Source organism: Thamnophis elegans, chromosome 8 (genome assembly GCF_009769535.1).
Source record: "Thamnophis elegans isolate rThaEle1 chromosome 8, rThaEle1.pri, whole genome shotgun sequence".
Taxonomy (NCBI): domain Eukaryota; kingdom Metazoa; phylum Chordata; class Lepidosauria; order Squamata; family Colubridae; genus Thamnophis; species Thamnophis elegans.
The window spans coordinates 11,992,568-12,059,058 of NC_045548.1; the positions used below are offsets into that span (position 1 = coordinate 11,992,568).

At 38.2% G+C, this 66,491-nt stretch overlaps 2 protein-coding genes across 2 annotated transcripts; both read left to right on the forward strand.

The window, feature by feature from the left end:
* Positions 1–4,124: 4,124 nt before the first annotated feature.
* On the forward strand, positions 4,125–36,869 carry E2F3 (E2F transcription factor 3). The gene is made up of 7 exons (XM_032223208.1): positions 4,125–4,315; positions 25,028–25,139; positions 25,828–26,047; positions 28,235–28,390; positions 29,005–29,119; positions 31,197–31,332; positions 34,531–36,869. Exons 1-7 carry the CDS (start codon positions 4,301–4,303, stop codon positions 34,794–34,796), a joined length of 1,020 nt encoding a protein of 339 aa, XP_032079099.1. The 5' UTR covers positions 4,125–4,300; the 3' UTR covers positions 34,797–36,869.
* A 2,199-nt stretch (positions 36,870–39,068) lies between these two features.
* LOC116512392 (threonylcarbamoyladenosine tRNA methylthiotransferase-like) lies at positions 39,069–59,136 on the forward strand. Its single transcript, XM_032222860.1, has 5 exons — positions 39,069–39,144; positions 42,825–42,864; positions 46,000–46,171; positions 50,193–50,305; positions 57,684–59,136. The coding sequence occupies exons 3-5, from the start codon at positions 46,005–46,007 to the stop codon at positions 57,698–57,700; spliced, it is 297 nt and encodes a 98-aa protein (XP_032078751.1). The 5' UTR covers positions 39,069–39,144; positions 42,825–42,864; positions 46,000–46,004; the 3' UTR covers positions 57,701–59,136.
* The last annotated feature ends 7,355 nt before the right edge of the window (positions 59,137–66,491 follow it).

A 66,491-nucleotide genomic window follows, 5' to 3' on the forward strand; every position in this document is an offset into this window, starting at 1 on the left:
AGGTGGGCCTTCTTCAGATGCTGTCAGCCAGACAATGCCGGCTGGCGGCTCCCCGGAGGAGCGCCTTCTCTGTGGCTGCTCCGACCCTTTGGAACGAGCTACCCCCAGAAATCCGGACCTTGCCCACTCTCATGGCCTTCAGAAAAGCTGTTAAAACCTGGCTATTCCGGCAGGCCTGGGGCTGTTGACCTCATTGTTGAGGTCCAGCCCCGATCGTAACGAATGTATGCGTGTTGATTTTAACCTGTTTTTATTTTCATTTTTTTATTACTTCTTTTTTTCTTTCGTTGTAAGCCGCCCGGAGTCCTCCGGGATTGGGCGGCCTATAAATCGATTCAATTCAATTCAATTCAAATTCAATCTCTTAAAAAAGAAGAAAATTTAGTATTTGGTATTAAAGGTGCTATAGTAGACCACTGAGTCATGTTATACCCATATGAAGTACAGTATTGCAGTTATCTTTTGAGGCAATGCCATCTCAAGGGTATATTACGCCCCTAGACCACCATGACCGATAGCCCCATCGCTCGCTGATGCAAATTTGCATTTTGAATTTTGGAAAGAGGGCAACAATGGCACTCTTAAGCTATGGTACCCTAGGCCATGGCCATAGCCTAAAGCCAGCATTATTTGGGGGAAGGAATTGATGTATGTGTCTTTCTCACATTCTTTTAGGAATGCTACATTTACATAGATTATCTGTCTTATAATAGCAAACATGTGTTGAAAGAAATGTCCTTCTGGGTTCAGCTCCAAGTGGGGAAGAAGACACTGGAGACATGGAGGCTGCTTGGAAAGATGGTTTATTGTTGGACAGGGCCACATGGCTTGAGCCCTGACCAGAAAAGGTTCACATGTTTCAATGTTGATGGAGAAGAGAAGGGCTGAGGAAGGGGCTTGCTAGGCTTTTATACCCTGTTCAGTCCCACCTCTCTGTTTCCTGTTCCTGTGTAAGAAATGTATTCTGACTGGTTGTCAGACTCCCATGGTGCCATGCTGGGGGCTACTCTCTAGACTGTGATGAGTTCTCAGTTGCCTTGTGATCAGTTGAGTAATATCCCTTCCCCCTACAGCTGCAGTGAGGAGAAGTCTTTATTATGTAAAGTGGGCTGGCCTGGCCATCTTAATGGCCCATTAGCTGGGGATGGGCAGAAAGCTACAGGCAACTATTCTGTCTTTTGAAACATGTTTCTTTTCACATCCAGAGAAATATTCTGCCTTTTCAATATTTCCTAGGATATTTCATTTTTCTGGAAGAGGGCTGGATGATAACTTCCCACACATGAATAGCTCTGCTGGATCAGATCAAGGCACAGCAAATTCCATAATTTTGTTTCTCAAACCGGCCAAACCACATATCTTTGGGAGACAGAAACATACGCTTCTCCTCTACAATTAGTATTTGAAGCCATGACTTTTCAAGACTAATACTTCTTGACACAGCTGTCATCCGTACATTTACCCCTTCTTTTTAAGTTTCCCCATTATTGGTTATCAATATATCTCATGGCAATGAATTCCATGGGATAATTGTACTGTGTGAAGAAATGCCTTCATTTGTCTGTTCTAAATTTTTCCCAATCAGCTTCACTGATAATCCCCGATCCAGGAAGAAAAATATCTGCACTTTCATAGCCATTTTCTAATAAACCCTACCATATAATTTGTTTTTTCACATTTACCAAGACATTGAGTTGACATATAAATTGACTGTCCATTGTGACCCTAATTTTTTTTTCCTGATTAGCTCTTATTCCATCACTGTATAAATGAAGGGTGGAAGTGTGTGCCCCATGTTACTGTGCCCCCATGTCACATACTTTGCATGTACAATTTTAAGATCCTTTTGGAGCTCTTCATTAATTGCTCTTGGTTTTCACTACTCCAAATAGTTTGATATCAAACTGAAGAAAGCTTCAAAGGAAAGGCACACACAAACACAAAGAGGATTGGAGTCACTTATATCCCCTGAAACCTGAATTACAATATCTGCCACAAAGTAAGGTAAATCTAATTCAGGTATGTAGGCAGCACTTTGTATTTTTTTCAGTCTAAACCAGAACACTCTATCAAATAGAACCTAGTGCAAATTGCCATTAATTCTGAGTCCACCAACTGTTTGAATGCTGGAAAGCAATTTGTTCACAGGTCTTCCAAACAAAATGCGGGTTTTTTAATGCTTAAATCACTTAAACAATTTAATTTGAATTTGTACTTCCAGGGGATAATTTTGTTTCTATTAGCAGTCTTTAGTGATCTACCGACAAGGTCAGATGCCTATCAGATGACCAAAGGAAAGGGAGGGGTAAATCTTGTAGTCATTAAAAGTTTAATTGTGGCATAAATTACAATAGCCTTCAAGCAGCCGTTCCAGTGTAATTTCTTCCGAATCGAAGCTTGGATATCGGAGATTTTGTTTTTAATACTCCAGCAATCCACTGAGTTCAGTTCTACGTCTGTGACTCATTTTCAGTGCAAACCGGTAAAACAGGAGAAAAGTTCGGAGAGGAATAAAGACGAACGGTGGGAGGTCTCGGCTTTAAAAGTCCGGAATCCCGGCATCTCGAAAGGGAATCCCCCAACTAATCAACCAATCGGCAAGGACAATGCAAAACAGGGCAAACCCGTGCCTTAACGATCCAATGAGAAACTGGCAAAGTGTCCAAGACTCTCCCGATTGGGAGACCTGGCAGAGGGAGCAGACCAATGGATTCACGATCCAGGCTCGGCACGCTGAAAGGGCGGGGCTATGCAAATCTGGTTTGAAAAGCGAGCGGGAAATCTGAGTTTCGCGGGAGGCTCTTGGCGCGTAACCCTTCTCCCTTCTCTTTATTCATTGTCAGCGGCAGCTGCCGCTGCTTCCTGGAGCCATTTTCCAGCTAGCCCCACACAGCGGGAGTGGCCGCAAAATCCATCCGCCGCATCTGCCCATAATGCGGGCTCTTTCGCCTTAGCAACGTCTCCTCCTAAAGCTGGACCCTTCCCCGGGATCCGCAGCCTGGACCATTTAGAGGCGGGCCCGGGCCTTAAGTAGCTAAAGACTCGGGAAGGCCCGGGGGGAAGGGGTGGCGAGCGAAAGGGGTGGGAGGAGACTCGGCTCCGGGTGCACATCCACCCAAGAAGGATGCGGAGGGGACTCCACCCGCACGGCCTCTCGGCTTGGTCGGCTTCGCCTCCCATGGATCCCGGAGGGAGCCCCGCGGTTGCCGTCAGCCTCCCAGCTCGTTTCGCTCCTGCCGTCGCCACCAGCGCTTTCATTCAGTTGCACAGCAGTTCCGGGGCATCCGCGCTGGGGGCGACTTGGGGCTCCAGCTTTCCCGGGGCTGGTTGTGGCGCGGCGGAGGGCGCTCGGCCTAGTCTCGTGAGCGGCGGAGGCACCTCCTTATGCTGCACCCCGCACGGGCCCGCCGGACGGGTGGTGCTGGTGCATCCCGCCAGTGAAAGCGGAGGCCGATCCCTGGTAATTCCTCCTTCCCGGTCTCTGGGGGAGGGCTGAGTTTCCTTTCTACGCTGCGGGACGGGGGTGCGCTCCCTGAAAGAAGGGTGCCGCGGCCGCTTTTGTATGCGACGTCTCTCCCCAGTGCCACAAACTTTTTATCTTTTTTTCCCCTTTCCTTTTCCCCTGGCGGGAAGCCACCATAGCCCGGCAGCAGGGGGGGGGGATTGGGGACAAGTAGGGCGTCCCCAACTGATCGAAGTAAACCTCGAGGGTGGTAGTTCTCCGATTAAGGGGGGGGATTACTGGGGGAGGGGGACAGTCCCCCTTCCTTTGCCTTAAAGCAGGAACAAAGAGGCCGGCGTTGGAAGCAGCGCCCTGGCACAGGGGAAACTAAGGCTCTGGCGGCGTGGTTCGTGTGAATGCGCCAGAAGGCCGGCCGGGTTTCGACCTTTCTCTCCCCGGCGGTGGGGGGGTCAGGGTCTGAGCAGGCAGCATGGCCGTGGGGAAGAGGAAGGTTCTCTGTCCCGCTGGTCGCTTTTTCGCTTCACCCCCGGACTCGGTGGTGACGTTTCGCACACGTGCGCCGAGGCCGCGTTTGTGACTGGGAGCCGGGCGAAGGAGGGAGAGAGAGAGAGAGAGAGAGGGAAGGAGGGGGCGCTGATCCGAGCGGGGGGGAGGGGGGACACACCAGAGCCTTCCTTTGGCCTCAGCAACCACACAGAACTGCACACACAACACAACAGGGTGCGCGCCTGTGCCCGCCTCGCCGCCTCTCTCGCCCACAGACACGCGGCCCTTCCCGATTCTCAACTCTTGGAGCTGTCGGGAAGGGGAACGGGGGGGCATTATTAGGCTTTGGAAATGCCCCTGCAGCAGGTAGGTTAGGGAAGCGTGTGTTTTTTTGGGGGGTGGTGGTCGGGGGTCGTGGTGGTGGTGGTGGGGCAGTTAAGGTGCCTGCCTGCAACAGTCACTCCCCGAAGTAAGCAGATTCCGCTCGCCCAACAGAAATTCCCCTCAAGGGGGAAGGCTCCCTCTCTCCCTGTTTCCGGGGAGGGGATGTGAAGTTGGGGTACTAAGTCCCCCCCCCCTCAACACCCCCAAACTGTCCCCTCGTGGCCTCTAGGATTCCCTCCTGCTAAAAATTACCGTTATGGAAACTCCCGCACTTCGCCCCCCCCCCCTTCCCTCATGTTTTCCTCTGGAGTTGAGTTCTGGCGTTTCTGCTGTCACTGGAGATGGCTCCCTCAAAGTTGGCCGGTTCTAGTAACTGCTTCAGGCCAGCAGCCACCGTTTTGCCTGCCTGCTTAAACTATAATATTTGAAATACCTTAGGGGGGTTTGGGTGAGGCGAGGTGGGTAGCCTTCCAAACGAAGCCTTCCCTTTCTTGTTCCTCAACTTTCACCCCCCCCCCACCCACCTTTCCTGCTAAGTATAATTTGATTGTGTGTCTTGGCTGTTACCCTGAGGAGAGCAAAGGGCAACTGGGGGTGTTGGGGGGGGGGAGAAATTAGTTGGAAAACCCTGTTGGGTTAAACTAAGAAGTGTGAGAATGTTTGGATGTTGTGGAATAATTTAACTCCTTGCTCTTTTGCGAAATGGTTCTTGGAAGTGCTTCCACCCCCACCCCCCAAAAAAGTTCCTGCTTGTTGTAAACGAATACACTTGTCATCCGACTTGGTACACATATAGCTCAGAAGTTGAATGAAAATGTGGATAAAAGCGCAGAATGGAGATATGGGGGAAGACAGAAAGAAAATAAAAGCTTTCCCCCTTTGGACAAGCGGGAGGCAATATAGGTAAGCAAAATAAAATGAAGAGAGTGGCTGTGGGTCTTGAATTCTAGGCCACCCCATCTTGGGCCTTGCTCGGAAACCTTTTCTGGTGAGGCTTATTAGATTTCAAGGCCTTTCACAGGTACAGTCAGAAGGCTACACAGATTTATTCTGCAAAGCTCCTTCCAAGCATATGCTGTTGGTTGTGGGCCTTTTGCATTCCTTTTTCTTTCCCCCCCTCGTAAGATATGTTTGGATGATCAGCTATTTCATATGGTTTACTTCTCGAGCCATGCTTTGAAGCTAAAAGGTCAATATCTTTGTCCCTATATGACTGTTTGTTTTTTTAAAATTATATCTTTGGTTTGTCTTGGCTAGGGAAATTCACTCTAGCCAACCATATACAGCAAGAGCAAAAACAAATCATACATTGTTTGTGTCATAGATAATCAGGGCTGACGATTGAAACCGTCTTATTACTTAAAATCAATTAAAGCAATTAGGCTTATGCTAGCACCTTTTAAAAAATGCATATTCAGTTTTATCTTTTTGTAATAAGAATGAAAATATGAAACAGTAAAAATAGAAAAATGAAAACAAGGAATTGTTTTCTTGATTTAAATTTCTTTCTTGATTTAAATTTCTTTCCTAAAAAGTATGATGTACATTTCTGTATATGGGTTAGAGATGTGATATGAAAGAAAACCCTGATGGCACAATCAGAGTTATGCTAATTATTCTAAACATATTTAAATTGTGTCAAATACTAAAAAAATTGTTTGCCCAACTCTTTCTAAATAACATTTATTAGTTCAATAAAAGTACTTTGTATTAATCCATGTTCCACTTTTATATTAAACTGTTGCATGGGTTCCTAATATGAAGACTTTTAGATGTTACTGAATCAAAACTTCTTTCTACTGAATCAAAACTTCTTTCTACTGAATCAAAACTTCTTTCTACTGGCTGTGCTAGTTACAGCAACATCTGGAAGGATGCACATTATGCATCCATGAATGGTTTAGTGTGAGATATTCACTGTTATATTCACAAGTTATGATTTAAACAACCCATGGCATAGTGGATACATGAACTTAAATCTGTTGAATAACAGATGACCATCTGCTTAGGATATTTGTTTCTAATAAAGGGTTTGTGCAGATCTTTTTTTAAATTAAAGAACAGTCAATTTATATTCTTATGGCAGTGTCCTAAATTGTAGCTATTAAAATTACAGTATTAAGCAAGTGTACAATCTATGTTGCAGTGTTCCTTCTGTTCAGACACACTGTGTATTTCTAATCATCATGACTGCCATGATAATTTAGGTCCTGTAATGAAGAGTAAGGTATCCTTATCCAACTTGATGTTTTCCATATAGGTTGTGATTGCCATACCCAGAATCCCATTATAGTTTCAGTGTGTTTAGAATGAGATGGGAAGTACTAGAAATTATTTGTAGGATCACTTTTTCTCCATCTCTGCTCTTCTCACCAGATCTAATAGAAGGGACATGTTTTAAATCTCTTCTATCAAACAGTATCTTGAACTCTGAAGTGATACCTTCTCAGTAGGAGCACCTGCCCTATGGAACGGGACTCCCTCCAGAGATTCAGATCGCCTCCACCCTGTTTTGCATTGATTACATGGCTGTTTCTCCAGGCCTTTGGGTCAGGAATTCAGATCAGCTTTGCTACTACTGGTGTGCTAGTTTGTTTATCCTTGGACATCAGAGTTATATGTTGTGCAATATTTTTGTTCTTAGTTTTTGTATACTATCCAGAGTCACCTGTGTGAGATCAATGACCATATACATCACACAGATAAATAAAGCAGTTTTAGTCATAGTTTGCAGTTGCAGCTTTCAAGGTATCCTTGAAGGACCCCTCTCAGTGTCAAGAAAAAACTGTACACAGCTGAGTTTGAATTACATATAGTACCAAGAAACAATGACTCAGCAGTTATGATGGTGGTCTTATTGGTTGGAAAGCTGATAGCCCAGGTTCAAAGTCTGAGCACCACACAATGGGGTGAGCTCCCATTTACTTGCCCCAACTCTTATTACCTAATAGTTTGAAAGCATGCAAATGCAATGAGATAAATAGGTACCACTTTGGTGGGAAGGTAACAGCCTTCCGTGCACCTCAGCATATTGTCATGCTGGCCATGACCATGGAAGTGTCTTCAGACAACATTGGCTTCCTCAGCTAAAAAAATGGAGATGAGCACAGCCCCCTAGAATTGGATACGATTGGACAGGGAAAACTTTTATCTTTACCTTTATACCAAGGAAAAAAAGTACAACAGCCTCACTGAAATGAAGTACAGGTAGTCTTCAACTTAAAAGTGTTTGAAAGTATGACAGATCCCGAAAATGACTCTCTCCTCTCCCAAAACTGCCCCATAACGAACAATGGGTTTGCTTAATGGCCACTTACCTGCTGCATAAAAGGTTGTAAAATTGGGTACAGTCAAGTGATCCCCTATTTTACAATGATCACGACATGATTGAAATTGTGGGCTTAATTACAATCCTAATTCAAGGACTATCTCATGGGTGTCAAACTCGCAGCCTCATGTTGCCGTCATGTAGCATGATGTACTGTGGCGTTTTTTCCCTTTGCGGAAAGGGTAGGTGTGACCTCCGTGTGAACCATCCAGCCCACGGGCTGACAGTTTGACACCCCTGGACTACCTGCATATTAACTAGGGCATTACTTTTCTATCTTTTATCTTTGTTGTATGTATTTACATGCAGTAAGAAAAAATAACTGAGTATTTCCTTCCATATTTTTAGCAACTGCTTCGGGTTCACTTTCTGCTCTAGAAATGAATAGAAGCTGGAAAAATGTGTGTGAACATAAATGCCAAAACACATCCATGAAAAAATGGGATTCTATATGCATATTACTTGATAGACGGGGAACAGAAGAGACATTCAGGGTGTATGTTAGAATTCACATGGATGAATTAAAGCAAACATCTACAACAGTGGTATGACAGTTTCAAACGTTAAACTAGCTTATATTTCCTCAGATCAAGAAAGCTGCTGATGACAATCTCACAATATGCATTTTTCTTATTTAAATGATTTATGGTGGGAAATTATTGGCATCAGAAAATGCTGCTTAAGATTTTAAAATGTCAGCTTTGCAGACAATTGCACAATACATAGATACAAGCAGATCAGCAATATCAAAATTAGTCATCTGTGATACATCGCTAACCTAAAAGTGGGTGAAGAGGAGAGCTACTGTACATTTTGCAGAAGCTTCCTTCTTTGGCTATCTAAAGCACATATTTGCAGATCATCAGGCAGATGGTTATGTTCATGCTTGCAATAAATTGGTGCAGATACCCAATAAAAAAGGTTCTTCATGCTGTCAATACTTCCCATAGAAATTAAAGAAGGAACAGGATTTTTGCCCATCTGTAACCTTGATGTACAGAGGCAAATAGATCTAAAATCTCTGACTGATTAAAAGCTGAGAGTCAAGTACTTGTAAGTACCGCTGGAAAGGTTTAGTCTAATCACCCAAATAGAAGCAGTTTCAGTTTGCTTCTCATCTTTACCTATGAATGCGTTAACCATGGTTTATTCAAACTTATTTTTTGTTTTCTTTTGCACATAACCATAAACTATGGGACTGTATAGATAAATACTGTTTTGACCTACTTCAAGCTATAACCTAAATCAGTGATGGCGAACCTTTTCGGGACTGAGTGCCCAAACTGGAATGCATGTGCACACACTGGAGTGCTGCAAATCCGAACACCAGCTGCCCGGTGCACATGCCCACAAAGGCCAGCTGGTCTTTGGGTTTCGGCACGGACATGCGCCCTGGCCAGCTGGTCTTCACGCGCTGGAGCACCAGAAACATGAAGAGCAGCTGGCCCGCACACCTGGTTTTTAGCCATTTTTCAGCCTGTTTTCTGGACCGTTCTTCGGCCCATTTTCTGGCCATTTTCAGGCGTGAAAATGGCCTGAAGAACAGCCTGAAAACAGCCAAAAAAAAAACGGCCTGAAAATGGTCCAGAAAACAGCGCTCCGCTGCCTGCGAATACCAGCTGGCCGGAAACCAGAAGAGCAGCTGGTGATGGCACGCATGTCCACAGAGAGGGCTCTGCGTGCCACCTCTGGCACACGTGCCATAGATTCGCCATCACGGACCTAAATCATGGACAGTTTTATACATTTTTGGTCTGTTTATGCATTGTATTATGCTTTTTCTGTTCCCCTTATATCTGCCAATCATAGTAATATTCTAGCCCAGGAGTCCTCAAACTACGGCCCGGGGGCTATATACGGCCCGCTGAAGCCATTGATCCAACCCATAAGGGACCACAAAGCTGCCCCACCCACATCGCCCCACCAACCCTGACCCACATTCTGGAGGCCGAGGTGACCACAAATGGGCCCATTTTTGGCCTCCCCAGCCTCCAGAGAGAGGAGGTGGAGAGAGAGAGAAAGAGAGACGTACACACATCTCAAGGTAACTGCATTCCTTCATTAACCTGCTTTCCACCCCCAAAAGCATAACAAATTAAAGTTTAATGTTATGTATTGTTTAATGGACTGCTACGTTGGCCATGACCACCCAGTCACATGACCACCTAGCCACACCCATCCAGTCAGTCTGTCCCCCCCCCCAACAGTCTGAGGACCATGAATTGGCCCCCTGTTTAAAAAGTTTGAGAATCTCTGTTCTAGCCCACCATCTGCTAGCATCACAAAATAGTTTCTATTTGCTAGTTATTGCCTTCGGGAAGCATTGCTGCAGGATGAGCCAGCTGATTCTTCATGTTACCTTTGGATCCATAATTTAAAATTGATGACTACCTACCATTTTTTTCATAATGTCCAGTTTTTACAGACACATTGCCACTGGGAGGACCATTATTTAAACTATTACAATCTTGGTTGCCACTTTATCCTTCAAATACCTTTATCTTCTATGATCTTACTTAAATTGGTGTTTCCCTTTCCCCGGCTACAATTATTCTCCTTTTTCTTCACTGTTATTCCTGGTCTACCAATAAGCTATTCCCCCTTCCCAAAATTATCACCTTTGCATTACTACACTTAATATACTGGTTAACATTTTTAATCTTTAATATTCATTTTAAGAATATAAAGTCAAAGGAAATTTCATAATGATTCTTTTTAACTTGGTTAACAAAATGGTACTGCACACATCTCAAACTTATCCCTGTTTTGGAAAGAGACAAGAGTCTTAATATATTTTGTATTTTGGCATGATTAACACTATGAAAGGCATTGGTGTAGTCTATAAAGCAAAGAAAAACCACCTATTTTTATTTTCTTTATTAACCTTACATTAATTATCTGATCTCATATATTTTCCATTTCTGAAAAGAGCAATTTTAAAATAAATCAATAACAAATATATAATTAAATGATAGCTGCCCAGTCATTATTGCAAGATGGGTAGCTGTACAAATATATTTAATAAATAGAAATATAGCTAAAATATATTTCCGAACCGACAAAATATAAAGTTAAGTAAAACAATACTTGGACTTACTCCATTTTGAAGGCATAGTTTACATTGCATCATTGGATCTATAGAGGATATATATAACTTCAATAATCTCATTTATAATGGATTTTAATATAGGCTTTCCATCTCACTTGAACCTTATTTGTCTCTGTTCTCTTTTGTGGTTATTAATGAGATCTTATGATAGCTTTAAATGTCGTCGTGATTTCTCTCACTCTTAAAAATACATCTCATCTTTTTTTTCTCCTGTATTGATATTTTCTGATTCAGGTGCATTTTCTTGTACTCTTAGTTGAAGTTGGAAAGCTGTTTTAAGTCATTATTTGCCATTTTGGTTGTCCAAGACTTTCATCCTTTTATTTTTCCTTGGTTAACATGATAGCTTGTTTTGAAGCTGATTTGGATGTCTTTCCCTGTTTAAAACTTTGGGAAGTTTTTTGGTTGATTACATTTCTTCATTTTTTGTTACTTAATGATTTTAATGTTGTCCATCAAGTAATACCCAGCCTGTGTTTAAGTCGCTTGAATAGAATAGAATAGAATTCTTTATTGGCCAAATGTGATTGGATACACAAGGAATTTGTCTTTGGTGCATATAGTGGTGTTAGCAATAAACTGTTGTAGTGACCTATTTTTTGTATTACATTATCACATTTTAAATATTCCTGTTTCAGATTTTACCATTTCTCCAAATTCAGCATTTCAGTTAACTATTACTACATCCTTCCTTGATGTTGTCTTTAGCACTTTTTGCAGTGTGCCATAGAATTCTCAGTGTCTTCCATGTTATATTTGTAGTAGGCATATATACTAGCATTACACAGATGTTCAAAGAATATTCATTACTTATAATAGCTATGATCCAATCATAAACCGGGTTATAACCAAACATGTTTAACATGTCTTTTTTGTTATACTAATGCTTAATTTCTTCATATGGTCTCATGCCACTATTAAGGGCCATCTGTTTTACTTTTTCCTAAAACATTAATTTACTTCATTACTATTCTGGTAACATTTTCCTTGTTTATCCTTTTCACATTGAATATTCTGATTGTTCATGTCCCTGTAAAATTACCATAGGCACCATTAAGATCTTGTTGGTTTAATTTAGCCATGTCATCACCAGATTTACTTGTGAATAATCTACATGCTTTGTAATAACTACAGGATTGCTATCCAATTAGAGAAGCTAAACCTTTAGCACCCAAACTTGGGTAATTCTTTCTGCCATGTCCGTACAGTTAGCTTCTTTATTTGGTTCTGGAATTCCTTCTCCTACATGGGTGGCCTTTCTCATGCCTGTAGATCTCAGCTTGCTCTTATTCACATTATGAATTGCCACTTAGCTTCACTTCTTGTCCTTTGGAACTTCCATGCAAGGGTCACCCTTTACTGCAAAGAATTCACACAAGTCATTGAAGTTTCTAAGTCATCCCATCATATCAGGATCCCCTGAGAAGATCTAAAGTGGCCGATAATATTTTATTTTGAGGAGTTTGATTTTTCTGGCAGTAATTAGAATAGAAATGCAAAAGAATGGCAGGATATCTATTGTGGACACTGCACATTGAAATAGAGAGTAGTAGCATGTATTTATTATTAAATTTATATACTGCATATCTCATTTGAGGGGGGGGGGCAACTCTAGGTGGCTATAATGCCAAAAATTACAATCCAAAGCTTCTGGTGGAATTGCTTTTGTGTCAGTAGTTGAAATGGAAATGAGACACAATCCAAGTTAAAAAAAATACCTAGGATTGTCAACAATATATTTGGCAAAAGTACATTAGATAGTACCCCCTATGGTCATATCGAATGAGAAAAACAGAATACAACTTACAACTTGTGCTAAAACCTTTTGTTCAGAGAAAGTTGTGTTTAATCCTGATGTAACTCTAAATTACTTAGGATTAATTTAACTCTATTTAAATGAGTCTTATTTCTGGATTTAGCAACACAATCTACTGCTTGCAATTTTTTTCAGGATTACAAACAAAGTGCAGTTAGTAGATTTAACCAAATGCCATTTTTAAAAATTAACTTCTTGCAGAAGTCAATCAGAAGAGGAAAATGGATATTGAAACAGTGCCATACAAATAATGCAGTATTGCTTTAAATTAAGATTTTTATTTTATCTTGATGAGGTGTTGAAGAAGGAAAATAGGATGGGTAGGGAATGGGCAAAGACACAAATCCTACAGAGTTGTACATAAGTGATGGGACTTGAATGATGTACATTTTGTCGTTTTGTCAAAATGGTTTGTTGAAGATACCGCTGAGTGTAAATCACAATAATATAATAGTTGAGAGCTGGATTATGCAAACTGGCAGCAATAAGCCTCTATATTATCAAAAAAGAAAACTCTCTTGTGCCACAGCACAGGAAGGCTGTTAGAAAATCAGAAAATCTTTGCTATTTTTGAGATTTATTGATTTTAATTTTAATTGATTCTCTTTTTGGAATTTTTGTAGTAGCTTCCCATTACTTCAGTAAATCTTGCTAAATATGAGAATTTTGGTGGTGGGGGGAATCAAGGCAGCTGCTGGAAGTAACATCAATGCTAGAAAGAGAATAAAGCTCTGAAGCTTATGAGACTTTTCCTGTCTTAAGATATCCAGATTTCCTATATTAAGATATCCAAAAGGTGCTCCATATCATGAAAATGCAATGAGTCTTGTATCTATTACTAGAATATTAGTGTAGTTCGCTCTTCAAAACAATAGACTTATCAGGAAACCATACCAACAATTTTTGATAGTTGTGTTGTGGGGGTGCTGCTCAGACCACCAAAATGGACTGAGAAGCTGCCTTAGGGCTGCTCACATTTTCCTACTTTTGGAAAACTATACAAATCAAATGATACACAGTTTCAAAGTTGTACTTTCAGTATGCTGCTATCCCATATCTTTCCTATTTGAGCGTGATAATTGGGCAGAGCAATAATGCGATCTCAGCCAGATTGGCAGGGCTGAATTTTTTGTGTATTTCAGGATTTTCTTTTTCTTTTTTTACAAAAACCAAAATGAATGTCTTGAACCTTGTAAAAGATTCAGGAACCAGCATTAATCTTTAAACTTCTCCAAATCTGAAAAAGTGGCTAATTATGGGAATGGGAATAACGAAAACTTTAAGCCTAATTTCCCCCCTACCATAACTTTAATCCTGAAAAAAGGGAAGGAAGAAAAAAAAAGACAAATTTCAGTTCTTCCTGGGAGACTACATGCAGCCTGCATGCTTAGGTTTCCATACAGATCAGCTATATGTATATGATGTATGTCAAGAAAACAGAGTAGGACTTATTTACTGGCAAAAAAATAATTGTCTATAAACAGGTGCATGAGCTATCTTGGATGAATGGGTGGGTCAGTAATGCTTTGCCCCATAGTCTGTGTGGGACTTTCATTTCTGCCTCTTTGGAGCTCATAGACTATAAAAATTTGCTACCCAGTTTCAGTACCATTATGTGAGAATTAGAACTGAAAATAGGTGACTGGAGAGTTGCATGGTATTTGAAGGCCACTGTTGATCTATAGGTGACTGAGATTGATATAGGTGAACAAATGCATGTTGCAACCAGTTTACAAAGTGATCAGATTCATTCACGAGTCATACATGAATGACTGTAAAATCACAGATGAGTAAATTTAAGATATTATTTTGTTTGGGTTCTGTTTTGTTTAGTTCTTCTATTGAACTCCACTAAAGCTATTCTCATTTTTATTGGCCCAGTATGCTAGACATCATTTCTTAAAAGCATCTGTAGTGATGCTTATATTTAATCACAATACATTTTTCTTTCAGTATAAGATTCAATTAAAACAAATATACCCCTAATTTTAAAAGTTTATAAAAATTGTCAGCTTTGAAATGAAAAATCAAAATTTCCTAGGTGCATTTTGTATTTGCCTGAGGTACCTAGAGATATGCCAAAATCTTTTGGAATAGAAATTTGAAATTATTATTGAAAAATAATTTATTTATGTGAAAGGAAAATTTCATTTTAAAGTGTCTATTATTTCATTATCTTTGTTCTATTTTTTCACATTGGGAAATGATTCCACATACAGTAGATGTCTTGTCAAATAAGTATTTACAACTAAATGTTTTGATGTAGAAATTCCAAACTATCTTTTCTCACTACTACTGCTTTTTGCTGCAACTTCTCAGTTCCTTGTGCTGAATGCAGTTTTGTGACTTCAATGATAATGAAGAGAGGGAGACGGAAGGAGGAGATTAGAATATTCAGTATTATTTTCCAAGGTTTATGCTTGTGAGATTCCCACTTCATTAGGGTTCTGCTTCTTTCTGAAATATTATGATTTCCAGAAACTGTCTAAAACTGTATTCTCAGAACATGTATTTTAAAGTACCGGTATATAGCCATAAAATTATATTCTGAAACTTGAAGTGTAAAATCAAAGTTTCAACATGAGTCATAGTAGTAATACACGTATACCTCCAGTTGTTAAATTGCAAGTCCATAGGAAATAAAATTATTTAAGTTGGTAAGTATCCAGAATACCAAAAATGCTTCTGTTTTTCTCCAGAAGCCATTTTGGATAACTTAAATTTATTCAATTGTTTACAATCCATGGAAGAAGCCCAATAAGAATGTAAAGAATCATTCTTTAGGTTATTGACAGTATTGAACATCACTGAAAGGAATACCCAGAAATTTGTCACTATTACTCAATAAGCATAATTGCAGTTCAGCTTTTGTTCAGTAAGAATACTTTTGCTATTGTTCTACTCATACATTTCTTCCAAGTTTCAGGAAAAATTTACTGGTTATTACAAGAACTGCTAAGAATATGAATGCCTTTAGATTGCATTGCTTCAATATACTGAACATACCATTGGGATTTAAATCCTAAACAAATTATATGTCCTGTTGCCAAAAATCAATCCCACTGAACCCAGTTCTGCTGATGGAATTGCATTGACAATATTAATATAAATTTGCTGTTCCACATAGGGTACAGCATGGTGGGAGAGGCAAGAAGAACATGAAGTCAGGGCACACTCATAAATATTGGTGATGAAGCCTCCATTTGATACTGGCAACAGGGAAATGGAATAAAATACATCACTGACCTCTAAGATGCCTTAAATGGATATATATATATATGTGTGTATGTGTGTGTGTGTGTGTTTATTTGTATATATATGTATGTATGTACATACGTACGTACGTACGTACGTACGTACGTACGTACGTACGTACGTACGTACATACATACATACATACATACATATATATATATATATATATATATATATATATATATATATATATATATCTGTGTAATTGTGTGTTATTGTCAGAATATGTAATATAAAACTCAATGGCTCCCTAAATGGAGATCACACTGCAGAATTGGGGGGAGTGGCAGGGAGAAGATCAGCAGTCAACCCTTCCATCTGTCATGTTATCTCCTAAATGCCTTATAGTGGATAGAGGTAAATTCTCAATTATACAGCTATCATCACTCCCCTAATACTAATTATATCATCTAGTTATGGGATTGAAATTTTTTTTGCTACCTGTTCTGTGGGCATGACTTGGTGGGCATGGTGTGGCTTGGGCATGGAAGGGGAAGGATACTGTAAAATCTCCATCCCCTCCCCATTCCATTCCCTGCCAATCATCTGGGACTTGGGAGGCAGAGAATAGATGGGGGCAGGGCCAGTCAGAGGTGATATTTACCGATTCTCCGAACTACTTAAAATTTCCGCTACTGGTTCTCCAGAACTGGTCAGAACCTGCTGGATGCCACCTCTGATGTCATGAACCTGTAAGAACAGATGCAATCAACACCCCGTAGTTGCAAAACAACAGCAGAAGTATGAATAGATGGAACAAAAGTAATTTTAAAATGGTCTTAGAATAACTGGCAGCAAGAGTTAACTTAGAAATTTGAGCACACTAGCCAGCCAAATCTCTCAAAACATGTTCAGATTTACAGTGTACGGTTTAGCTAATGTCTCACTTAAATTGGAATGTAAAGAACAAAAAATAGTTTCATCAGGATTGTGCACAGCTGAAAATTTATTTATTAATTAGACTTATATACCGCTTCATAGAGCTTTCAGCCCTCTCTAAGCGGTTTACACATTTGTTTAGCAAATTGAGTCAGCAAATTGCCCCCACAGTCTGGGTCTTCATTTCACCCACCTCGGAAGGATGGAAGGCTGAGTCAACCTTGAGCCGGTGAGATCTAACCACTGAACTGCAGATAACAGTCAGCTGAAGTGGCCTGCAGTACTGCACCCTAACCACTGCGCCACCTCGGCTCCTTAAATGTTATGTCAGACTGCAAGTAGGAAGATTAAACAATCTCCTGAGGACCAATATTTTCCTTATTGAACTTAAACGCTCGGTCCCTTCTAGAGGAAAAACTCGCAATAAGGAGACATGCAGAAATTAATTCAATGCGTCAAGAAGAGAGATTTCTTTCACTTCTGGCAAATTACCAGAGTAGGTAAACCATTCACTCCCTTCCTACTCCCAGTCTGTCAATCCAGTGGCATTTTAAATCTGGGAGTATTTTACATGGACTCTGGTAGTAACACAAAGGAGAATGAGATCAATCTGGGCCAGGAGTAAAATTAGTGTCCTCTGTGCAAGAAGTAAACTAATTGCTTAAGATGAGCAAAGCTGTAGCTGTTGATTGCTTTTTGCCTGAAATAATAATACTTGCAACTAGAGGGGGCTTCGGCTAGTATCTCTGTTGACATTCATTGATCAGAAAATATGGAGTTGGCAATAATATTTATAAAAAGGGAAATAGGATGAGCTATGCAATTATAGGTCTATGAGTCTTCTGAATGTTAGCTAATTATATGATAAACATTTGAACCATGAGCACCAATATTGGACAGAGACAGAACAGGCAGGATTCAGAAAAGGGAGCTCAACAATAGACATCCTGCAACAATATCTTTTAACACCTACCTAGTCCTGATCTGTAGGAAGGTCTCAGTACAGGTAGTCCTCCACTTACAACCATTCACTTAGTGACCACTTGAAGTTACAATACTGAAAAAAACAGATGTGACCATTTTTCACACAACCATCGGCATCCTCACCAGCACCAAAATTCAGGTACTCGGCAACTGGCACATATTTATGATGGTTGTAGTGTCCCAGGATCATGTGAGTCCCTTTTGCAACCTGACAAGGAAAGTTAATGAGGAACCCAGATTCACTTAATCATATTACTAACTTCACAGCTGCAGTGACTCACTTGACAACTATGGCAAGAAAGGTCATGAAATGGGGCAAAACGTACTTAACAAATGTCTCACTTAATAACAAAAAATTTGGGCTCAATAATATAAGCAGCAATAAAACAACCCCTCCATGGATCCCCACTTGTGATGCTCTGACAGAGTCAAGATCTACGATGGCAGGTATTGTATTCTATCAAAAAAGTTACTCATCCAGGCAGGTCTTGGCAGAAGAGCCAACCTATTTAATAGATTTTAAAAGCAGAAAAAGAATCCTGTACCAGATTGCGGATTGCTACGTCAGATGTTAGAATTCCAGGGTATCTGTTGACAAGAGGGAATGAAACTCGGGAGCTATGGCAAGGCAACCAAGGCTTAGCCTTGTAGGATTACTGGAAGAACAACAACTGCAGACCAAGTATACTGTGTTTGAAAATTGCACCATTATCACTTGGCAATGATAAATTGGAACCAACTAAGATGGCCTACTTAAAGTGAATATTTGAACTGTGGAAAAGAATTTGTCCACACTAAAATGCCATTGAACAAAATTTAACAGATAAAAGAATATTTATTATAGAAATAAAATATTAAAGGATGCGGAACGGAAAGAGAATGTGAAAAGTTGTGAAAATGAAGAGCCAGATAACAACCATTCAAAATGAAAGAGTTAATGTGAATTACAGAAATGATAACTTAGAAGGAGTAATACAACAGATTGTGTCAGAGTCTACACTGACACCTATGAACTAACCCACTAACAAGGGGGAAAATGGAAGATTATGGCATATGCAGAATTATCTATAGCAAGGTAAGACTTCCATTGTTGAAAGTAGTGTCCCAAAAGAAACCTAGCACCTATCATGATGGATATGAATACAGCAGTGGCAGTTACCGAAGAAATCGCTATTGAAATTAGAAAACTAAAAGCAAAATATTTAAGTGGAAGATCAGACTGAAGGGCAAGATAAAGAACTTAAGATCAGATACAAATAATTTATATTATATGGAAAAGCAAAAGTTGAAGAATATAAGAATCAAGACAAGTTTAATAAAATTGACTTTGTACCAAATTTTTTTGAAGCTTTGGAAATCATAAAGCAACAAAAAACAGCAATAGCTGGGAAAATCAAACAGTATAACGCATGAATAATCCAAGTTATTCAAAACCAACAGTTTCAATCAGACCACACAATTCAACCAAAGTATAAATGGAAATAAAATTCTGTAAATGGAAAACCAAGCAAAAAGAATACAATACTGTTTCAAATAGATCTATAGACATGCCAAAAATGCTATAATAAAAATACTGGATGGATAGAAGAATGTGCAGATGAATTTAGCAAAAATCAAATGCAAGTACTAATTACAGCAGAAATGGTTAGAGAGAAAGCTATTAAAAATGACATTTCCTGGAAATTTGGCTTAAATATCTGATTAGCTTGCATCGGATTAGATAGTTTACTAAAGTGTTGCATTAAAAAGACAGCAACTAGTTAATAATTGACAAAAATGTGTACTTGCAAACATTAGGAGAGGCATGGTCAACACCACCCAAAAGCTGTAACTTCACATTGTGTATAATGATAATAGGTCTCAATAGATTGAACAAAAATACCAAATCCTGTCTATATATCTGACTGTGACCAATCATAACTACAATAATAACACCACCTTCTTTTTCTAATACTGAAGTTATATGTCAACACAACTTTATGAGTGAAGTATAAGCCTCATGGTGTCCTCTGACACAATATTGAATTGTTCAGAAAAAATTCTTTCCCCTTCACTCTTTAATCTATATGTCAGTTCAATGATGGCCCCATATTTTCATACTCCTAAATAACGGCACAAATTCCCTATGCTCCTCTACATTGATGATGCTGGAATATCATAAGCCCCCTTTGGACTGGGAAGAACAAGGGTGGTGATATTTTACTGTTGCAAATGAATTCAAGTGGTACTTAATTTTCAGGAATCTAAAATCTTTTGACAAAACAGCCATTCAGCATTTCTCGACACTGGAAGGCTTAAAATAGAATGGGTTTTTGCCTTTAAATCCTTAGCGTGTTTTTATGCACCAATTCAAATTTAAGAGACAAATTCTGCAATTGTACTAGTTATTTTGGTTTTAGGTTTTGTTTTCACATTACTGACTATAGTATTTTAGGCTTGTGAACCACTGAAATATAACTCTTTCAGTTAAAGGGTGGGGGAGATGTTGCCTTTCATTTTCATAAAGAAACATTTTTTAAAAAGACACTTTGCTGTAATTTATATCTGAACAATAAATCCACACATAAGTTTTACAATTGGCTGATATGTATTAGCTGAAATCATGAGATTCTGAAACCTATGTATGTATATAAAGCTCTTGGCTGAAAAAAGTTGAATCAGTTTAGCAAAATATTCCTTATGTGACTTGTGTATAACATAGATTTTATTTTCATAACATACATTTATTCAGTTTGCATGAAACGTTGGTCTGCATATGTTTTAAATACAAAATTATAATGAAAATGCTTATTGGCTATTGTGGAAGGCATAAGTATCTCTCATGATAACTATACTATGTGAAAATACTCTGCTTCCTTTCCTAAACAGATGTCACAAGATATGAAAACTGAAATTCCCAGAATCCCAGTCAGTATGGAAATTTGATTTTATTGTATGGGATTTTTAGTGTCAATGTATATGTAGGACATCCCAGTGGGGATGGATGGTTATTTTAAAATGTTGAATATTTGAGCTGCAAGAGGTAAAATCTTCGACTACAGATGTTGCTGCTTAGATTTCTGCTATCAGTGGTAATTACGGGCTTGCATTTTCAGTTCATAGCTGACAGTGGTGTTTTTAAAGTGATGAGTCATTATAAAAGCTGCATACACCTCTCTCAGAGCAGGCTACAACACTTCTGAAGTTAAACTTTGTGAATTTTAAAAGCACATAGAAAACACTATATTCCAAAACTGAAATTCTTCCATTGCTTTCCATCATTCCCACCCTGAAATATCAGCTGAACTGCAAACTAACAAAAAAGCTCGAAGTCTTGGAAGAGGCAGAAATTGTAACTTTATTTGAAAGAGGTAGAATTCTATTATAATTAAAGGATAATAGTAATGCACTTACCTGGGCAAAAACAAATTGGTCATATAGCATATTTAGAATTGTCTGTGGGTAAAGTCTTCTGAAATTCACTAATAGTAAACATTTTTCTACTTATGAAATAATTAAACCAATGTATCAGTGGGTGTATGACCGGAAAGATGTTTACTGACAAGTTGATTAGTGGGGAAACTGAGTTTGAACTTGCATGTTTTCCAGATGACTGTTGGTATGTTTTCCATTTCTAAACAGTCTTTGTTTTAGATGTAGAATTGGGCCTCTCTGAAAAGGATTCAGTGAAGCATTTTTAGTTTGCTGTCTTTACTGTACTGTTAGAATACTCTCGCAACATATGTCATTTCTTGAGTATGCTTGAATAAAATCTCAAGACTTCACCATTATTTGTAAATAACTACAAAAAGGAATTTTAAGGGATATGATTAGGTCAGAATATTTGACATTGAAACTTGTCATCCATTAGAATATTCATAGACCTTTTATGTTGCATCTAGCAATTGTTTGATGTAGCCTATCAGTGGCTTGTCAGTCAATAAGTCTTGTAAGCCTATAATCTGTCTTTGTTTTAACCAGATGTCTAAGAACAATATTCCAGGCAAAGAAATTCAGGATTATTCTTTCCTTTACATGTTTTACACAATTAGTTTGATTTTTAAAACAAAGCATAATAGCCAGATTGGAGTTCTATCTTGCCAGAAAACATTTGACAGCCAGAGATCTAACAGCAACTATAAAAGTTTTGGTAATGTATCAAGCAATGCTCCTGCAAATAGCTGAGTTAATAGGGTGTTTCTTAGAAATATGTTGATTTAGCAATTCTGGTGCCAATTTTTTGTGTGCATGTGTGTGTTCTGTGTATACATGTTTGCAAAAGTGCAGCGTCTTTATTATAAGACACATGGAGATTTTTGAGATAATACATTTATAATAAATCAAAATCTAGGATATCTTGTTGTTAAACATATGGTTTTATTTTTGGCCATCAATATTTGGTATTCTCTTGGTCATATCTTTAGTGTACCCTTTTTAAGTAATATATGGCCTAGTATAGACCAAGTGTCTTCTGACTAGTCAATGTAACTTTAATATATTATACGTATTAATATTATGTTTATATCAATAATATATTTATATCTACTGTGTACATCTCAAAAGTTTGCAATATGTGGCTGATCTTGTTTGTACTTATAAACTAAATAGGATTGGGCTTGGTTAGTACTTGGATAGAATATCTCCGGGGAAACCCTGAGCTATAGTCTAGACTGGGAAGTTGAAAAACATCCCAGAAGACGACAGTGGCAAACAACTTCTGGCTATTGCCAATAAACTGCATTGATGTGTCTATGAAGTCAGAAAAATACAATGTACTAAAATTGAGTAGGTAGGATTGAGCCTGCTCTATCAGAATTGTCTTGTTGTAACATGGTTGTTCTGGTCTAGGTAGCACAATGTAAAGTTTACTCAAGATGATTATGCCTTCATTGTCAATGGACAGAAATTTGATCAGTTTGGCTTGTTTTAATTACACTGGGATGATCTTTCAGACAAATAGAAGTTGGAAAGCTCCCAATGTTTTATGCCTCGCAGAAGATGCATAGAAGCAGGGTAGCCATTATAATCCCCACCACCACCACCACCAATGCTCTTGAGAATAAAATAGAACAACACAAAGACTCTGAATTAAGATTAAGTAACCAATATGAACAGGCAAAAAGTTCAAAGCAGAGGTTTTGCAAGTCTTACTTTGGGTTTATCCTTCAAGCAACCCAGTATCTCATACTTTCTCAAAGTATACCTGAAAATAAGACAGGGCCTTATTTTCTTTTGACCCCCCAAAATAAGTGCTTGGCCTTATTTTTGGGGAGGTCTTATTATTTTTGAGGTGCAGGAGGCCCCTTAACCTCAGCTCGTGGATCAGCTGATCCAGAGAGGGCCAGAAGTTCTGTCTCTGTTTCTGGCACACTCTTGCCATCCCTAGCGTTGGTGGGCCTGCCGTTCTTTTTGCAGCCGTCACTAAGAGAAGAGGCGTGGTAGATAGAGTTTGTGGGAGCGGCCTCCGCGAGACTGTTCCTCATGGATGGCAGGTACATGTGTGGTGTGTGGGCAGGTTCCCCCTTCCCCTCAAGAAATGGCAGGGACCGGCTGCACATGCATTTAAATATTTTAGGGGAGGACTTATTTTGGGCGTGAGGGCTTATTAAAGCGCATGTGCTCAAAAGCCCAATTGGACTTACTATCCGGGGAAACAGGATAGAAGAGTATTCATTTTGATGATTTCCCATCAGCAATCCCTGAAGGAATATCTCAGAAGATCCTTCTGAGGACAGGAAAGACCCTGTCCGTGTGGCTTTGGAACATAGAAATTCTTGCCCATGTTCTTTTGTGCTGCCAATTGTACTTTTGTTACAAATAGAGCTTTGCTTGCCCCTTTGATGCAAAAAAATAATAATCAAATTCTCCACATTGGTAATCATGCAAAATACTATTTGAACAATTACCTGGCAAGTGCCAACATTCTACCTAAGAGCATGCTGAATTTGAAGATCTTTTAACTTTATCTGGATAAATATTTTAAGATTTTTATTATATTACAGATCTCATGGAAGTTAATTAGCATTGTGATGAAAGCTTTTTCATTGTGGCACTGACTTGTTTTCTTAATAAAGAATTTGATAACTGTTTTAGTAAAATTTAGGCCCAAATATTCTAGCACTTTAAATATTAATATGGTATGTTAAAATACAGATATATTAAAATGTTATAGTACTTTTTGAGGCATTTTATGGGGTACAGTAATTTTTCAAAAGCATTTTATAGATATGGTATTTTATCTGATTGGTTTACATAATTTGGGGTTCCTAAATCACATAAATATTTTAGCTTCTAAACTTCCTTTTTTCTTAATATGTTGTTTCTTAACGTGTTTTTATTAATTTTACCTGCCCAGAGTCGTGTATTTGATATGTGCAGCCATAAAATTGAATAAATGAATAACAATATATCTTTATCTACAGTCATTTTAGGAGAACTTTTTTTCTTTTCTCACTTGGAGTTTATAATTTTATAATTTTACTTGTAAATCTGGATGTTGTATTGAGTAATGATTGCGATAAGACTTCCATTATGTTTATGATATACATAGATATTCTTTTTGAATTTAAGTATGGTGCTTAAAAAGAAACCACTTCTTTAAGATTTGGAATTAACGCTAGTATTGGTGGTTATATCCAGCGCCCACAGAACTTTATCTATAACTGTCACATTAAAGCCTACTATCTCACAACAGAGAAAACCATATGGAGATATCAGGAAATAAAAAATGAACACCGAATTCAGCAGAAGCAACTTGAGCATTTATAAAAAACATATTACTCTATTCAAATTTTTATTAAGTAACCCTGTTTGAAAGTGTAGTAGCAATACTATGATAGAGTTTTTGTATTTATGCACCTTTGTTAAAAGTCCAGATAGGAAACAAGGAATAGACTTCTAAAAAACACAATAAGACTAGAAGGCATTTTTAAATTATGATTTCCTGTTCAGTACCCCAAAGAATAAGCAATGATATCTTTCATCTTGGCTACTACGAAAAATACATGTAAGTTTATAAAGTTAATGGTAATTCTATGGGAGAAAGGTTTTACATGGTTTCAAGCTGTCTGTTGCATGCCTTAATTTAGCATTTTCCAACCTTTACCTATGTAAATTACTGCTCCATAGGTAGGTAGGTAGGTAGGTAGGCGGCAGACAGACAGACAGACAGACAGATAGATAGATTTATCACAATTGCTTTAGACTACAACTTCCATAATCCCCAGTGCTCATGCTGCCTTGAAGTTGTGCTCAGAATCCTCTGCAAGTGGGATATTAGTTTTTAAACAATGCAAAACTGAGTTTGGATTTGCCTGATGCTGTTGAATTCTACTTCTTTGACAGGCAAAACGAAGATTGGAACTAGAGGAACCTGGACAGCAATTTCTACCTGAGGGATTGAGAACTCCGAAGGGGAAAGGCAGAGCTGCAACAAGAAGTCCAGAGAGTCCAAAAAGTAAGAAAACCTGTGCATAGCTCTATGAAATATATGTAGTCTCTTACATGTTCTTCCTGGGTAAATTAAACCTTGTGAATGAAAAGTAGTTAATTAATGCTTGCAGAGCCAGGATCAAAGCCCTAACAGACCCTGAGGTTTTAGCCATGAAAATTAACCAAACTAATTACAGGTAATCCTTGACTTGCAACCATTCGTTTAGTTACCATTCAAAATTACAATGGTTCTGAAAAAAGTACTCACAACTGTTTGTCACACTGAACGGCGGTTGCAGCATCTCCATGGTCACATGATGAAAATTTGGATGATTGGCCACTGGTTCATATTTATGACGGTTGCAGTGTCCCAGGGTCATGTGATCATCTTTTACAACCTTCTGACAAGCAAAGTCAATTGGAAGCCTTATTCACTTAACAGCCGTATTACTAACTTAATAACTGCGGTGATTTACTTAACTACTGTGGCAAGAAAGGTTGTGAAATGGAGCAAAATTCATTTAACAGTTGTCTTGCTTAGCAACAGACATTTTGAATTCAATTATGGTCATAAGTTGAGGACTACCTGCAAAGTGCTGAAGTGAAACTATCTAGAGCGTTCTTTAATACAACTCATAAGGTACCTTAAATTTTTTTGTAACAAAATGGTATACCAGATTTCTGAATTGGCATTAAATGCTTTTTATTTCCAGCTCCCAAATCTCCTTCAGAAAAGACACGGTATGATACATCACTTGGCCTTCTCACAAAGAAGTTTATTCAATTATTAAGCCAGTCTCCTGATGGTGTGGTAGACTTGAACAAAGCAGCAGAGGTACTTAAGGTACAAAAAAGGAGGATTTATGATATTACCAATGTTCTGGAAGGCATTCATCTCATTAAGAAAAAATCCAAGAACAACATTCAGTGGATGTACGTATCACATTTCTTGCATTTTTCTTGCATTCTAGAAAAAGTTGACACTAGTTTTCAACTTTGTAATTATGAGGGTAAAACTATATTTAGCTTAATTTTAAATTATTCAGGAAGTTGTTTTTAAGAAGGAAGAGATAAACTAAACTCACCAATCATTTTATAGGTTATTCCAACATATTGGATGGAGAAGGTGACAGTTTCCACAGACAACACATAATTTGAGAACCACAATCTATTACACTTAACAAGCTTTGTAAGGTGTTCCATGCTCCTCAGAGTGCTAGACTAAGAAATTTAATAATGTGCCTGAAATGTTTCATGTATATGTTGATGGTTTATTCAAAGTTGCAGAAATGTAAGACAGGACAGTCTTTTCTGTAAGTGTTGTTACGCATTATAGTTTATGGCACTAAACTCTTCTGTGATTAGGAATGGCATATTGAAAGAAACCTCTTCATGTAAACAGACTATTACATATTTTTCATATGTTCCTTTGCTGAATACATTGCATGTAACACAAAGTTTACTTCATAGTTCCTGCTCTTAATACGTGGGCCGGGATTGGATACTACTGAGCCATAATGTGCCTCTTTGTTTATAACTTAGTGTTACATGTGAACTATATTATTAGATATTAGATATTTAATCCAGTGGTGGGATTCTGGGTTCGTGGCATGGCATGGTGGGCGTGGCAAGGGAAGGATACTGTAAAATCCCCATTTCCTCCCAATCAGCTGGGACTTGGGAAGTAGAGAATAGATGGGGGCAGGGCCAGTCAGAGGTGGTATTTACTGGTTCTCCAAACTACTCAAAATTTCTGCTACCAGTTCTCCAGAAGTGGTCAGAACCTGCAGAACACCACCTCTGATTTAATCCCACCATTTATATATGTAATTCAAGATAGTGAATATACTGTGCCTAGCACTTTTGCCTTCTATTTTCCCCACAACATCAGCCTTTTGAGGAGAGTTGGGCTAAGAGAGGGTGTCTGGCTCAAGGTCACCCAGTCAGCTTCCATAACTAAGGAAAGCCTAGAATTCACAGTCTCCTGGTTTCTTCACCTGCACCTTAACCACTGAACCAGACTGGCTTTCATACTAGCTTCATGCTTTGTAAATCATGGTTAATGGCTTTAGATGATTTCAGTACTGTCCTCCCCCATTTTGTCTTCTTCAACCAATCATGGTCAAGCAAGACTTGACTGGATACAATTTATGAATCCAACCATTGTATTATTTATTTATTTTCTCCCTTTATCATTCGTATAAATAACTCAAGGAAACAAAGGTACCTAATACTTTTTCTCCTCCTATTTTCCCCACAACCACCTTGTGAGATGTGTTGGCTCAGAGAGAGTGATTGGCCCAAATTCACAGAGCTGATTTACATTGCCTAAGTTTGGACTAGAACTCACACGGGTTCTATACTGGTGCCTTAATCACCACTAAACCAAGCCAGCTGTAACTCTTTGCTGGTTTGTATATATTGATTAAATTTATATGCCACCCATCCCACTATTGAGCAACTTTGGGCAGTTTACAGTGACATAAAATAATAGTATAGAACAATTAGAAAGTTAAAATATCAAAAACATTGGGAATAAAAAGTTAAAATTAACAGCAAACTGGATAACAATGAGAAATATGTAAATAGGGAGGAGGTGGGCTCTTCTTTTAATCTACCGTAGTCACCTCTAGAATGAGATGGGGCTCAAGACAGGTGGAAGAGCCAGATTTTCAGGCCCTTTTGAAAGACCAATAGGATTGGGGGAAGATTTCATCCAGAGGGGCATGATGTTCCAGGGGGCAGGATTCATGGCAGAAAAGCGTCTTATCCTGCAGCTGCAATTTCTTGGATGGGGAAATCAGCAGTATGGCTCTTCTGACAGAGCAGGTGGGATAGGCCAATCTTATTGGGGCGAGATAAATTTTACAGTGATAAAATATAAATATTGTATCGATTCTTTTGTCTTTAATAACGTCCTTGTTGGTAATAAAGATATACTTTATTGGCCTTTTATTTCTTTTCCAAAAAATGCTGTGCAACTCCATGAGTTCTTCTTCTGCTCTTTGTATTAATGAATTAGTTCTTCCAAAATAAGAATCAGCTGGAATGAGACACACCTTTCCTCAGATTAGAACTCTGCCATGTGTTCCACGAACTGTTTGCTCATTTGTTTTGAAGGGGCTGCAGTCTATCTGATTTCGGGGGCATGTTGGCACACTGTCAAGGCTTGTCAAAAGAGGTAGCAGAACTCAGCCAGGAAGAAAAGAAGCTGGATGAGTTAATCCAAAGCTGCTCTCATGACCTCAAGCTGCTAAAGGATTCTGAAGATCGGAAATATCCTTTTATAGTGAATGAAGATACACTCCTTTAATAAATATACTTCGTGCTCTTCGGTTTTTTTTCTTTTTTTTTTGGTTAAGGCCAGTGTTTTTCAACCTTCCAATGTGTGGATTTCAACTTCCAGAATTCCTCAGCCATCGTGCTTTCTTAAAATTATCTAAATTGAAAAATACTGGCCTATGCTATAGGGCTGGTATTTGGCATATTTCATGGATGTGCTTAAGTAGTGATCAATAGCACACATGGGCCCTTGTTTTAATATTGCAAAATATCAGCAAAAATGTCTTTCAAAAGACTATCAATAGAGAGTCTTGGGCTGACTTTGAGCCCAAGACTCTTCTCAAGTTGTCCCAAATCCAGGGACCACTCCTGCATTTTTGTGACTGAGCCTGGCAATGAGATTCTAGAATCTAGATTGTAATTTGTTCACTCTTCACTATAATCTCTACATTACACATTCATGATCTTTTTAAAAATAATAATAAAAATAGTTTCCCAAATTAATGAAGGTAGGTTAATGGGGAGACAATATAAAAATGCCTACTAAAATATCTACTTTAGTTTGCTAGTTCTCAACAGCTGCTCAGCAATTCTTTAACACTGATTACATTAGCGTATGTTAGGTATGAAGATATTCAAGAAATTAGGAGCCTTAAAGACCAAACTGTCATACTTGTCAAAGCTCCTCCAGAAACAAAACTTGAAATGCTTGACCCCGAAAAGGTAAAAACTTATTTTATTACATAGCACATTACATATTTTTGCTTATTGATTGATTGATTTTTATTGATTTTTATCTCCCCTCATTTTTGTTCAACTCAAGGCAGCATACCCACATCTAATGCTGCTCTCTCCTGCTTCCCCCACAATAACAGTCCTGTGAGGTGGCTTGGGCTGAGAGAATGATTGACCTACCAAAACTAGATACCCAATTGCCTAAATGAAAGATAGAACTCATAGTCTTCCAATTAACTTTAAATAATAGTTTCTCTCTACTTGAACTCCATTCCTGGGGATTGCGTGGAGGCCTCCATGGTGCTTTCTTGGCAGCAAGATAAAAGTAGCCTTGCAGTTGTTTTCTTCTGGAATGAATGTTCAGTTTTGCTTTTTCAGAAGCCATGCACTGAAAAGGTAAATCAGCCAGTTTTCTAGATCCTGTCAACCTATGGGAATCTCTTCTTATGTTAAGTTCCATTTTACATATTCCATCCCATGACAATGCTGATCTACAACTATCCCATTGTATTATTTTTACTTTTCAAACAGCTGGAATTGGGCTTCTTTCTATAGCTAGTATCAAGTTTCTTTATATCCCGACTTACCTTCTTAGGATGCCTAATGACTCTGCATCAAATCACAGTTACTAATGTTCTTTCCTTTCTCCTTAACTATCCTTTGAAGGGGGAGTGGGGTCTGAGCAATGATACAGAGCCCAAGTTTACCAGATGAGCTTTCTGGCTGAGGCGGATTTTAAGCTGGATCTCTCTAGTCCAAGACCAGCTCTATAACATCTATGCCACATGTGATCCATGTTAAACAGCTATGCCTTTCATTGCTAGCAGCACCACTGCCATTTGACTTTTTCTTTGGCAGTCTCTGCTGCTCATTTATCTCTCTCTCTCTTTTTCTGCCCTCCCGCAACATGCAGTAAATTATAAATTCTCTGAGATGGAACTATTGTATTTAGAAGTCAGATGCATGCTGTGCAGCTAGATACAGCAAGAACATTCCCCCTCAGTTCCACATTCCGGAGCAAACATGAGAAGGTTAGAAAAGTATTTTTATTAGGAAACCACACATTCAAAGAGCACATTGGAAACCTATTTTATACCTGTATGTCCACCCAAACATTTAAATTCTGCATCTCCTGCCTTTTTGAAGCAATTGCTTTTTCTTCTCTCAGCCTTTCCATCATCGGTTCCATTCACTAAATGGCTGCCTCTGACATGAGAATCTGGGCCCACACATTTTGAGCCCTCATACTGTGTTCAGAGCATCTTCTCAATCAGAATAGCTAAGTCATCCAAGCTTAGTATTAGTTGGGCTGTGCAAATCTTTAAGGGCAGCTTTAACAAGAAGCATCTCCTTTATTTCAAAAAGCATTAAGGTCCCCTCACTTCTAAGAATAAAGCAGCCATGCTGTTTTCTTTAACTCTTGTATTATTTGGAAGAAGATGTGCTATATGCACATGGAACACATGGACAGAAATCTTTTCCAGCAATTGCAAGAGTTGTAAGAGAATGTAAGGCCTTGGATTGATTGTTAAGAAATGGAGAAAGTTTTTTATTTTTCATTCACCGGATTGTCCCTCCTTATTAGTCAAGAGAACGGCTTTCTCAGCAGTTTGTACAAGTACCATAAGTAAGAGACTGACAAAATCTCCACTTTAGGAAACGCCAATTTAGATACGCTAAATTGAAGGTCAGGGGAGGGCAACCCCATAGTTTGAATTTCTATAACCTATGGTACCTTTTTTTCAATAAACCTCGGAAAAGAAACCCATGAAAGCATACTTTCTATGAAGGTGGTTTGGCCAAGAACTTAGGGAACATGACGAGACCTTGTTTTAAAAAAGACAGGGTTGCCTCATTGGCCCAACAAGGCACATGAATGCAATCTTGTTCCATCCCAATTCATATCTTCTGCTAGACCAGTTATTATCATTTTGCAAACTTCCAGCCTGCATTCGGCTTTTTTTGGGGTGGGCAGATCAACACATTAAGAATGAAAAATGTTCCAGTAGTTATTTGTAGTACTGGCAAAAGGGATGCAGAAAGCTGAAATTCTTTCTTGTTGTAGAATAAGCTGATACACTTATGTAGTACTCAAGGACCTATCGAGGTGTACTTGTGTCCAGAAGAAACCGACTACTCCACTCGAATAAAAACTCAGGATCAGGATCACAATGGAAATATCTCAAGAAACATTTCCAAAGGTAATCTGAACACGGGCGATAACCAAATATATGCAGAGCTTAAAATCAAAGTATAAACTTTTGTACAACATTTTAAATGCTAGTCTTTAAACAAAAGAACTGTTTTCCCTAATGCATTATTCTTGAGTACAGATTATGTTTTACTATTTTACTCGTGTTTATGACGACGTTTATAACAATTCCTAGTTTGCAACAATACCAGTGTTACTCCCACTCTGGCATGCAATGTCAGACATAACACAATTTAGTCATAAATGCGTGCATTGGTTGGGAAATGATTTTTTTATGATCATATTTGCAAATCAAATCAATAACTGAGTAACTACTAAATAAGGAGTGAGTGAATTAAGGTTTTCTGCTTAACAGAGAAATAATTTCATTTTGGCAATACCTAAAAATTAATCTGTGCCATGGAAATGTATTAAGTTGAATTGTCACATTTAAAAATAGTTTCTATTTTATCACAGGAGGCAGCATTTTTCTATATCGAATATGTTTGCCTTAAAGCATCCACTCACTTAGAAAGTCTCTACCCTCTGGCCAAAGCAGTAGAGCTTATCTGGGGAGGCCAGAAAGCAGGAGGAAGCATCTATCACTTTCTCCTACAGCCTAGGAGCTACCTTTGGACAACAACTGAAGGAAAAGGATCAGGGTTATGGCACACACTGCACTTCTCGCAATGCATTGCAGGCACAGCTTCTTCAAAAGCCAACCTTGACATTTCTTTTCCTGAAACCTTTGTTCCCCAGATGGATATGCTATGTAAATGACTGTGGGCGGATAATATGTGAGTGAGGGTGAAAGGCCTAAAGCCTCCTTTCCATTAGATTCTGCTAGGATTTACTGAATGCTTTTAGTATTAAATGAATTAAACAGAAGGTTTTCCTTGTGGAAAATTAATTGTATTTGAGGGTATTTCAAAGAGTTGTAGTGGCTAGAGTACAGCATTGCAGACTAATTCTGTTGACTGCCAGCAGTTCAGCAGTTCGATTCTTACCAGCTCAAGGTTGATTCAGCCTTCCATCCTTCCGAGGTGGGTAAAATAAGGACCCAGATTGTTGGGGACAATGTCCTGATTCTGTAAACTGCTTAGAGAGGGCTGGAAAGCACTGTGAAGCGGTATATGTCTTAAGTGCTATTGCTATCCAGTGGCCAGTATATCTTCATTTCTTTCAATAGACCCTTAAATACCCTGATTTCCCCCAAAGAGGGAAGGCAAACTAAATTTGGTGGTTTGCTTCATGTTGGCAAAGCACACACTAAAAGACGAAGTTTCTTTCTCATTCAGCTAGACCCTTTCTAGTTTTTCTCTTTTAACCTCAAGTCCAAAAGGAGGATGGCTGGAAGATTGAGATTTTGTGATTGATATTTATCTTGAAGTTTTATAAATACTTATAAATTTTAAATACAGGTGAAACTCAAAAAATTAGAATACTGTGCAAAAGTTCGTTTATTTCAGTAATGCAACTTAAAAGGTGAAACTAATATATAAGATAGACTCATTATATGCAAAGCAAGATAGTTCAAGCCGTGATTTGTCATAATTGTGATGATTATGGCGTACAGCTCATGAAATCTCCTGGTAGATGGCTGCGTTGACCCTGGTCTTAATGAAGCACAGTGGTCCAAAGTCCTGTTGCTCCTTGGTCCAAATTCCTCTTTTCTGATGAGAGCAACTTTTGCCAAAAGCACCAAAAACTGGTTTAATGACCGTGGGATTACTGTGCTTGATTGGCCTCTCCATTCTTCCTCCATACTCTGGGTCCTTGGTTTCCAAATGAGATGCAAAAGTTGCTCTCATCAGAAAAGAGGACTTTGGACCACTGAGCAACAGGACTTTGCACCACTGTGCTTCATTAAGACCAGGATTAACACAGCTGTCTACCAGGACATTTTGGTGCACTTCATGTTTCCTTCTGCAGATGAGCTTTATGGGGATGCTGACTTCATTTTCCAGCTGCCCACACTGCCAAAAGCACCAAAACCTGGTTCAATGACTGTTGGATTACTCTGCTTGATTGGCCAGAAAACACGCCTGACCTGAACCCCATAGAGAATCTATGGGGCATTGCCACGAGAAAGATGAGAGACATGAGACCAAACAATGCAGAAGAGCTGAAGGCCGCTATTGAAGCATCCTGGTCTTCCATAACACCTCAGCAGTGCCACAGGCTGAAAGCTTCCATGCCACGCCGCATTGAGGCAGTAATTGCTGCAAAAGGGGCCCAAACCAAGTACTGAGTACATATGTATGCTTATACTTTTCAGAGGCCCGATATTGTTCTATGTACAATCCGTGTTTTATTGATTGCATGTAATATTCTAATTTTCAGAGATGGTGGATTTGGGGTTTTCCTGAGCTGTAAGCCACAATCATCACAATTATGACAAATCACAGCTTGAACTATCTTGCTTTACATGTAATGAGTCATCTCATATATTAGTTTCACTTTCTAAGTTGCATTACTGAAATAAATGAACTTTTGCATGATATTCTAATTTTTCGAGTTTCACCTGTAGAACTTTAACAAAGTAAAATCAGTATGGTTCTTATATCAGTGCATATTTTCTCCCAAGTTTCAGAAATTTGGTGTCTCTCTTAGTGATTAAGAAAGTTGCATATAACATTTCTGATAAAGAATATGTTTCCTTGTATATGTGGCACATATATACTGTGTGCACTTTAATATATAGAAGGAAGCAAGGGTGTTTGAATTTCAGTTTGGTTTACAGTTTACACCTATAAAATATGCATATTGGTTGGGGTTGTCAGATAAGGGTCCAAACTCCAAGTGGCTGCTAGAGAAGTACAATTTATCTTTTTCCTGCTATCTAGTGATTTTTCTGACTTTTTGAAGTCCCTGTCTGGTAGTCATGGCTGTTCATGGCTAAGGAATTAAAGAGCCACAGTGGCTTTCTTAAGCAGGACTATACAGAACGGAAGAGATGATTCCACAGAAACCAACTTTGTAATTAGCATTGTCTTTTAATTGTGTAAATCCTGTTTATCTCACAAAGTCCTCTGGACTTAAGCAGTTCCTGAGGTGGGAGGTGTTGGGCTACTTTCTCTTTCTATACTGGTAGTAGCATAATTAACTTTACAATAAGCTGGGTGGAAGACACAGCATTTATATGTAATAAAGTTGTGAAATGTTTCGGTATGCAAGTTTTGATATTTTGTTCTCTTACTTATAACAGATCTGAACTCTGATAACTCAGGAGGTCCTGACTGTTCAGAAAATGCCACGGCCATCTCCCCGTTAGTTTCTACCACTAATCTTTTGCAGCAGACAGAGGACCAAATTACTTCAAGTCTTGATGGCCCATTTGTAAACTTATTGCCACCTTTACTTCATGAGGACTATCTGCTTGGGCTTGATGAAGAAGAAGGGATTAGTGACCTCTTTGATACTTATGGCTTTGAAAAAGTACCTCCCTTGATGGATGGATTTTTATGCAGCTGATTTTTGTTTCTATTTTCTTTTTAAAAGTGAAAAACCAGAATACCTGCTGACATTCCACATTATCTCTCCTCTTATCTCCTAACCCTTATTCCATTTCAAAGATTAGAACGTATAGTATTTCATGTTTATATGGAAATACTTCATAAAATAGTACAAACGCAGAATGGCAGACTTTCTTATCAGAGTTACCTTAACCTCAAATTCAGGCAGCTACTGATTTAGTAATTATAATAGAACGCACAGAGAATTGGAGGAAATGGCTAACTCTATTTTACTCTGGTTTACTGTGTCTATAAGTTTCATAAAGGGCTAAAGAACTGTTTTAGCCAAAAATAGCATTTTTTTCCTTACGATTTCAAGTTGTGCCTTCTGTAAAACATGTCTGTTCAACTTTTTCAAAGAGTAACTACAGAGAAGTATGTTTGAAATGCACAAACAAAAATGTGAAATAAACTTCTTCCAAAGTTATCTAGAAATATTTAAACTTATCTATGCTCCATTTCCGAGCATTCACCTATCGCTGAGGACATTAATAAGCCTCAAATAATTTTTAATACAAATAGGCTTTAAAGATATTGCTATCCAAGGTGAAACAGAGGTGGTGACCCCAGTCAATACAGTATATCTGGGTAGCCTCTAAGTAACCTTTTTAAAAAATGAAAAGTTGTGCATATCAGCTGCTTTAGAAAGGGAGAGTAGGCCGTGTGGATTGATTCTAGCTTCTAGCTCTCTCTGTAGAATAGTCTTCTTTCCAAAGAGCTAGATTTACAATATACAGTCCATCTTTGTATTTGGCTGGTGAACTGCACATCGTATCAGTTTCTGCATGTAGTTGTCAACCCACATCACCTTCAGACGGCTGATGGTGATCATTTCCCCCCCACTAGAGAGAAATCTTGTACTGAGGAAGTCCCTTGTTATAATATAAAGCAAAGATGCACAGTTCAATTTCACTGTTTGCAAAGTGCAATAGAACTGGCACGTGAAGTTTGTGGTACGAAGTGGGGCTCTGTGTTAAGTGCCTACTAGAATTGCACTGTGGGCTTTATTTTATTTTATTTTGCTAAGAAATACTATTTAAGCCAAGCTTCACTTTTTCAGTACTCTGTGTTTATTTGAGAAGGTTAGTTGCTTTCACTTTCCATTTTGGAAGTTGCTACAAAGCTGACATTTCACCCAAAGTGTAAATAATATACTTGTCAAGATTGTCTTTGCTGAATTTTGATTGATAGCTCTTTGCTGACATAATGTGCTTTCTGAAAATGGATAGAATTCATACATGTAAACATAGTTGTATGAAATGTTGTCACTTTGTTAATTAGTTGAATAGTTTAAGCAGTATACATTACTTTTTCTACATGATGCTTAAAACATTTCTAAAATGTTTGTTTTAAATAATATATGTGCAGGTTTTCTGGTACCATTGAAATGCTGCTACAGACACTCACAAATGAAATGGCTGAGTAATAGTATGAAAGTTGTACGATTAAGCCTTGGAAAATAATTGTGTAAAAAAAGGCAACACATTGAGAACTGTTAAACAGTATTAAGTGTGTTTTATATGTATACAAACATGTGCATAGTTAATTGGTTATTTAAGTTGTATGTTCTTAAACTATAGTCATATAACAGTTTTGTACAATAGGAATGAATTTGTAAAGCCTGCAGAGTATTTTATAGTTAGCTTGTTATTTCTTAAAAAAAAACCATAAAACCTTAAATCTGTAAATAAAAAAAATGTAGTATTTAAGTATGTCATATGAAGAAACAGGAGTTTGTGTACGCATGAATACTTTTATTATATGAAGAGGATCTCTGGGTAGAATAAAATGAAAAGGAAGAAAATAAAATGCCATTTTGTACAATTACATACTTCCCCCAGTGTATCAGCAAAATACTAACCTTAATATACTTTGATTAGTATGTTAGTTCTAAAATGTGTAAAATAATGTAAAAAAAAAAAAGCAAAAATAATTTTTCATTTGTAAAGGCAACCTGTTCTATAGGTGGAACTTTGCTTTATTAAATGTAACTGACTTTTAAAATGGTAATCAATAAAGCTTTATATCAGTACATACTGCATTAGTTTTTCCCCCCGAGTAATTGTTTTCATCTGCTTCAAGTTACTTCAAATGCAATTTACCCCCAAAGGGATGAGCAACATATCCTAGTCACATAGAAGTTGACTGCCCATTCCACGTGGTGTTAGCAACAGTAAGATTTGCTCTTCTGTAACTTTTGCCATTCGCTGAATGAACAAATAATACATTCTGTAACTTTTGTTATTGCCTACATTCACACAACAGAAGTATGAGAATCACGTAACTAGCACAAAACTCAGTCTATTCAATTGCAGGTAGTCCTTGACTTAACAAACCATTCATTTAATGACTGCTTGAAGTTTACCCCCACCAGTTTATAAACAATGGCTGAAATCCTCTTTATTCTATTGTCTCTCATTCAACATATGCAGATACTGTAGATAAATCCAGCATCTCGGGGATAAATACAGCCTAAAAATCAAGTCTTTCCCTGAGACTTGATGCCGATGGTGATTCTCAGTCAATCCAGATCAGGGTTGTCCCAAAATGTTTCCAAAAGGCAACTGGACTGGATTATTATTTTTTCCTTGAAAAGGTTTCACTTCTCATCCAAGAAGCTTCTTGAGCTCATCCAAGAACCGAAGAAGCTTCTGGAAGGAGAAGCGAACCGTTTTCAAGGAAAAAATAATAATCCAGTCCAGTTGCCTTTTGAAGAAACACCTTCAGGTCTTCGTTCTTCGTGGTCACACACACCAAGCTTATAAACGATGGCTGAAATCCTCTTTATTCTATTGTCTCTCATCCAACATATGCAGATACTGTAGATAAATCCAGCATTTCAGTGATAAATACTGCCTAAAAATCAAGTCTTCCCCTGAGACTTAATGCCTATGGTGATCCTCAGTCAATCCAGGTCAGGGTTGTCCCAAAATGTTTCCAAAAGGCAACTGGATTGGATTATTATTTTTTCCTTGAAAAGGTTTCACTTCTCATCCAAGAAGCTTCTTGAGCTCATCCAAGAACCGAAGAAGCTTCTGGAAGGAGAAGCAAACCGTTTTCAAGGAAAAAATAATAATCCAGTCCAGTTGCCTTTTGAAGAAACACCTTCAGGTCTTCGTTCTTCGTGGTCACACACACCAAGCTTATAAACGATGGCTGAAATCCTCTTTATTCTATTGTCTCTCATCCAACATATGCAGATACTGTAGATAAATCCAGCATTTCAGTGATAAATACTGCCTAAAAATCAAGTCTTCCCCTGAGACTTAATGCCTATGGTGATCCTCAGTCAATCCAGGTCAGGGTTGTCCCAAAATGTTTCCAAAAGGCAACTGGATTGGATTATTATTTTTTCCTTGAAAAGGTTTCACTTCTCATCCAAGAAGCTTCTTGAGCTCATCCAAGAACCGAAGAAGCTTCTGGAAGGAGAAGCAAACCGTTTTCAAGGAAAAAATAATAATCCAGTCCAGTTGCCTTTTGAAGAAACACCTTCAGGTCTTCGTTCTTCGTGGTCACACACACCAAGCTTATAAACGATGGCTGAAATCCTCTTTATTGTTCTATTGTCTCTCATCCAACATATCTTGTCTCTCATACAAGAGCCGAGGTGGCGCAGTGGTTAAATGCAGCACTGCAGGCTACTTCAGCTGACTGCAGTTCTGCAGTTCGGCTGTTCAAATCTCACTGGCTCAGGGTTGACTCAGCCTTCCATCCTTCCGAGGTGGGTAAAATGAGGACCCGGATTGTTGTTGGGGGCAATATGCTAACTCTGTAAACCGCTTAGAGAGGGCTGAAAGCCCTATGAAGCGATATATAAGTCTAACTGCTATTGCTATTGCTATATGCAGATACTGTAGATAAACCCAGCATCTCAGGGATAAATACAGCCTAAAAATCAACTCTTCCCCTGAGACTTGATGTCGATGGAGATTCTCAGTCAATCCAAGTCAGAGTTGTCCCAAAGGTGCTTTTTCCAGAGGCACCCGGACTCTCTGGTTTTTCTTAGAAGACGTTTTGCTTCTCAACCAAGAAGCTTCTTCAGCTCTGAGCTTATGTTTTTTCCCCTCCCCGAGGATGCCTTTTCCATCCTTTCCATTGACTCCACAGATGCGCAGATGATGCCCGAGGAAAGAGTTAAGCGTTCCTGACTTCGAAGGCTGACTTTCGCGAAGCGAAAAAAACACGAGCCTAATTTTGTTCCCTCCGCCGTACCGTCGTAACGTCTTCCCGTGACGCGTGAAAGGGCGTGGCCACATCATGGCGCAGTGCATGTGCGGCTGCTCGGAGCGGAGCTAGGGACCTTCCAGGTAAGCGCTTGGCTTATTAGGGTTGTCGCCGCTGTCAGAGCACCGCCGGTCGGGGAGGGGACCTAGATTTCGTCTCCCGTGGGCTGGAGAATACCTTAGCCCGGTATTGGGTTGGGTTTCGGTCCGGTCCACCGGTGGATGAGATGCGCTGGTTTCTTGCTGTTTGGGGGTGGGGTGGGGATCCCTTTCTGGGATCTCACCCGATCGGTGGCGAAGCGGGTCATTCCCTATCTCCCAAGCAGATGGAGAGAATCTTATGAGGTGGCTAGGCCAGTGTTTCTCAACCTTGGCGACTTTTAAGTCCTGTGGACTTCAACTCCCAGAATCCCCCAGCCAGCTATGCTGGCTGGGGGATTCTGGGAGTTGAAGTCCACAGGACTTAAAGTCGCCAAGGTTGAGAAACACTGGGCTAGGCATCCCAAACGACTTGATGGCATATAATCGGATATATTAGAAAATCGAAATGGAGAGGGTAGGAAGGGGAAGAGAGAGGGTAAGAGTAGGGGAGAGATAAGGGAAGAAAAAAGGAGAAGGAGAGGAGGAAGGAAGGAAGTAGAGAAGGAAGGGAGAGAGAAAAGAAAAGAAAGAGAAAATAAGGTGGTGTCACAACAGGCGCTAGGGATGGTAAACAAAACAATCCAAACTGTACCATATAACCTTTTAAATGGAATAACAATAGTATAAGAATGGCAAAGAAAAAGAATAACCATGTGAATGTACACCTATAATTGTAGGTAAGAGAATAAATGACAGTAAGAATATAAAGCACAATATAAGTAAACAATATTTGGTTATAAATAGCTAAGTATAAATAGATATAGAATTGTACATAAAAATGGATAACGAATAATGAGACCATGAATGTAAGATAGAAATGTATAGAAGGGAAAACACTAACTGCAAAGAAACAGATACGGAACTGCTGTATGATATATGATGGAACTTTTTGTTCGTATGTTGTTTTAAGTCATGTGTTTGTTTTGGTTGATGTGTTTATGTGTTTAAAATAAAAATTTATATATAAAAAAAGAAAATCGAAATGTATGGAATTGATGTTGGAGCGAAGGCAATGAATTTTTTTCTAAAATACCCTCTTATCTACGACAGGTGGGTCTCATCACTTTAAATCTGTGTTTGTTACCCTGAGCAACTTGTAAATTGGGTGGATTTCAACTCTCAGAATTCTCCGGTTCGCATGCAATCACTCTATTGCAGCCATAAGACGGAAAGTAGAGTCGAGTCATGATTATTATGCTTATTTTTTTTATTTAATTATGATTATTTAGAGTAGCTGCAGCATAGCAATAGACTTGTATACTGCTTCATAGCCCTCTCTAAGCAGTTTACAGAGTCACCCTATGTGATTTGTTTTAAAATGTCTTAAAATAGACATAACTGAAGATACTTAAATTAATGCTGGCTGAGTGACTATTGCCCCCACAACAATCTGGGTCCTCATTTTACTGACCTCGGAAGGATGGAAGGCTGAGTCAACCTTGAGCCTGGTGAGATTCAAACTGCCAAATTGCAGCAGAAGTAGCCTACAGCAGTGGTCTCCAACCTTGGCAACTTTAAGACCTGTGGACTTCAAAGCTGGCTGAGGAACTCTGGGAGTTGAAGTCCACAGGTCTTAAAGTTGCCAAGGTTGGAGACCACTGGCCTACAGTACTGCATATCTTTCCTTTCCTTTTTCCCCCTTCACTTTTCATTATCCAGTGGACACAGAGAGGTGGACTCAGCCTTTCCCCACTTCTGCTCTCATTGATTCTAATTCTAGTCAAGTCACTATAGTTTGTACTGAAATGGCCAACAAAAACCCAGAAACTTGTCAATTACACCAATCAGTCAAGCTGTTTATCAGAAAATGAAATTGGCTCCATTTGTTGTGTCAACGGATGTCAGGCTCATGATATAAACAGCGGGGTTGTGACAGGTTTGTGCAAAATGCACCCACCATAGCTTATTGGTGTACACTCCTTCCCTATGTTTTTGACAGGTATGTGAGTGTGGCTTTTCTGTACTATGTATGACTGGGATGCAGGAGTTAGAGTAAAGAGGATTTTGCCCAAGTTGCAAGCTGTGAGTTATAACATTTTTTTAGTTGGTGCCGTTGTATGCTGAATGAGAGCTAAAGTTTAATATGGGTTTAAGACTTGTTCCATCCCTTTTAAAAGTCTAAAAGCTACTGATAATTACTGTAAAAGTTTTAAGTATTAGGTTCGCTGACTGTTTTGTAAACCTCCATGACTCTATTGATTCACTGATTTATAAATAGAGTGAATGAATGAATAAATAAACTACTGTAGGAAAGTGATTCACAAATCCATTTAAAAACTATATGTTAAGCCAACTGAAGGTCACAAAATTCAATGTAAATATTTCAGTTCCCTTATCCTAGAGAAGCAGATAAATAAAGTAATAACGTGAAAAGGGGAGGTAATCAGTGATGTGATTTGTTTTAAAATGTCTTAAAATAGACATAACTGAAGATACTTAAATTAATGCTGGCTGAGTGACTTGGGCCAATATTTTTATCTCAGGAAGGAAGCAGTGCCAAACCAGTTCCGATAAAATTTGTCAAGAAAACTGCAGGGATGTGTCCAAGCAATTACTGATAATCAGAAATGAATGAGTGGGAAAAATATTTGTATGTAAAAGCAAACAATATGTTTCTAAGAGTGCACTTTCAGAATGCATTGATGCCGTATCTAAAGATAACCTCCACATACTGAGACATTATAGAAAATAAAAAGTTAAAAAAGATACCAATTATTCATATCCACACTTGCAGTGTGATTATTATTTTGTAGTTTTAAAACATTTATTAAACAATTGATTTTAAAAAAAGAAAGTTTCTTTCCAAAAAATTCAAAATAATCCAATACAGTACATATGATAAAAACATTGACAATAACATAATATCTAACATGTTCTAAATATTTATATTGAGAGGAAAGAATCATAAAAGAGGGAAATTATCTCACAAAATACACTGGTTGACTAAAAAAATAAAAAAAACCTGAAACCAGACACAGAATAATGTTTCAGTAAGTTGCACCTAAAATATGGCTAGGAGCACATATTTATCTTAAGGTGTTTTTAAAAACATATTTTTGTTCACATATTCATTTATTCAGAATCTATTCTAAGTTTTCTTTTTGTAACTTTAATTCTTATAACTCACTTTGAAGGAAAAAGTACTAGTTGTTTTGGATTTATTTGAGATTTTGAATTTCCCAAAAGCAAAAGGTTCTCAGGACACATAAATGTGCTTTGAATAAGTATTTAAAATACTTTTAAAAGTAAAGTATTCACATAATAGGCCAATGATGGTGAACCTATGCCATATGTATCAATGGTGCTACACCTCAATGTTTTGGGTGGAACACCAGTATTCACCGACTCTCAAGAATTATTTTTGAAAGCGTGCCCCATTTTACTTAATTTTCAGAAGCTGCAAAGGCTGTGCAAGATTGGGCTGTATTCTTTGCATGGCCTCTGGACCACCAGAAGCTGTGTGAGAGGGCCATGATCTCACACGGTTTTTGGAGGCTGTAAAGGCTTTGGAAAAGCATTCTCCAGAGACGTTTCCCTTTGCCAATAATATCAAAATGAGGCTTCTGTTTATTTCTCTTTGGTGATATAGATGATCACTGTTAACAATTTTCTGTTCCTTTCAGGAAAAAATGCTGAAAGATCCCAATACCCACCAATATTAAGGTAAGGTTTTATTAGAAGATACTATCAGTGATATTGCATTTTGTTTCGATATGATTGTCATTTAGCTATTTGGAAAACAATATTTGATTCTTGTCCTGAACAGCAATTCACAGTATCATTTATTTTCCTACTTGCAGCTGCTGTTTTTATTTTTATTTTAACATTTCTATGCCACCTGTCTCCCAGTGACTGTATCTAGTACCTGTTGGCAAGTACAATTGTTCATTCAGCTAGGATTATAAATACTGAATCCCGTAGCTTTTGAATGACAAGTTCTGAGACTCATAGCCAGCCTGAATAATTGTCAGGAATTGTTGAAATTTAGTCCAAAACATTTAGTAGGTCACATGTTGATATATATCAGAGTTTGTCAACACGTGGCCTACTAAATATATATATGTATGTGTGTGTTTCTGTGTGTGTGTCCTACTAAATACTGTGTATATGTGTGTGTGTATACATACATACATACATACATACATACATACATACATACATGAAATTTTATAATAACTTTGATATAAGTAAGTGTAGGCATTGGCAATTTCTAATTACTTTAGCCTGTTTTGAATGCTATAGAGAGCATGAGAGTGATGGCAATATTGAGTTTTGGGGACTTCCAGGGGGGATGATTTTCTATAAAATTGATAGAGGTGCATTAAGAATATTTTGCATATCCCCCAAATCGATCAGATTGAAAATCACAACTTCAAATTCTTGTGGTATAAGTGGGTTTCTTAGATGTCTCTGGTGGATCACCATGTGTAATGGGCAGAAAGAATGACCTTATGGGACAGGAAGAAGAGCCGCTTACCAAGACAGTGGGTCAGATAAAAGAAACCTGAGTCTGGGGCAGAACTGTAACCTGAGAAAGCACCTCAGGCAAGAGCCTCCCTAGTTCTCATGTAGATAAAGGGAGGAAGAAGGGAAATGCATTCAGACTTGCAAGTTTCTCTTACTGTAATTTTCAAATAAAAATACAGATAGCCCTCAATTTACAAACATTCATTTAGTGACCGTTCAAAGTTCAGCACTGAAAAACGTGACTGACGACAGTTTTCACACTTACAACTGTTGCAGTAGCCCCGTGGTCCTGTGATCAAAATTTGTACACTTGGCAGCTGGTTGCAGTATCCCTGGGTCTTGTAACCACTTTTTGTGACCTTTCGACAAGCAGAGTCGATGGGGAAGCCAGATTCACTTGACAACTGTTAAGTGTGAAGCTACTAACTTAACAATTGCTGTGATTCACTTAACAACTTTGCCAAAAAATAATTGTTAATGGGGGCAAAACTATCTTGCTTAGCAACAGAAATTCTGGGCTCAATTATGATCGTAAGTCAAGAACTTCCTGTAGTATTGTCCTGCGTGACTTTGGTGTTGTGGTTTGGTCAACCTTGAAGGGCTGATACCATGAAAGAGAGTCTCCTAACTAGGCCAGACCCGGCAAGGCTCCTATCATGCTTTCATCGGACTAAGAAAGTCGTTACTTTTAAAGCCCTACATGGTATAGGACTGGCTACCTGAGAGACCGCCTCCTGCCATTTACCTCCCAGAGACCCATAAGATCTCAGAGACTAGGCCTCCTCCGGATTCCATCTGCCGGTCAATGTTGACTGGCGACTTCCCGGGGGAGGGCCTTCTCTGTAGCTGCTCCGGCCCTATGGAACGATCTTCCCGGGGAGATCCGGACCCTTACTACCCTTCCGGCCTTCCGCAAAGCGACCAAGACCTGGCTGTTCCGGCAGGCCTGGGGCTGTTGATTTATCCAGCCCCATTCTAAGCTATGAATATTGTGGAATTTTAATGTTGTTTTTTTAATGTTTTGTATGTTCCCCCTTCCTTTTTTATCTGTAAGCCGCCCTGAGTCTCTTGAGAGTGGGCGGCATACAAACCAAATAAATAAATAAATAAATAAATAAATAAATAAAGTAAGTAAGTAAGTAAGTAAGTAAGTAAGTAAGTAAGTAAGTAAAAAGTAAGTAAGTAAGTAAGTAAGTAAGTAAGTAAGTAAGTAAGTAAGTAAGTAAATAAGAAAGCCCTGCCTGAGGAAATGTGGCTCGCCCACCATTTTTTTTAGTGTGTTAGGCAAAAGCACCCTCTGTGTATTTGTAAAACTATTGCTGATAGCTACCCTGTTTCCCTGAAAATAAGCCCTCCCCAGATAATAAGCCCAGTCAGGCTTTTGAGCGCATGCGCTAAAATAAGTCTTCCCCTGAAAATAAGCCCTCCCCAAAAATATTTAAACGTATGCTCAGACATTTCCTCTTGTTAGTTCTTTGCCATGTAAACAACACGAGGTGAGGAGGCAAGGGTGGAGGGAGGGAAGGGAGGGGGGAACATGCCCGATGTACCCCACATGCCCTTATCTAATGGCTGCTCCCGAAACCCTAGCCACCGTGCCCTTTCTGTCATGCTAATGGCCATCACAAAAAGAGCAGCAGGCCCAGTGACGCGCAACATAGCAGCTGCCATGAGGTGACCATACTCACAGCCTCCTGCACCACAAAAATAATAAGATCTCCCCGAAAATAAGGCCAAGTGCTTATTTTATGGGTCAAAAGAAAATAACACCCTGTCTTATTTTCGGGGAAACACGGTATATAGTAGAAGCAAACAGTGGTTTGAAATGTATTGGTCCTAGCTAGTCCAGAACATAACAGGCTGTAGATCTTCATATTCTTAAAATATGGTGCCAAGTTTCAGTATGGGTGATTTTTTTCTATTACTTTGAGATTAGTTCGGCTTTCCCTGAATGATCTTGTTAGCTGAAACCGTGGTTTCATTTATTCTTATTTTAACTTTCTGACATGAATGAACAGGTGGTTTTCAGGAGGGGCGGGACATGACAGGTCACTAGGTGCTGTATGCAATTTGCATTATGGTTCAATTGATCCAAATTGCATAATTTGTACCCTTTGGGAAATGATATCGTGATGTATGTGTGACATTATCGCGGCTTTTGCTGGAGACCTACAAATGGTTGCTGCTCTTTGCTCTTTAGAATGATCTGTTATCCTTGCAGAGTTTGTGGGAGGGGTATATGTGTGTGTGTGTGTGAATAGTTGTGTGCTACTGTTACAAGGATCAGAAACCTTGTTTTATGCTTTTCTGCCACATATTTCTATCTCCCAGATAAAATGATTGCTGCTGGTGACCTTTGCCTTGAAGACATTGAAGATATTGTGTCGGCAGAAGATCCAAAGCCCTTTGATCGTCAGTTCAGTAGAAAAAACATTATTCCTAAAGTGCGAAAACGCCAGTCACAAAAGAACGTGGAAGTGGATGATCCTCCCCCTAGAGATAGGTACATATTTACCTTTTTTATAATTTGAAGTAAGATTTTACCATACAAAGCACAAAATAAGGTTCCACCACAAAACCGCGCCCGACTAAACCGCGTCGCTGATGTCATCAACAGGGCAACAACAGCGTGGAGACAGAAGCACGCTGTAAACCCTAAACCTAAAATTAACCCCTAAACCTAACCCCCTAAACCTAATCCTAAACCTAACCCTTAATCTAACCCTAAACCTAACTCTTAACCTAACCCTAAACCTAGTCCTAACTCTTAACCTAACCCTAAACCTAACCCTAACCCTAAACCTAACCCTTAACCTAACTCTAAACCTAATCCTAACCCTTAACCTAACCCTTAACCTAACCCTAAACCTAACCCTAACCCTTAACCTAACCCTAAACCTAACCCTAAACCTAACCCTTACCTTAAGTTGAATCGGCTTGCTTTCAAAGCGCTATTTAAAGCGCCCTTCCTTCTCCGCGCTGGCTGTTGTCACCCTGTTGATGACATCAGCGACGCGGTTTAATCGGGCGCGGCTTAGTCAAGTGCGGTTTTGACGGGTCACGCAAAATAAAAGAGAATATTTGAGGCTCGGGTAATGAGGCGGTCCTTAGTCCTCTCTGAGTTTGCTTGTTTGCTTGCAGACATGTCATTTACCCTAACTAGGTAACATCATCAGGGCTAGTAACATCACTAGCACTGATGATGTGACCTAGTTAGGGTAATGAAACATTTGCAAGAAAAACAAGCAAGCTCGGAGAGCACCAAGGGCCTCCTCAAAGTACAGTACCTTTAATTTGCGTTAGATTGAACTGTGTTTAGCATAGATAATTCTGCTTTTACCTTCGATCAACTTTCAGGGGATGAAAGACATGTGGGAATAAGGAATCTGAAAGACTGAAGCTAGATAGAAGGTTATAATGGTGATAGAGATTATTCTGTTCAGCAGGACACTAAAAGCAGAACTAAAAAAATGGAGACTTAACTGTTATCTTTATCTACAAGTCTTGCTATACTGTCTCTTTGCAGGGGTAGGTTCTCTGTTCCTGGGAAGGATGAGTGAAAAATGCCATGTATTCTAGGAGTGCATACTCCAAGTAGAGTTACCCAAAATGTGAAGATCAGCTAGTTTCCCAACTAAAGCAAGCGGGTACCTGTATCAGAAAGGTGCTGGGGGAAGTTTAGTGACAATGACAGAGGCATCACTTCATACTGCAATGGTAAATCATTCCTATATTTTACCAAGAAAACCACAGGGCCTGACAAGATAAAATGATTGACAATATCATATCAGATTATGGGAACTTCAGGTCAGATGAGAAGCCACATGCTACTGAGGAAGAGCCGAGGACATTTCTGAATACTAATAATATTTATGAAGAGTAGATTACAGGACATCTAGTCGCTGATGGCACCATTCATAAAAACAAAGCTGCAAAGACATGCAGAACATGGCAACATCAAAGAAATGGGACTTAACAAAGCTCACAAACTATTGCACATTATTTTTAATTTTTAATATGCTATCAAAATTATGTTTAGGCGAGAGGAGGAGCCTACGTCGCTACGAAATGGTTGCCCGATCTCGATGCTCCGAGATCGCTGCCAATACTTTTATCACTGGGTGGTCCAATTGGATCTAAACCGTCCCGTAGAGATGGTGAACAGGAAGACTACGTTCTGCTGGTCACAGGGACATCGCAAAGTCCCTGATTGATGCAGGAGAAGGTCTCTGAGCTGGCGTTAAAAGCTCAGCCCCCAGACTGACGAAGTAGGGACGGCTCCAAAATGGAAGGAAGCGGAAGAGAAAGTGTTTACAGCTGGTCAGGAATTTTTATCCATTTTAAAAGAGCCTGCCTATAAAAAACTTAAAAGCTAATTTAAATCTAAGAATAAAAGCAATAAGCGGCGGAATTAAGCTTTGGATGGTTTTGTTCAGTGTATTATCTTAATTTTTAAACGTTATTTTCATGGATGGCATTTATGCAAACCATTTGAAATGAATGGATCAAGTTTTCTACTATTTTTACTATTATTTTCACAACCTACGGACTAAACTTCTTATTCATCACTACATGTGTCTTTTACTCTTTCTTCTCTATTTCATGTAGGAATTTGACTTTTTTTTTAACTTGGAATATTAAAAGATACAAAAAAAACAAAGAGAATTGCAACATTTGTAACAACAAAGAGAGAACACTGCTACTTGAAGACTGGAAACTTGAGTATTGAAAACAAAATACTTTTACTTTCACTACTGATTATCCTGGTCTGGAACTTTAAAGTCCCACAGTTTGTTTATAGAAAGTGATAAGAAGTAAAGCACCATTTGTTTTTACAAATGTTCCTTTGAAGTATATCCTTAACCAGAGATCTCATAATGAACCTAGGTGTAACCTTGTAAAAATCTTCCAAGTCAGAGCAGAAGTGTTTTAACAGCTGGAAACAATGGCTTATTTCCAACAACAGAAAGAAACTGTCAGCTTGCAAGAGATAATGTTTGCAATACAGAAACTATCAAATACATTTGAGAAAATGTTTGAAAAATTAGAGCACCTAACAGAAAAAATATGATGAAAGGGATGGAGATGCTTATCAAATGGGGAAAATAGAGGGCAGAGTCCTAAGTAATAAAGAGAAAAATGACTACAAAGAAATCAAATCTGCTGACATCTCTGGTGAATGGTTTCTGTCTGGAAATGGAAAAAGTGGAATATGGAAAAGGGAACTAGATGGATGGGAACCCTACCCTAGATGGCAAGACACCGAAGAAGAAAAAATAAAAGAACTTATGGACTTAAAGGGAGAAATTTTATTAGTAACATCATTGATAACAACACTGACAACTAAAGACAAGTTGATTAAGGAAAATTACATGAGAGAATCAATAAACAATGAGTTGCAAAGAAGAGTCCATACAAACTTGATTAAGGAGACGATTAGAGGACTGATGCCACAAATGGCAGAAGACATGAGACTGTTTTGCTCCTGGAAAGATACATGCTGATAGATGAAAGTGTTTAATCTAAAACTAGTTGGACTTAGTGAAATTTAGTGACGATAGATATGGTTAAATAAACAATTGAAAATGATAATAATGTATACATATGTATTGGTATAACAAGTAGTAATTGGATATGAATATTGAATGGTACCTATGAAAGGAAGATAAGAAATGGTTTGGTTACATATAAAGATTAGTAAAAAAGAACTAAATTATGATAATGGATATAGTCAAAAAAAGGAGAGATAATGATAACAATGTATATATAGGTATGGGTACAACATGGGGAAATTGGATGTAAATTGTAAACTGATTTGGAAAGGAAGATTAGAAACATTTGTTACCAAATGTTATTGATGTTTAGCTAGAATAGGCCATAAGGAATAGTGTTATTGGGATACTAGAAATAGCCAATGTGATGCCAGTATGTGGTTATGCCTTGAGTTTTGGTATGTTTTATGATGGAAGTTTAAACAATTACAGTCAAACGAAAATGGGGGTAGGATGATGGTAATATGTACAAATATATTTGATTTAAAATACTAGAATTAATATGAATCATGGGTGACTGTGAAAAAAACGCACGGAAATTTTTTGTAACCAACTGATACACTTTCTACAGTATGTAAAGAAAGAGGATTTTTTGTGTTGTGTCTGTTTTGAAAAATAAAAATAAAAAACCTTTTAATTAAAAAAAATATGTTTAGGGTCAGCCAGAGAATATTAGAATGCTGCATGGAACAGGAAATGCGTAAATCCCTGATTTCAGCCATCTTCTTCTATTTTTTTGTAGTGTTATTGTCGTTTTGTCAAAATCAAGAGCAAATGTCTTTCATTAAGACCTGCTATTAATATTTTTACTTTATGTATGTATATTGCCTAAGCATTGCAATACTTTCCCTCTCAGAGGGTGTGTGTGTGGTATTTTAGGGTTTGTGAGTTCCTCTGTATCTGTAATCACTGCTGGAGAAAGTTTTTCTATCGTGGGGAAATTTACTATGTTTGTGTCTTTAAACTTGGCAGTGTGATTCCCGGTATACAGAAAATTTGGATACGTACATGGGGATGTTCCCATAATAGTTCAGATGGCGAATACATGGCTGGACAGCTAGCCGCTTATGGATACGGTATAACAGGTAATGAGTTGAACATGTTGTATTTCTTTCAAAGATTTTATTTTTAAAATGAGATTTAAATATGATGTTTTCTTTACATTTGCTCATTTATATTATTTTCAGAGTACAGATTTTTCCATGCTTATTTAAAAAATAAATTGATAAAGTAAAATAGTTCCTTAAGTAACTGGAATTATTTTCATTGGTCAGCTAATAGACCAGAGGTGGGTTCCTACCGGTTCGGACTAGTTTGGCCGAACCGATAGCGGTTTGGCACCCTGGGTCGCTGGAAGCGGCAGCGACCCAAGTCTGCCACGCTCCCAAACCAGTTCTCATACGGTGGCGCCATCTTGATTTTTGGTTCTGCGTATGCGCAGAACAATTTTCATTGCACAAATTTATTTTCTTTTTTTAACGTTTTCCACATGGGCAGACCTATTTTTGTGCAAATGTGCATGCGCGCACCAAACTGGCAGTAATGCCGGCAGCAACCTAGCCCTGTAATAGGCATGTTTAGTAGTTCAGGTGGGGCAGATTTTGAGGTTTCCTTTATAAATCCATTTTCAGTTGCTTATATAAGTCACGCTATTGCAGATCAAGTAGACTTGCTTAATTTACAGGTATATTAATAAAGTCTTATTGGCGAATACAAGCCTAGGCAATGAAGGAAAATCTTAATGTCATAGACTGGAAGGTTTGGGGAAACGTTATCTATTCACTGATCAAACATGTAATATATAATTTCCTATTTAAATATATTTCCAAAAGGTTTGAAATATTTTATTGCAGTTCATATTTTTATATTTTTATATTTAATGCTTTAATACTTTTAAAACATGAATTTTATAGCAGCCTTGGACTCCCAAGGAAAAATAAGGGGTTAAATGCGTTACAGTAAATAAATATAATATCTTGCTAATTGAACTTTTTTATTTTTCTTTAAAAAAAACACAAATATGTCATCATTTGTCAATCATTAAGACATTGAAGTACAATTTTTTTTTGATGTGTGTACCCCTCCCTCCCTCCACCCCCCACCCCCCTCCTCCTTCCCCCCCCCCGACTTCCCAGAACCCGTACACGGTATGGATTTTTAACTAACACAGTCTAAAATCTATTGAGAAAAAAGAAATAAAGAAATTAATGACATTCTAGATTGACCTTAGCTTCTTCTTACTGAACTGACTTTTAACAGTTTAAATCATTTCTGATCTTAAGCATAGGCTAACTGGAATTTCTTAGTCCCGTATTTATTTTGTATATAGTCAATCCATTTTTTCCAGTCTCGTTTATATCTCTCATTTGAATGATCTTTGAGATATGCCGATATTTTAGCCATTTCAGCTAAGTTTGTTACTTTCAATGTCCATTCTTGAATTGTAGGCAAGTCTTCCTTCTTCCAATATTGCGCCACCAACAGTCTTGCTGCAGTTATCAGGTGCAGAATCAAATTGGTCTCTACCACTGTAAAGTCAGTACATATACCTAGTAAAAATAACTGAGGACTAAACTTTATCCTTCTTTTAAAAACATTTTGCATGACCCACCATATTTTTATCCAAAATGCCTTAACCTTTTGGCAGGTCCACCATATATGATAATATGTAGCATCGAGAGAACCACACCTCCAACATTTAGGCTGTACATTCGGATACATAGAAGCCAACTTTTTAGGATCTAAATGCCATCTATAGAACATCTTGTAAAAATTTTCTCTCAGATTTTGAGCTTGTGTAAATTTCACATTTCTTACCCAGATTCTTTCCCATGTATCCAACATTATTGGTTCCTCAATATTTTGAGCCCATTTTATCATACAATCTTTAACTAATTCTGTTTCCGAATCCATCTGTATTAATACATTATATATCCTCTTTATATGCATTAAGCTTTGATCTCTTATTTGTTTAAGCAGATTATCCTCAACTTGAATAAAACCAATTTTTTGATCTATTTTCCACCTAGCCTGTAATTGCCCATACTGGAACCATGTTTGAACTACCTTCTCCTCTTTTAATACCTCTAAAGATTTTAATTGTAATACCCCCCTTTCCGAGGTAAGAAGCTGTCTGTAGGTAATTCTGTCCTGTTTTTGTGCTGTATTCATATTTTCAATTGCGTGTCTAGGAATTGCCCACATGGGTATCTTGTCATTTAATTTATATTGGTATTTTTTCCAGACCCGCAATAAAGCATTTCTTAAAATATGACTTTTAAAGTTCTTATCCAATTTTTTGTTGAATAACAGGTAAGCATGCCAACCAAATACCAGATCATGTCCCTCAATGTTCAATATTCTATCATTGGTTAAGTGAATCCAATCACTAATTACAGGTAATACCACTGCATCATAATATAGTTTTAAATTAGGTAGTTTCAATCCTCCTCTCTCACGTACATCTTGCATTATTTTCATCTTTACCCTCGGCTTCTTTCCTGCCCACACAAATTTGTTGATACCCTTCTGCCATTCTAAAAGGTTCGCATCTTTTTTAAGTATAGGTAACATTTGGAAGAGAAATAAAAATTTTGGTAGAATGTTCATTTTCACTGCCGCTATCCTACCCAGCAAAGATAAGTGCAATTTCTCCCATTTTTTCATCTCTGTCTGTATGCTATGCCAAAGTGGTTCATAATTATGCTTATATAATTTCCCATTTGAAGTTAAAATGTTAACTCCAAGATATTTGACTTTTTTAACTACCTCACATCCTAGCATCACTCCTAATTCTTCCTTTTGTTTAATATTCATATTTATAGCTAATATTTTGGTTTTTCCTAAGTTTATTTTAAAGCCCGACACTTGACCATATTGATTAATCATATTCATTAAAACCATACTAGATTCCTGCGGTTGTTCCAATATTATGACCAAATCATCCGCAAAAGCGCGGACTCTATATTCTTGCTGCCTAATCTTGATCCCTTTTAAACCATCCAAGCCCCGTATTTTATTCAACAATACTTCCAAAGTTATAATAAACAATAATGGGGACAAAGGACAGCCCTGTCTTGTACCTTTTCCAATTTGAAAAGAGTCTGTTAGACTTCCATTGACTATGATTTGTGCTGTTTGCTGTTGGTATATTGCTTTAATTGACTGTAAAAAATTATCTCCTATCTGCATTTTTTGCAGTATCTTCAACAGAAATTGCCAGTTAACTCGATCAAAGGCCTTCTCAGCATCCAAAAATATAAACGCAGCAGGGATCTGGTTGTTCTTTCCCAAATATTCTAATGCATTAATAATTAATCTAACATTACTTTTCATCTGCCTCCCTTGTATAAAACCTGTTTGGTCCGTATGTATCAATTGTTGAGTGACCAACATTAACCTATTTGCTAATATTTTAGTAAAAATTTTATAATCTACATTCAGTAATGAAATAGGTCTATAATTTTTGGGTTGAGTAGTATCTTGATCTTCTTTGGGTATCAAAGATATAAACGCTGTCTTCCAAGATGGAGGGACTTTACCTTCCGTTTGAATCATATTAAATAATTCTCTAAGAGGTTCTACCATTTCTAACTGTAAGTTTTTATAGTAAACCGCTGTCAAGCCATCTGTACCTGGTGCTTTCCCTGACTTTAATTGCTTAATTACCTGCAGGATTTCCCCCGAGGTTATTGGTTGATTCAATTTTTGCCTGTGTTCTTCTCTAACTGAAGGTATTTTCTCTTTGTCTAAATATTTGTCTATGTCTAAACCATTAATTTTATCCCCTTTATACAGTTCTGTAAAAAATTCCCAGAAAGCCTTTTGAATCTCTTCCTGTTGAAATACCTCCTTCCCTCTGTAAATCAGTTTAGATATATTTCGAGTTTTCCTTTTTTTCCTAATCTGATAAGCTAACCATCTGCCAGGTTTGTTTGCATTGCAAAAAGTATTGTGTTTTGCATATAATAGATTAGTAGCCACCTGGTCAGAGATCAACATGTCAAATTGAGATTTTAATATGTTAATAGCTTCCTTAACCTTTGTATCGTCTGGGTTCATTGTTAACTCCAGCTCTTTTCTCTTAATTTCCTCTTCCAGTTCTGTTCGTTTTAACCCTTGCTTATTTCTATGTGTTTTATTTATATTCATCAAAACTCCTCTCATATACGCTTTGCTTGCGTCCCATACAAATTCCATAGATGTACCCTTATTCATATTCAAAACAAAATATTCAGATAGTAATTTTTTACAATCATTAATATACTTTTCATATCTAAATAAGTTTTCGTTCAATCTCCAAGACCTTCTTGCCTGCACTACCCTTCCCAACTCCATCCAAACTGGGTTGTGGTCCGAAAGGACCCTAGCTGCAATCTTTGTTTTCTTGACCCTAGAAAGCAAATCATTAGTGGTTAGAATAAAATCAATCCTTGAGAGGGATTGATGCCTGTCCGAGAAGAAAGTGAAGTCACATTCCTCTGCATTTCTTTCTCGCCAAATATCTCTCAATTCAAAATCATCCATAATGTCAAAGAAAGATTTGGGTAACTTTGCTCGCATCTTGGTATTTAGGCGGGAAATCTTCTTATCTCTCTTAGTATCTATCACTCCATTCCAGTCACCCAATAGTATACAGGAACTATAGTCCCACTGTACTAATTTAGCATGAAGATTTCTATAGAATCTATCTTGCTGTTGATTGGGAGCATAAATTCCCAAAAGTAATGTCTTTTTCCCTTCTAAGATTAAGTCTAAAGCAATATATCTTCCGAAGGGATCTGCTTCTATTAATTCAGCTTTCATATCTTTTCTTAAGTATACAACTATACCATTCTTCTTTTCCATAGCAGAAGCTGCAAAATGTTGACCAAGTTTTGAGTTGATCAAATATTTTTGATCAATTGACTTGATATGAGTTTCTTGCAAACAAATTACATCGTTCTTAAACTGTTTGAGATAATGAAATATTTTCTTCCTCTTCTTGCTAACTAACAGCTGATCACCAAGATTGCTTTGCAGACAGCTCAGAATAAAAAATAATTGGATGTCAGGAAGACATTAGGGTAGAGTTAAAAGCATGCTTGCTTTCTCAGAAGGAGACTGTAATGCATAAATAATGCCTCTCATAATTTCTACAATGTTTTTGCCATATATTATTGAATTTCTAACCATTGCCAACATTTGACATAATGCTTTACATGCTGCATTTAGGTATTATTTGCTTTATGTTCTTTAACTTACAACCATTATCTAAAACATTTTTTTTAATTTATCTTGTTTGGTATTTTGCAGATTTTAATTTGTGTTTTGACAACATAATTGTTTAATTTATAGCTTGTATTTAAAAATGGCTGCTCACCAATGGAATAAAATAATGACAGTGAATAATAATGTTTGTATAATTGATGTATATTTAACATACACTAGGTGGCAGTATTAACTAACTTTTTGAGTTAACTATGTTATTCAATTTTGAAATTAATCTGTCATGCTTTCTAATTATTTTAAAGCCATACTTACGATTTTGATCTATTTTTTCATTTGAAATTGTAATTCAAAGAACTATTGCTATAAGGGTATTAATTATTTTGGTCTTTGTTTAATTTTCTGGCTACAATAATGGAATTAATAGATTTCTGTCTATTTAGTAATTGATAGACTATCAACATCATATAATTAACTTTTGGCATATTTATGAATTCAATGTTAAACTTCCTTTGACAAATTCTAGCTGTTTGAATTTTAATGTCCAGATACATATTTCTAAGTATGATTCTTCATGCTTACATTTTTATCTACACAATAAAGTCAAAGGGAAGTTCACTTAATAGCAGTGTAGCAAGAAAGGTTGTAAAACGGGGCAAAACTCGCTTAACAACTGCCTTGGTTAGCAATAGAAATTCTGGGCTTAGTTGTGATAGTAAATCAAGGATTATCTGTGTAACACAGCAAACATGTTGGTGGTTTATAAAACGGTTTATAGAAACAACTGATGGTTTTTCTTCCTCAGTTGATTAGCAATCGGATCAGAACAGATTTTTTTAAAAAGAAAATCACCAATGTGGAATAATGGGTTTATTTACGTACTTATGCATTTGTCCCCTACCCTCCCAGAGATTTAACATACTTTTGGAGGTTTACAAATACAACAGAAGCCAAATGCAAAAATTCACAAAAGGACTAAAAAGTATAAAGCGTATAATACAGTGGTGGGTTTCAAAAATTGTTCGAACCTACTCTCTGGGTGTGGCCTCCTTTGTGGGAGTGGCTTGCCACCCATGTGACCGGATGGGAGTGGCTTGCCACCCATGTGACCGGATATGAAGATGCCGACAACACTTGTCAGAACCACCTTAAATTACCTCACACACAGCACTGGCATGCATAAGAATATGATGTAAACTTGTTTTTTAAAAGGCATCTTTGGTTTGCGTTAAAACAACTTCAACACACGCAATGTTCTGATTGCACCACAAACGCAGTAGTCATCCTTACCTTTCACAGAGGCCCTGAGTTTTATAAATATGAGCATAATAGTGTAGAATAATCATATCCAAGGACCAGTGGTGGGTTTCAAAAAATTGAACTTACCTTATTTAGTTTAGGAACATATCTGATCTCAAACAGGAGACCATTCCAAAGGGCCTGGCCTACCACAGGAAAAGACACCCATCCACACCCAGAGACAGGCACACACACCCAAGCATTGTCTTTTTTGACCTCCTGAAAGTAGGGAAACAGTCAATTGCCACCAAATCCTGTAATAGTCAGTGATCGTCTATTTTTTTAAAGGATGAGATAATTGAACTCGGCCACAATGCTTAAATCGTATCTTCAGGTTCATTGGTAACATTCTCCTAAATGTTAATTGTTTGGAAGGAGCAAACAATAAATGGATTTTAATGTACTGCCACTACTGGTAACTGGATGCTGACATTTTAGCATAGGGCATATCTGTGCAGTCTGAGGCCCATAAGGTGCTGGTGAACTGCAATTCATAGTATTACTGTCTATGCTAACTGGGCTTCTGGGAGGTGTAGATTATCAACATTGGGTATAGTGTCATTTATGAACACCATTATTGTGATTTGATCAACAACCACTGCTGTGTTCACACAGGATGCTAATTTACAATTTGGCTTATTTGGTTTTGGTTGCACATGTTATATAAATCCAGTCATTATGGTTTGGAACCCACATTCTGTGGCATAGCACGATAACTGAATCCAGCCAATTGTGGTTTAAACAACAAACCGTTAATGTAACTTGCAAATCTAATTGTCGTGTTGCTCGATGTAGATTTCAGCTCTACACCCATGGCTTGTATAGTGTTTCAGGATTTTTTTAGACATCATCAGCTTAAACTTTGTATTGGTATCTAATTAGGAAAGTGAACTATATCAAAACAAAGGTATTTTTTCTATGCCTTCATTTTGTTTTATTTCAAATTTCTTCCCCTAGGACCCTGCCAGAATTGAGGTGGTAGATGCCACGTTTCTGTCAAAGAATATTCTTTATTTTCCTGACTTCTTAACTTGTTCACCTAAGATGCATCTGCAGTCTTTCCCCTCCCTTCCTTCCTTAACGTACAGATGGAAAGTCAGTTAAGTGCTATCACAGAAGGACTGACTTGGATGTCTTCTCAAAGACCAAAATGGTTGAGTTGCCAACCTAAGATGAATGTCATTTGAGATTTGCAGTCAATGGCATGCTTGTGAATATTTTTTGGCATTTCTGGCCCACCACAATGAAACATTATTGTGTATAAAAGCAGAGGGAGAGACTCCCACTGAGTAGAAGACACTGACATTTGTCTTGCATGTCAAAATCCTTGGCGCGGGGATCTACTTACAATGCAGAGCAACTTTGTCTTGGAGGCCTATAAATAGCTTTTTGACTTCATCCAGCCAAAAGTGAATAGCTGTTGATTAGTAAAAGGTATTGCAATATAGAGGAGTAGGCTTTTTGGCTCAGTTTTAAATATAAGACAGATTTCTTGGCTGCTTATATATTTGTAAGACTTTTCAGACCTTCAGAGTTCATTGGCTCTATTTCAGGGTGGAAAACGTGCTTGCTCATTGGTTCTGTTTGCAAAACTAGGAAACTAAATTGTACTTCGATCTGCAAAAACCAGCTTTCCTTATTGATGGTGCGGTATTGTTTTGTCCTTCACAAAGCGTGTAAGATGTAATCTAGCATGCAAAAAGGAAAGGAAATAAGACCATGCACTATACAGATCTGTAAGTTTTCCAAGTTTCAGTTACATACTTGTCTCAATTGATATGAATAGAGAAAAGTTTAACTTAACTTTCAGAATATATTAGAATAGATTTGGGGGTCTTGAAAAGAGCTTTATAATTGGAAACCTGTACTTGGTTATCTTGGATTAAACTATACTGGATAGTAAGACATTTTAAGTCTGACTAAACATTCTATAAGAGATGGGCTTTTCACAATCTGAGTTGAGAATTTGTCTTATCTCTGCACTTTTTTGTGGCAAACAGATTCAAACTGGATCTAACAAATGTTTCAAAACAAAGCATGAGAAAATATACCACGAATAGAAACTTCAGGGAGATTTGAAAAACTGCTTTCACATAAATCATAGCGTTCAACTATAGGAAACAAACTATTTCTTGTAATGTATTTTCCAAACAAAATCATTTGGGGGGGGGGGGGGAGGTATGCGAAAACATACCTGAAGAAATCAGATTTTAGTTTGTTTTGACTGAAAACTCATTTAAGATAAGCATGAAAAGCTTATGCTCCATATCCTATCTGACTAACCCTTTCTATGGAAAGGACGTCGTGTGCGTGGCATTTCTTATTTTTTATTCATGTAGCTGATCTCGATTTATGTAGCTCAGTGGTCTCCAACCTTGGCAACTTTAAGACTTGTGGACTTCAACTCCCAGAGTTCCTCAGCCAGCTTTGCTGTTTTCCCCCCCCCCCCCCCCAAACAATCTGGGTCCTCATTTTACTGATCTTGGAAGGATGGAAGGCTGAGTCAACCTTGAGTGTGGTGAGATTCAAACTGTGAAATTGCAGCAGCTGGCAGGCAGCAGAAGTAGCCTACAGCAGTGGTCTCCACCTTGGCAACTAAATAAGACTTGTGGACTTCAACTCCCAGAGTTCCTCAGCCAGCTTTGCTGGCTGAGGAACTCTGGGAGTTGAAGTCCACAGGTCTTAAAGTTGCCAAGGTTGGAGACCACTAATGTAGCTGATTAGCTCTTAGCAGATTTATGTATTTTAGGACTGGGATGAATTCACATGTTTAATCATGATGCTAATAACACAACTGGTACAGAATGCATTGCTCAAAATACTGATAGGGAAATCCCTGTAGAAATAGCTTCTGTTTTGGGGTAGTTAGTAGCAATAGCAATAGCGCTTAGCACTTACATACCGCTTTACAGTGTTTTACATCCCTCTATAAGCAGTTTACAGAGTCAGCATATTGCCCCCACCCAAAAAATAATCTGGGTCCTCATTTTACCCACCTTGGAAGGATGGAAGGCTGAGTCAGCCTGGTGAGATGTGAACTGCCAAATTGCAGGCAGCAGAAGTAGCCTGCAGTACTGCACTTTAACCACTGTGCCACCTTGCCTCCAGTCCGGACCCAATTCAAAGTATTAATAATTTCCTGTAAAAACCATATAGGTTCCCCTCATAAGATTCCCCTCCTCAGGAGGTGACAGAGGCATGGACTAGAAGAGGTATCTCCAAAGTTGGCAACTTTATGACTTGTGGACTTCAACTCTCTGAATTCCTCAGCCAGCCCCACAAATTCTGAAAGTTGAAGTCCACAAATCTTACAGCTGCCAGGTTTGGAGACCTCTAGGCTAGAAGTCTGGCGTTCTTTGTGGTTGCCTTCACTTTGTGGATCACACTGCCCTCAGACGGATGCTCAACCCATTCACTCTTGACAGTCAGGAAGGTCCTGAAAAAGTTTCTTTCCAAATGGGCACTCAGTTGGACAACATATTTAGAGCTATTATTAGCAATAGCAATAGCAGTTAGACTTATATACCGCTTCATAGGGCTTTCAGCCCTCTCTAAGCGGTTTACAGAGTCAGCATATTGCCCCCAACAACAATCCGGGTCCTCATTTTATCCACCTCGGAAGGATGGAAGGCTGAGTCAACCCTGAGCCGGTGAGATTTGAACAGCCGAACTGCAGAACTGCAGTCAGCTGTAGTAGCCTGCAGTGCTGCATTTAACCACTGCGCCGCCATGGCTCTGTGTTATTGTTAGTTTAATTACTGTATTTTTCAGACTATACGACACACTGATGTATAAGACACACCAAGATTTCGAAGAGGTAAGTAAGAAAAAAAAGTTTTGGTCCTCCCCGGCCCCCCTAGGAGTACTCTGCAGACTTCAGCAGGGCTGGGGGAAGGCAAAAACACCATGTTTTTGAGAAAAACGGGCGAAAAACAGGCTGGTTTTTGCAAAAAGGGAGGCATTTTTGCCTTTCCCCAGCCCTGCTGAAGCCTGCAGAGTGCTCCTGGGGGCTGGGGGAAGGCAAAAACACCTCAGTTTTTTGAAAAAATGGTCTGTTTTTCACCTATTTTTCGCAAAAATGGGATGCGGGCATGGGGTTTCGGGAGACCAAAAATGGCTGTATTCAGTATATAAGATGCACCAACATTTCCACGCTCTTTTAGGAGGGAAAAGGGTGCGTCTTATACTCCGAAAAATATGGTATGCCTTTATCAGTGCTGCTGCTATAATGCCTCTTACAGTTAATATTTTATTCTACATCAACAAAGCATCTTTTGAGTGGACGGTATAAAACGTTTAACAAACCACAATAAATGAGCTGCAGAGAAGTAAGGAGATAACCTTGAAGAAGGAATCCGAGAATACTTGCATGAAGGTTGGCTTAGCGCTGGGGAGGGGAAGCGGAATAACCGCAAGATGGCCCCTCCTGTTGGATTCTTCCCCTTATTGGATTCTTTTGAGGAAGGTTTTGAGCTCCTCTGCAAGTTTTAATTATAGCAATCCTTCATTTGCTTCTTGTCAGGAGGAATCCCATTCTTCCATGCAAATTTATTTTACTGACCGTAAGGGTGAAAACCACTGTCAAAATTAATAATGATGAGTGCTAATTATAGTTAGATCATAATTAGGCGTCATTGTCTTGTTGAAGGTGTATTTCATAGTTACACTATCAACAATAAGAACTGGAAAAAAATGTGTTCATTTTTACTTTGGCCATTTTTAAGAATTGGGAACATGTGTTTTCTTATCTAGACCTGCAAAAACATGCATTTGCCAGAAGATGGCGCTGTTTATGTTTGCAGTGTATAACTTGTACCAGAGCTTTTTTAGAAAGACTGAAACGATACTGTTTTTTTTTTAAAAATCATTTTTATATTTAATTTTTTCAGTTTAGTTATTTTGTAGATCTAATTAGGAATAATGCAATGATCAGCATTTTTGTTATTTAGCCTGAATTGTTTTTTTTTTTAAAAAAATATGGTCAGTGTTAAAGGATGGTATTGAATTTGTTGTTAAAAGTTATTTTAAAAAGCTGAATATCTTCAAGGTGTGTAATATCATAGGAGAGATAATTTTGTTTCCACACCAATTGGTATATAATATTCTTTAGCAACACTGTTTTAAATTAAACTATCAGACACTGCATAGATATATTTATTTTTGTGTAGTAATGAAACATCTTAAAACACTCTTGATTTATTTTCAAGTATTTTGTGAAATCAAGATTCTTAAAGATATTTTTTATACTGGCTTCTGTATGGAGCATAGAAAGTAACGGTGCTGCATTACATTATCAGCAGTTTTTGGAAATATTGTGAAATGAAGCTATATACCAATAAGATGTGTTTTTTTTTTTTAATGTCAGTGATGTGCTACAAATTGGATTTTCACTGTCCACTTAGAGTACCATATACTCTGAATTTTGTTTTACTTTTGTTTTTTAATAGTTCAGTTCATTTTAACCAGCGAGTCCCATTTTTAAGCCCAGAAACAGAGAATATTAAACAATTGTGTTTATTTATCATAAAGGCTAGATGTTACCAGAAACTCTAGGCCTCCCGTGTATTTTTGTAATGTTCGTATGCTCAATTTGTAGACGCATCTTCGCCGAGTATGGCAAGATTTTACAAAAAGACCCAAAGGCAGACAAAAACAAACATATTTGTAACAGTTTCCTGTCTCCCTTTTCCTTGTTACACTTTGGTAGGAGATAAACATGAACAGATAAGTAAGCAGACTGCATGCTTTTTAAAGTAACATATTTTCTATAATGTGCTTATGAAGGACAACATTCCAATTCCTGCATAATTCTGTTTTAAATAACACTGTTGCACTATATGGTGTATTTATTTTGAAGCAGCTCTGTAATTTCTCCCTTAATTTCTTTGGCTTTTAAGATTTAAAGCTTGAATGTGTTCTTATGACTATGAGCCTAGAATAAACTTTGCTTCATGCAATTTCATTTAAGACTGTTTGAAAGTTTGTTAAGTGTTTTTATAGGAAAGCATGATTTAACTTGATTTAACTTGTTAAGTATTATAGTTGATTAAACAGTGAACTTTAACATAATACAGTGTCTGGGTGATTAATACTGGTAGTAAGATTTTTGTTTTCTTAAATAAGTATTGCAATCCAAAAATCTTAGTTACTGTCTGCATTACTAGTTCTATCTTTATTTTTCTAATTTCAGCTTATTACACATTTGATTTTAAAGAGAAAATCCAAAGAAAAAGATACATTTATTTTGAGCAAGGAAAAAAATCTCTAGTGCAGATAGCACTTTTTCCTCACTTGTTTAATTCCTGGCTCCAACCTCCCAAATTGAACATCATCTGCCAGAAAAAAATGATTTTTCTTCATTGAAGCTTGGAATAGTTCAGACTCAAGGCTATCCAAGACTGCTGTTGCCAGAAATATGTTTCATTCAATGTTTGATATCACATTAGGTGCGTTAAATGTAATCTGTTTGGTTAAATGTATTATAAATGCACGCATTATATGGAAAGAAACTGAGAAGACTGTTCTTATTTCTTAAAAAAAGGGGGAAATCAGTAAAAAAAATGAAACTTGAAGATTGTCTTATTAAAGAGACATGATAGCTAGATTCACACATGATGCTACAGCTTGTTTTATAGCATTTGTGGAATAAACCGTGTAATGGTTTAGTGAAAGCAAGAACCTAAGACAAAAGCAAATGTACTAGAATATGCCTTCTTGAGATATGCAATTCAGTCAATATATTAGTTAAATATTTAGGCAAACCATCCTTATGCAGACTCTATTGCCTTTCCATATTCCATTTAGAACTCATTCAAAGATAGATGCACAAAGAAAACAATTTAAACATGACTCAAAAACAAGCCAAACATTTCCACAATAACACGTCCATATATAAAAATATATCTGAACATGCCAATCAATTACTCTGACCACTGGGCCTCGCAAACCCACAACAAATGCTACAGAGAATTTTGTGTAGTCAAAAAATTGCACACCTCACTAAGAGCTCTCAGCATCTTTCAGAGAGAAGTGCCCCCGATTTGCAACCTTGCATAGGGCAAATCAAACGCTAATTACAGCAAAGAATCCAGGACCACAAGAAAGAACTTTTGACCTGAAATACCTAGCAGCCATTCATGCCCTCAGAATGAACCACACATTTGACTAGGATAATGCAGAAACAATTGACAAAACAGCCGAAGAGTGGAGAATTCCTGGAAGCCAGGCACTCAAATGTCCATCAACAGAACAATAGAACTGGATACCGTTTACCACTTAATTAAGCTCGGGTTCCAAGCCATTCACAGCTGACTGACAAGACAGATCAATTGGAACAGAACCAAGCAATAGATGCTTCCCAAGAACCAGCAAATCATCCATAGAATTCAAACTTAGGCAAATAATGCAGCAAGGCAGCAACCCCCACTTAGGGCCATTGTGCTGACAAAACTTTGCTGGAACCAGGGGTGGGCTCCTGCCAGTTCTAACCTCTTCTATAGAAGAGGTTCCACAAATCTACAGTGCCTTTTAGGACCGGTTCCAGCTCCCTCCCCCCGCCCGTCCACACATCATCAAGATGAAGAGCGAGAGGAGGAATTCTGGGAGTTGAAGTCCACAAGTCTTAAAGCTGTCAAGTTTGAACACCCCTGGGTTTTTTTTAGGGGTGCAAAGGTCTTGTAACTTGACAGCTTTAAGACTTGCACACTTCAATGCCAGAGTTCCTGAGCCAAATGACTGGAGGAGGAATTCTGGGAGTTGAAGTCCACAAGTCTTAAAACTGTCAAGTTTGAACACCCCTGGGGTTTTTTCTAAAGGGTTAGGGGTGCAAATGTCTTGTAACTTGAGAGCTTTAAGACTTGCGTGCTTCAAATGCCAGAGTTTCTGAGCCAACATTTTGGTTGCTAAGCAAGAGCGCTGTTAAGTAAGTTTTGCCACAATTTACAAGTTGGCCACTCCCACTTGGTCACATGGCTGGCAAGCCACTCCCACCTGGTCACATGGCCGGAAAGCCACTCCCACCCAGTCACATGGCCGGCAAGCCACTCCCACAAAGCTGGCCACACCTACAGAAGCGGTTCTAAAAAAATTTGAAACCCACCACTGGCTGGAACACATAACAAAATGCCTGCAAGTCGTGATCTGTAGTTCGATGCAGATCTTACTGGGCTCAGACACCACTCCCATCCCCACAACCCCTGCCAAGAAACAATAGATTTGGGGCCACTGCTTTTCCAAGAGATCAACTGACATATAGCTCAGAATCTGTAAGTACAGGTAGTCCTCGATTTACGACTACAGTTGAGCTCAACATTTCTCTTGCTAAGAGAGACATTTGTTAAGTGAGTTTTGTCCCATTTTACGATCTTTCTTGCCCCAGTTGTTAAGTGAACCACTACCGTTGATTAGTTAATAACCCGATTGTTCAGTGAATCTGGCTTCCCCGTTGACTTTTCTAGTCAGAAAGTCGCAAATGGTGATCACATGACTTTGGGACAGTGCAACAGTCATAAATATGAACCAGTTTGCCAAACATCTGGATCACGTGGAGATGCTGCAAAAATCATAACTGTGAAAATGGTCATAAGTCCCCTCTTTTGGTGCCGTCGTAACTTTGAACGGTCATTAAGTGAACTGTTGTAAGTCAAGGGCTACTTTGAGACATTCCAAACTATTCAGTCTCTTCCGCATATCATGTAATAGGGACAAGTGGTTCCAGGATAATAAATCATATCAAGAGACAGCAAATTGAGTTACCGTACATGATCACGTACAGTGATATGCCATGAAAATTAACTTGTTTGTGGCAAGGAATACCATTGATGGTTTGGGGAACTATTGAATTGTTCCTTCCATCACATCATTTTCCCCCCCTTATGTCTTATTAGGGTGCCCCACCATATGAGAACAGAGGCATTTGCACATCAGATTTCCACAGAGTTCAAGGGTACTTGGTTTCTTTGCAGAAGCCTACTCCATGTTGGGTTGGAGGATTAGAAGACTTTCCCTTCCTATTTTGTAAACACCTGATCATAACATTTCTGTGACTCATCAAGTTTTCATGCTTACAATCTTACTATTATAAATACCATCAACACAAAAGGGAGTTTGCTCAGAAGCTGAAATACACCAAGTGAATTAGAGGAAGAGTGGGAAGCAGAGGAGAAAAGAAAGATAGGAAGAGAGGGATAGGAGAGAGGGTGAAGGGGGAAGATGAGGTGTACAAGGAGGAGTGGTAAGGGGAGAGAGGAGAACGAGAAAGGAAGGGGAAGTAGAGTAGAAAATGATGGAGGGAAGACAGGATGTAGAAAGTGGGAGGAGAGAGGGGGAAGAAAATGTCGGATAAGGTCTAAATATGGTGTATGGAGAGCAGAAGAGCCAATAACTGGGTTTTTCTTTTTTCTTTTTCCTTTGGTAGTTGATGGTAAAATGAATTGATGTAAGTACTTAATAATACAACATGATATTGACTATGTAATAGTATACATGTGATTATATGCTATGAAAATGGAAAATAAAAACTTTTTATGCGAAAAAAAAATATTACTATTTTTAGGAGTGGTGCAGTGGGCTAGAGGTGGAGCTCTCACCTCACAATCTGAAGGCTGTGAGTTCGATACTAGATTGGGGCAGATATTTCTCTCTGTGCACAATGAGTATTTGTCTGCTGAACAAACCTCCTCATTGGTGATAGGGAAGGGCATCTGGCCATTAAACACTCTGCTAGCTCCATTCAGTCGCCCAGACTCTACCTCGCAGCGGATTATG

What these genes read in the sequence shown, in the direction of transcription:
- E2F3 (XM_032223208.1), top strand. An exon ending in AAGGATTCTGAAGATCGGAA is followed by an intron (nt 28,391 to 29,004) that starts ATATCCTTTTAT and finishes AACACTGATTAC; the next exon opens with ATTAGCGTATGTTAGGTATG. An exon ending in AAATGCTTGACCCCGAAAAG is followed by an intron (nt 29,120 to 31,196) that starts GTAAAAACTTAT and finishes TTCTTGTTGTAG; the next exon opens with AATAAGCTGATACACTTATG.
- LOC116512392 (XM_032222860.1), top strand. Translation starts at nt 46,005, where the DNA reads ATGATTGCTGCTGGTGACCTTTGCCTTGAAGACATTGAAGATATTGTG. An exon ending in GATCCTCCCCCTAGAGATAG is followed by an intron (nt 46,172 to 50,192) that starts GTACATATTTAC and finishes TAAACTTGGCAG; the next exon opens with TGTGATTCCCGGTATACAGA.